Source organism: Tenrec ecaudatus, chromosome 8, assembly GCF_050624435.1.
Source record: "Tenrec ecaudatus isolate mTenEca1 chromosome 8, mTenEca1.hap1, whole genome shotgun sequence".
Lineage (NCBI taxonomy): Eukaryota > Metazoa > Chordata > Mammalia > Afrosoricida > Tenrecidae > Tenrec > Tenrec ecaudatus.
Genome location: NC_134537.1, coordinates 52,247,192 through 52,319,280, shown reverse-complemented (window position 1 = coordinate 52,319,280; position 72,089 = coordinate 52,247,192).

Below are 72,089 nucleotides of genomic sequence, written 5' to 3'. Positions count from 1 at the left end.
CATTAAAAAACATGAAATTAGATCTGATTAACAACCATGATATATATCACAGTTATAAGTAAGGAACTTAACATTGTAGAGAACTAGCCTTTCTCCCAGAAAATCTATTCTACTCAATAAAATTTACATGAAATTCCAGTGTAAATATTTTGAAACGTAAAGCATAAATTTTGGTGAAATATCTAAAATAACTAACAGAATATTTTAAAAGAAAAAAAGGGAAATTTAATCCTACCAAACAAAATCTAAAGAAATAAAAAAAACCCTGCCATCAAGTGGATTTGGACCCATTGTGACACTATATGTTATTTCTGAGGCTGTAAATGTTGACAGGAGCAGAGGTTTCATCTTTTGTGCAAAAAGCAAGCTGTTATTGAGTTAATTCTGATTTATAATGCCCTATAGGACAGAATAGATCCTTGGATTTCCAAGGCTGCAAATCTGTGTAAACACAGATACCTTCCTCTTGCTAGTAGATTTGAACTGTTGACTTGATTCAAACTACTGACCTTAAGGTGAGCTGCCCAATGTGTAACCCATTACACCACTGATGGTGCAAATGGGTAACAAATTGACTGCTAATCCTAAATGTGGAGGATCAGGTCCACAGGAAATGCCTTGGGGAAAGAAAAAAAAAGACGGTGATTATATCCAAGATTACTACTATAAAAAATCAAGAAAAGGTTTTCTTTTTTTTTTTTTACAATTTATTGGGGCTCATACAATTCTTTTCACAGTTCATACATATACATACATCAATTGTATAAAGCACATCTGTACAGTCTTTGCCCTAATCATTTTTTTCTCTTTTCTTCTTTTACATTTTATTAGGGACTCATACAACTCTTACCACAATCCATACATATACATACATCAATTGTATAAAGCACATCCATACATTCCCTGCCCCAATCATTCTCAAGGCATTTGCTCTCCACTTAAGCCCCTTGCATCAGGTCCTCTCCCCCCCCCCTCCCCATTCCCCCCTCCCTCATATGCCCTTGGTAATTTATACATCGTTATTTTGTCATATCTTGCCCTATCCGGAGTCTCCCTTCCCCCCTTCTCTGCTGTCCCTCTCCCAAGGAAGAGGTCACATGTGTATCCTTGTAATCAGTTCCCCCTTTCCAACCCACTCACCCTCCACTCTCCCAGCATCGTCCCTCATACCCTTGGTCCTGAAGGTATCATCCACCCTGGTTTCCCTGTACCTCCAACCTTCATATGCACCAGTGTACAGCCTCTGTCCTATCCAGCCCTGCAAGGTAGAATTCGGATCATGGTAGTTGGGGGGAGGAAGCATCCAGGATCTGGGGGAAAGCTGTGTTCTTCATCGATACTACCTCATACCCTAATTAACCCATCTCCTCTCCTAAACCGCTCTATGAGGGGATCTCCATTGGCCGACACTTGGGCCTTGGGTCTCCACTCTGCACTTCCCCCTTCATTTAATATGATATATATATATACATATATACACATACATATATACATATACACATATATACACATACATACACACACTTATATCTTTTTTTTTTTTTGCATGATGCCTTATACCTGGTCCCTTGGGCACCTCGTGATCACACTGGCCGGTGTGCTTCTTCCATGTGGGCTTATTTGCTTCTGAGCTAGATGGCCGCTTGTTCACCTTCAAGCCTTTAAGACCCCAGACGCTATCTCTTTTGATAGCCGGGCACCATCAGCTTTCTTCACCTCATTTACTTGTTCACCCACTTTGACTCCAGCCGTTGTGTCGGGAGAGTGAGCATCATAGAGTTCCAATTTAATAAAAGAAGGTATTCATGCATTGAGGGAGTGTTTGAGTAGAGGCGCAAGGTCCTTCCGCCACCTTAATACTTGACCTACAAATATAGACACATAGATCTATTTCCCCATCCTCCTATATTCATTTGCATGTACATGTCTTTGTCTAGACCTCCATGAATGCCCTTTGACTCCTAGCTCTTTCCTCCATCTCCCTTGACTTTCCTCCTGCCCTACTACCATGCTTCATCGCCACCTGGGCTAGAGTATACCTCTTCTCTAAGCACCCTTACCCTTGATCATTTCCCACCAGGCCAGCCACTCCCCCTTCTCTACCATTTGGGGTCCCATGTTTTTCCCTTGTCCCTGGGTTTGTTAACACCACTTCCTTACCCCCCCTACCCCCCCACCCCAAGTCCCCCCAGAACTGTCGGTCCCGTTGTTTTTCCTCCAGATAGTTCATCCAGCCTGTCCTATTCAGACAGACCTGTGGAGTCACTAACATGCACGAAAACTAGACAGAGGAACACAAAGCAACAGTATACAACCAGACAACAAAACAACAAAAACAAACCACTGACAAAGAACAGAACAAAACAGTTCACAAGAGAAAAGCTTGTAGTTAGTTCAGGGATCGTTTGCTGGCCCTTAGGAGCGTTTTCCAGTCCAGTCTGTTGGGGCACCACGCCCTGGCCCCAAAGTCCACTTTCAGCATTCCCTGGGGACCTTGCCACTCCATTCCCTTGCTGTTCCGCTGCACTCCCCCAGTGATTTGCCTCGTTGTGGTGGGATCAGGTCAGGTGCAGTTCCCACACTGTGTCTCCGTTGATGTCCCCTGTATCGCCCTTAGTCACTGAGGGGCATCATGTCTCATAGTGGGGCCAGCCATGTTGTTCTCTCTGTGGACTGGCTGCTCTACTCAGGAACATCATCCTCACGGCCTGGTGGGCCAGGCTGTGCTCCACTCTCTCCTCCTGCCCCTTCATCTGCTCTCGTGTGCTCTGATTAAATATGTCCATCTCCCAGAGCTGCAGAGTCAATGTCGTCCTTTGGAACAAATCAAGAAAAGGTTTTCACACTAAAACGAAACAAGACAAAAGCATTATTGGATGGCTTTTAAGAGTAAAGGGGAAGAAGTCACTGGGTATAGGGCAGACACCTGCTAACTTGGGTGATGGGGAAGGTGAGAGAAATACCAAGTAAAAATTATGGAGTTGGGGAAGCACTAGGACAGGTACAGGGACTAAAAACAACTAAGGTAAATACTACTGTGAACGCACATAACCCTGCGATAACGCTGATTTATAACGAGTAGATGCCTGGACAGATACACTGGCTGAATGGACATGGGAGGGACAGTGAAAGTATACTCAAAGATTGAATGTATGTATAGGTATAAATTAATAAATATAATATTTGACAGAATATTTATATGTACACATTTATTTACCTTTGGTGCACATGTATCCATGGGTGGGTTTCACATAAAGGGGACAAAGTCATGAAACCTTCTTTTATTAATTTTTTTAATTGAAAACTTCTTTTATATATAAACATCTTGAGGGAATGGTTTGCTAGATATGGGCATTCAGGATCAAAGCTCAGGGAGACATCCTTGCCAACTGGTATAACATATCCCATAAACATAATGTTGTATAGCCTCCTTTGGTGAATGGGGCCTTAAAAGCTCATGAGCAGCCATATAAGGTACACTTATTGGTCTCTTCCATCTGGGGGCAAAAAGAGTGAAGAAAATTAAAGACACAGTACACTGAACTACTGGGCCACATGACCATCATCTCCATGAATCTGAGACTAGAAGAGCTAATTGGTGCCTGAAGAGCACTGCTGACCTCTCTTGATGGGGTCACAATAGCAGATTCTCGTTTAGAGTGTCAAGAAAATGTGGAGTAAAGCTCAAAGTCATAAAAGACAATGGGCTTGCTGGATGGATAGCAATGGAGGGAAACCTAAAGGGAAGGCCTGTAGTCACCCTTGACATATGAACATGAGCTAGCCCCTACGGCTCAACTGTTAGTTAAGCAATAGGCAAGTTTATAAGGGAAACATTGGGAAATGTACACACCTTCAATAAAGCAACGATTTGAATCAAAAGGGCATCATTTACCCAAGAAAAAAGCTCTAAAGGATTAGGAAAGAAGAAAGGGCTGAAACAGGCTGAAAATGGAATAAATGATGTTACATTGAGAGGATTGCAATCGGTGAGATGAGACTGCTAAACTGATGATAAACTCTGTACACTTTTACCCAATGTGCAGTAGAAAGTTCAAAAGAAAGGTTCTGAACCACAGCTCAAGTCACGACTAACCATGAGTTAGAACTGTCTTGACAGCAACTGGTACTGGTACTGGCATTTTAGAGGACCCCTGGTGACATAGCGCTTATCGATTGGCTTGCTAACCACTAGGTCAACAGTTCAAATCCACCAGCCGCTCTGTGTATACTCCTATAAAGAGTTACAGTCTCAGAAACCCAGAGGGGCAGTTCTTCCCTGCCTTAAAGGGTTGCTAAGGTTAGGAACTGACTTGACAGCAGTGAGTTGAAAGAAGGCATAAACATGAGAAGGGTGTTCCATATTGAATGAACAACATTGGCGTGTGTGTGTAAAGAGATGGCGCATTTGGGAAACAGGCATTAAGTGCGGAATGCGATGTGGAGGGCAGCAAACCACTTAGGGAGAAGCATCTAGGAGGCCAAGCTAAGGATCCTAATTCCATCTAGCAAGCTATGAGTGTGAGGCTAGAACACAATGATGATTTTGCTCGTGAAATAGTCTTTCACTGCATTTTTATGAAAACTGCCTCAGCAGCAATGTAAGGATTAATTACTGAGGCAAGAGGGCAGTCTGAGGATCCATCAAAGGCACAGGGCACACTAGGGGATGGTGAATAACTCAAAGGGGATGTGAATAAATGTCTAAACAGGAGCAATGGTGGTGAGGATTAAAACCATTTGGTTATCGAAAGAAAAAAAGGTAAGGCTTAATTTTCTTTCTTTCCAATTAGTTTACATTATTTTCATAGCCAAACACTGCATATTGAGAGTTAGAATTTGTTCAAACTTACTTGAGAAAAATGTGATGTGTATAAATTATACCTTGTCAGTACTGAAAACCCAAATCCATTGCTATCAAGTTGATTTGGGCTAATTGCAACCTCATGTTTTACAGAGTAAGATTGCTCCATAAGGCACTGGGCTTTCTGACCTACACTCTCTGTAGAAGTAGACCACCAGGCCTTTCTTCCATGCCACCCCTGGATGGGGTTGAACTGTCAACCTTTCGGTTAGCATTCAGGAGCAAACAATTTTCACCACTGAAAAGGGCCCAAGCAATCAAAATGAAATCACCTCTTTATATTGGGAATGACCGTAGAATAAATGTACCCGGGACACACCAGGAACCACCAAAGTGGAGATCTGCTGCTGGCGCAGGGAGGACCCTGGAAGCCTGCAGACCTTGGGACAGGTTTGCGAGCCACGGACGAGGTCACTCTGAGTGGCTTCAATTGGACAGCAGTGAGTAGCAGTAGTAGATGAGGTCCCACTTGTGGGAAAGGGTCAAAAGAACATAGGGATCATTCATTACATGTTAGCCTGGAGCCAGGGAATTCTAATTCCTACCCTGTACTCTTCCCACCTTGCCAGAGAAACACTCCCATCAGAACGCATCTGCTTCACTAAGGGAACAGCACCTGCACTTAGCAAGAGCAATAAACAGCACATGTTTAGTGAAGACCTCATCAAGAGAATTTATTCAAGTGGAATCTCCACTCAGTTTATATGCAGGAAATAAACTTTCATCCCAATAGTAAAAATTAGTTATGTATCATTTTATTTGCAACCAGTGCTATTTCTTTGATACAATGCCTTGGTATCTGCCAGTCTTGCCGAATGTGCTGTCAATTCTATAATCCTCTAATGACTATGGAGCCATTAAAATGGGCAGAATAGTTACAGTTCCACATGGTAAATAAAACCACTTAATTACAGACAGAACCATGGGTTCGCTCTTGACAGGCCTGTGTTCTTGGATGAGGGCAGGGAGCAGAAGAAATAAAAGACCGCCAGCAGACTTGGGAAGTTGGGCACAGTCTGCAGCAGATCACTCACAAGTGCCCAGCCCGCTTCCTGTCAGAAATGAGCAGTAGCAAGTGGCATGAACTATGCATTTCTGGGTAAGTGACTGCATATAAAACTCAGGGGACAAAGTGATCCTGGCAGCCTCTGACCTCATCTCCCTCACACGCAGATCTTTTCTTGAAAAGGAGAATAAGTGACTTTAACCCCAAACAGTGTCATTTTGTGTTAGAAACGGTAGAATGCAATCACAGCTGACAGATAAGCCAAAATGAAAGGATCAATGTTGTTTCTTCTTTGAAACCAACCTTGCCTGAGTGATGTCACAGTGATGCGAAAACGTTGCCAAAGGAAATCTCACCTAGGCTTGGAGTTGCTAAAAAATGTCTGCGGCTCATCACAGTCGGCCTGGGAGAAATGACTCCAACCAGGACCTTCAAGCTTATAAATCCATAACCTTGAGCTCTTGTCACATGGCCCACATATGGCGCCTGTGTCTATCAGTGCCTGGCACATTGTAGTAGGCCATAAATCTTTGCTGAGTGAAATCAGAGCGAATGAGACTGGCAAGGGTCAGACCCAAACCAAGGCAGAAGCCTGGCAGGATACCTGGTCCCAAAACCAAGGGTTCTTTTATCAGATAAATAGGTTGATTAGGCATAATCAGGTCATGCACATGGTTCCAGAAAGGTAGAAAGCATTGACCCCAATTAGAGCAGCCAGTCCACTGATAGGACCACATGGCCAGCCCCACTCTGAGATATGACATCCCTCACTGACCCATGGCCCTGCAGGGGACAGCACCGGAGACACAGTGTGGGAATTGAGCCCGACCTGATCCTGCCACACAGAGGCAGCAAAGCACTGGGGGAGTACAGTGGAACAGCAAGGGAATGGAGCAGCAAGGTCCCCAGGGAATGCTGAAAGCGGACTTTGGGGCCAGGGCGTGGTGCCCCAACAGACTGGACTGGAAAACACTCGTAAAGGCCAACAAACAATCCTTGAACTAAAAAAGAAAGAAAGAAAGAAAGAAAGAAAGAAAGAAAGAAAGAAAGAAAGAAAGAAAGAAAGAAAGAAAGAAAGAAAGAAAGAAATGAACTGCCTCAGTTCTAAGCAGGTATCAGAGAGCTGCTCACTCAGAGTCCAGGGTGGAGGCATTCCTGGATTTGGGTGCAGGCAGTTCTGTAAAAGAATTCTAGTCCTGGGCAGTTGAAGGTTGTTTTCATATCCATTCTCCATTCTGGGGCACATGAGACCCAGAAGCCTCTGCGAACACAGTATCTAGAGGCAGCTGCCAAATGCAACCCAAGGTAGTTCAGTGGATTCCTGTTGATATCAACTCTATGGGACAGAGTAAAACTGCCCATTTGGGCTGCGGAGACTATAAATCTTTAAGAATAAAACAAGCCAGCACTTTTTTATTGTGAATTGGGTGAAGGTGTATAGACCAGATTATCAGGCTTTTCCTCTGTCGGCTCCCTATTTTCTCTCCTCCTCTCCATAACCGTCAATGTCTGCTTCTTTTGGTGTGAAAACCATTTCTCTTGATTATTTTCATTTATAATAGTGGTCTCATTCAGTATTTGTCTTACGTGATGGACTAACTTTGCTGAGCATAATGTCTTCCAAAAATTGTCCATGTTCTAAAGTGTCTGACAGTTGAGGCTGTAGGTCTTCATGGAGGCAGACCATCCATTCCTTTCTCCTGCTCAGTGGAGTCCCCACTGAGCTCTGCAGTTAAAGCTGCTCCAGAGTAAGGAGGCTGCAGAGATGTAGGAGGACTGATAGAATCTCTCTTCAGGGTCTGCTACCCAGTCATGGGTCAAGGGGAGAAAGAATTCTCCCTATAAAATCCGCAAAGCTCCCTGCTCTGGTCAAGATGGACATGTTAGGGACGGTCAGCAAAGAAATTACCCACTGAGCAGATGAAGGAACAGAGGCTTGGATGGGGGCCAGGGGTGTCCTAAAGGGCTGGTGCTTTCAGGGGAGAGGAGCAGTCTGAGATTCTGGTCAGAGAGTTAAATGGCGATATGTTTGTGTCGCCCCGTATTAGCTGAGCAAGTCACATAATGTCTTTACCTTGCTTATGTGATAATAGATGGTTTCCACTTGGTGGGGGTGTGGCTCGGGGGGTGTGTGGGGATGGGGTTATGTAACAGATCCATTTTTGTCAAATCTGAAGCAGTGAGGTGGGTTTTAGGACCCTTTACCCTGGGCTTTCCTGTCAAGACCCTTTGCCAGCCTGCCTCAGTCCTCACAGCACATTTTGAATCACATTAGCTCCGCGGGAGCCTTGGATGAGCCTGAGCTGCACGACCTTGAGAAGCCATCAGCCTCCAGGCAAGGCTGTACCTAAATCATTCCAGAGAGAAATTCTCTGTGCTTGGCTTTAAAGTCTTCATGCATAATGAGCCCAGCATCCCCTGCCAATCTAGCGGAAAGTGCCTTAACCCTTGCTGTAAAGAGTGCTCCCTCCCTCCCTCCTCCTCTTGGTTCAAGGCACTCCATCTCTTTCTTGGATGCTCCTCTATACCAAATTTCCAATAGCTTTGGACTTGGGCCCTCTTGGTTTTGCTTGTTTTAACTCAGACCTTCACAAAGGGACAGACAACACCCCTATCCCCACCATCCCACCCCACTATTCTGAAGGGTAATGAAACCAATTTGTTTTTGAAAGTTTCTGGGCGCATTCCCTGGCACCTGGGAATGCCCCAGTGTTATAGCTGGGTTAACACTGGGGCATCTTCTGGGCTGACTGCAATGCTAGATAACCTGGAAGAAGGCAGGCAAACTATGGGGCATGGCCCTTCCCCTTCCCACTCATTAAAGGCACCAAATTGTTTCATTAATTTCCACATCGTGGGTAAAGGCCATTTAACGTGCCACTAGTGAGAATATATTCAAATGATTTAACACTAAAAGGGTCCGACTTCCCAGAGTAAATTATGTTTTTAATGTGCCTGGCTGCGTGATTTCATTAGGTTGCAATGTTAAAGAGAAGTGTATACGGATGCATAACTTATACAAATGTATGCAAATGTTTTGCCTGCTGCTTGTCTGGAAAGGACCCAGTGGCATTCCTTGGCGATCCCCTCCCCTCTCCATGCCACTACTTGATGTGGCAAGGCCATTATTATGGCAAAGAGGAAGTGGAACAGAAGCAGGAGGGACGTGATTATTATGAAGGCTGAAAGGGGGAGTCCTAGGGGAATAGGGGAAGCATAACAAGAAAGCCCTGACAATTGGCGGCGGAGCAGGGGCTCAAGCCTGGGCTGGAGGAGCTGGAGGGCTTGTGCAGCACAGCTTCAATCGCCATCCCCTCCCCCCAGAGCGCTGCATGTGCAGCACCTATTCTGGTGCTCAGAATACAAATCAGCTTTCAACTTTTGAACCCCTTTTGGTAGGAAACACACACACACACACACACACCCCAATTCCATACACCAGTAGGTGGATTAATTAATTTGGGTGGCGGTGAACGAGAAAGGGCAATAAAATACACTTAGGCTTCTGACTAATCCAATCCTATGCAGTTTTGTCAGCTTGCAAGCATTGGCAGTGGGTGGGCCAGAACCTTTGAGCTTCTGGACTGGGCGGAGACTGAGATGTATCCATCATGTGTCCTCTCCCGGGGAACACTACATTTTTGTATTTCGTTTTAGCTCCTTAATAACCATTAAGTTCTTATAGTGAGATCAAGCTGGTGTATGTATCCAGGGCTCATTTGAGGGAGTGTAGGGGGAGGATTTTCTGTCTGTCACATTTTGACTGTTTCTTCACCTTAAAAGGGCCTCTTCCTGACCCTTCCAGTTCCAGAGACAGCGAGCGAAAGGGGACAGGGCAGATGGCATTTCAGAGTTGATGGAGCACTCCATGATAGCCCTTTCTCTACAGATGGGAGTCCCTAAGAATCCCTGTGAACCCACTTGCCAGCTATGTGGAAATCTGGGAATTGGACATTTAAGGTAGGATCTACCCTGATAAACCTTGGAAGAAAGACCTGGGGATTTCTTCCTTCCATAGCTCAGACACTGAATACTCTAGGAAGTGCAGTTCTGCTGGAATGTGCAGGAGCAACCCAGGAATCAACTCAGCAGTGGCTGGACTGGAGAGGATTCTATAGGTGAGAAAACAGCATTTAGAAAGGGGCGTCCTGTACTTTGAGGGCATAATTTGTTTCTTCCAGAGCACCAAAGACTATTAGGCCATCAGAACTCTCCACCTTGTTTCCAAGAGCCAGCACTTCTGTAAGAGTCATGAGCCCTCTAGTTCTTACCGGTTTCCATCTGTCCATCCAGTTAAGGACTCCTCCTGCTGCACAACAGGCTTCTTTGTTAGTGAATGGAGAAAGAATTAGTTGAATCCTCTCAGTTGGGTGCGGGTCTCTCTGCATTTTGGGTGCTCTTTGCTTTATTTCCCTTTTGACCCATTACTAATCCTGATGCAGGGCAGTCACCAGCTTTCCATGGGATCCAGACGCCTCTCCTGCCAGTATATCACTTTTAATGTGAAGCCTCTGGTCCTGCCATGTCCTATGGAGAGGACCTTTTGATGAGAGCACCCTCTTCCCTGCATTCCTTACCCTGGGACTCCCTTGATGATAGTGATCTGATCGTGTTTTATTCTTATTTCCATTTCAAATAACAACCTCTGTGGTGTGTGTGTGTGTGTGTACCTAATACCGATAACAATCAGCATGCATTTAATACCTACTACATGCTAGGAGCCCTGGTGCTGCAGGGAATTATGACTTTGGCTGTTAACCACAAGGTCAGTAGTTTGAAACCACCAGCCTCTCCAAGGGAGAATGATAAGCAGTTCTCATGCCATAGAGATTTACAGTAGAGACAGCTTTACTCTGTCCCATAGACCTTCCATGGGTCAGGCCTTCCGTGGTCATGAGTTTGGTTGTCTTTTTTTATATGCTCAATTGAGCAATGGATCAGTACTGGATTGCTAACTAGAAGGTCACTAGTCTGGAGCCAGCAGTCACTCAATGGGAGAACGCTGTGGGTCTATTCCTATAAAGATTTATCGCTTTGGAACCCTGTCGGACAGTTCTCCTCTGTCTTTCCGTGCCTCTTTGAGTCTAATTCAACTAAAAGCAATGGGTATATTTTGTTTTAATGTGCTCAATACTATACCATATACTGTATGTCATTTACACTTTTTACCTTAAATCCTACTCTGTGGATGCACTTTTACCATTTTGTAGCTAGTACTTTAGAATTCAAAGGGATTGTCTACACTCTCACACCTGATTAATGGCATACCTTGGATTTGCACTATGATTTCTCCTATTAAATACCTCCTACATACCGGGTACTGCTTAATATATAGTAATGGAAAATGGTTCTATTTGATTCTGAAATGCTAGATGGTCTACTTAGTAGGCACAGAAAAGTTAGTTGTTTTAAGGCACTTAGTAGAGGTTATAACTATACCTTCTGAACTTTAAACTTAAGGGAGTCACATGAATCATGTTGCCAAATGAGAGAAGGAACACGGCCTAGCTGTGAAGTGAGTTACCTCTTTTTCAGAATGCTGTGTGTGTTTGTGTGTGAAGAATTACAACCAAGGAAGTCTGAAATGTGTTTCCTCTCCCAAATTATAAATTCCCACTTCCTGCCTCCAGGCTCTGGAGACCCATGGACATCATCGCCATGAACCTTGTGACGCAGCCTAGGGATTGCCGACACCGGGCCGCAGCGCTCACTGCCTGACTTCAGGCTATGTCCAGGAGATGTGTTCTGGCAGTGGAGTGGGAGCATTAGTTTCTAGCCACCTCCACCTGTGTTAGAGACACTGTGATAATTTGTCATGCAGGAGGAAGACAGAAGCTCCAAAGGTGAGAGACATTGCCTCAGCGTTAGCACAGCTGCCTCTGAGAGGTGCCATGAGGACGCCAGTCTTGGAAATCGGAAGCCTTAAAGAGGAATTTATAATGAAAAATGACTCAGTTGGGGAATTACATCAAACAGATGATTCAGACAGAGACCATAAACTCTGATATTCCGGGAAGCTAGGCCCAGCAATTGCTGCAGCTAATGCACTCTGCGTTTGCCTTGGGTATGAGATAGCTAACAGGCCCCAAGGCATGCTGGGAGCCCTAATGGCTATTAGGGAAAATTACTCAGGGTGATCCAGGAAGTCTGAGGCCAGAGACACTGCAGAGGGGGACATGCATGTGGAAAGGCACCAGGGTCATGCTGTGCCGTACTTTGAGAGTTGTATTTTAGAGCATGTGTACAGGGAAGGCTTTGTGATCTGGCCTCAGAGGGTGGGTACTTTTTCAGCGGAATCAGGGAAATGTCACTGAGCATGTGTTATCAACTGTTAAAATGTTGTGGTGTAAATAAGTTCTGAAGATGAAAGCACAAGGCAGCTGGGAAGGGAAAGGGGTAGCAGGTCAGCCTGCTAAGAGGAAGGGAAGTGCCTGCTTCATAAATGCCACCGCTCTGAGGTGGGGTGCCATCAGTGCGGGATGCAGCCCACAGAGCCAAGCAGGGCCCACCCTGGAGACATAGAGCGGGGAAAGGGGCCATGGCTTTGTATCCTGTGGGGAGTTGGCCTGGCGGAGAAGAGATGGGTTATGCATGGGGCTTCCAAGAAAAGAAATCAGCTTTTGTTTTGTTTTAACAAATATATTTTCTTAAAGTTCAGGAGGCTAAAATATCAGCTCTGCAGTAAGATTGTCTCTTTCAGCCACCTCTGGTGGAAGGGGCTCTTCTGAGCTTTGCACGTGGACAATCATTAAGTGGCTTGGCATCTCTCATCCCTCATATCTTCAGAGCAGCATTGGTGAAGGCTCCGAAGTAGGTGAAAACTTGGCATGTTTGAGGATTAGGGGGCTGGGTTTTTCCTGTATTACAGGGGTGAGAAGAACACAGTCAGAGAAGGAAGGTGCCATTGGTGGGCTTAGGCTCAACTGAGATGACACTTGGGGTCAGCCAATAGGTTGCCCTTCAGGCAATAAGGAAGTACAGCCGTCAGTTAAATTGGGATGTGCATAAGATTCAAGGCTCTGAAAGGTCACACTGGCAGGGCTCTGAAAGGCAGGTTAAAGAGAGAGTGGCTTTGGGGGGATACTTGGTTCACAAAGTTATGTCGGCTCCATGATTTCATTCTTTTCCTCACAATAACCCTTTAAAATAGGCAGAAATGATCTGTTAACTGGACTATCAGAGGTGCTGGGGGCTTGGGAGAGGATGCTTCAATGTCCAGGCAGTGTCACACAATGGACACGACACAGCTAGCACTGTAGCCACACTCCTCTGACATTTAACCCTGTCTTCTTCTAGGAGACCCATTTAGTAAGCCTCCAAGTTAACCTAAAGCCATTTCCCATTGACTCACTCAGCATCATTTCCTAGAAATAGAGGGTTTCATTGGTGCGCACTGGCCGTCATTAATGAAAGGTCACTTTATTTGGGGGATGCTGGTGACATTTTAAAACTTCCTTTTGGAGTGTTTGGGTTGGTCAGACAAATGACTCAGTGAGGGCTGGTGGAAGAGATTCTATAAACCGGGTCAAGAGACACAACATGTCATTGTGAGACTGGCTCCACCATTTGCCTGGTATCTGGCTTTCTAAAGTCATGGCCTTATTTCATCTGGAATCTATTGCCCCAAATATCCAGATCCAAAGCCACTAGCAGTAGCTCAAGTCCTTCCTGTGGGCAGCAGTCTGGAGCCCATGAGGTTGACACAGCCAGGAACAGCAAGTTTGTAGACATGTGTGACAGGCTCAAAGATAACATCAGGTACTTGTGGTGTTACATAATCCGTTGTCAATTTGAGGCGTAAGTGTGAAGGGGTGGAGTTTAGCCTGTCAATAAGACTGCTGCTTGATGACCTTATTTGGAGGCACTAAGGAGATAAATAACTCATTTGGGGCGGGACACACACTCACTCCTTGTGAGACATTTCTGCGGAGAAAATACATGGAGCTAAGCTAGTACCCTAACCTGAAGGAGCTGCATGGAAAGCCCTGCCAGTGTTGAGATGCTTACAATGCCACTGGATCCATAAGATCCCCCCACACACACACCGCCCACTGGCTTGTGATCTTCCTGCATTCAGCGTCATTGCATGTGTTTCATGAATCTGAAGAAGACTTTATGATTGGTATTGGATATATGGGCTAACACAGGACTTATGGACTTGATCTGGACTGGGCTGGGATATTTTCTCAATATTCAATTGCTCTTGTATATGAAGCTCTTTCTTATACACATGAGTGTCTATGAGTTTGTTTCTCTGGTCTACCCAGGCTAACATAGTACTCGAAGTAAAACTTCTTAACCTTGGACTCCATCAGTGCTGAAGGTTTAGGCTGAACAAGTAAATATTGTGACCATTGCTATGGTCCTATCTGTCTTTTAAGACATCTTAGACGGCACAGCTGGTTAAGAACTCAGCTGTGAACCAAAAGCAGTGCTTCTCAACCTTCCTAATGCCTTGACCCTTGAATACAGTTCTCATGTTGTGATGACCCTCCCAACCATAAAATTATTTTTGTTGCTACTTCATCACTGTAATTTTGCTACTGTTATGAATCGGGTGATTGCTGCAAAAGGGTTGTTCAACCCCCTAAGAGGTTGCGACCCACAGTAAGAGAACTGCTGACTAAAAGGTGGATGGTCTGAAGTCGACCACAGATACCTCAGAAGAAAGATCTGGTGGCCTGCTTAGGAAAGGTCTCAGCCATGAACGTTCTGTGGAGCACAGTTCTGCTGTGAGACATCCTGTGATCACTGTGTCAGAGCAGGCTCAGTGGCAACCGAGACATATTATGTTTGCTTGTTTTTCAGTCTTTCCTCTTACAAGTGTTTGTGTCTGTAGAAGCCAGCAACTCTCATGCAAAGCTGGTTGAGTGCTTAACACGTAGTAGGTGCTCAAATAATGGTAACTTCTCCCTAGCTCTGCAGGCATTCTTTTTAGATATTACGTAAATTCAAAAGTCTACAATTTATTTTATTTAAAGAAAGATAGCTGGTATGCGTGGTGCTGTAAAATAAGTGGATTTCAAGGTGACATTCAGAAAGGCAGCATAGCGGTGTACCAAGGGAACACAGGTGAGGGGAACAATTTCACCCAAGCAAGATCTGACAATCACCGCAACTATAGACTGAACAATACCTTCCAGGATGCTAACCATGGGTGTGATGTGTGTTGCTGTCACCTAGTCAGTGCTTTGCCTGGTGAGCCTAATGAATACTAGGGACGTAGACATGGTTGAGATCACGTGAAAGTTACCAATTCTTAACTGTATAGTTTAATATTCCCAGTGATATCACCGGAGCTAGGGTATCTTGTTTGATGGAGTCCAAGTTGGCCTGCACTAAATTTCTGGGTACAAATCCTGTGATCAGATGGAAAAACTAAAGGATTTTTTGGTAATAAAATGGATTTCCTAATACATGGGGGAAACTACCTATTTAACTGATTTTAGAATTGGGAGATTTAGGATTTATTCAGGGGATGCTGGTGACATTTTAAATTTTCCTTTTGGATGTTTGGGTTGGTCAGACTAATGACTCAGGGAGGGCAGGTGGAAGAGCTTCTACAACAGGGGTCAAGGAAACAACATGTCATTGTGAGACTGATTCACTCCAAGCCGTGTCCTTCTCTCCCTGCACTGTCTCATCTTCTGGGTCTATGGGATTGGTGAAAGTCTACCCTGGCCATGTGGAGTGTTACTACAATTCCATTTATTCTAGAATCAACATCATATTGGGCTTCCTGGGTGCAGCCAATCACTGCTGGGGGAGGAGAAGTAAAAGAAATATGATTCTTCCTTTTAGGAAATGAATAGTCTGATCCTACAATGGTGAGTGTCAACTCCCCCTCTCTAGTTGTCTGGGTTTGGCAGTAGAGAGCTGGAGAAGCTTACAATTCTTGGAAGCAGGGTTTCAGGGTGGAGTGGGCACGGGCTTTGACAAGGGGTTGATGTAGGTGTAAATCTAAGGGAGCCCTATACTAGTGTGCGGCCTTTTCAAAGTTTCTTAACCTATTTGGGCCTCAGTTTTGTCACGTGTCAAAGAGGAACAATAACACCGAATTCATTAGACAAAATTACCTTCCATAAAAAATTCCCAGGTACTGTAATTTTATTTCTAGTTCACAGAGGTTGTACTCCAAGCGATCCTTATCAGGGAATGGTCTTCTTCTATTTAGTTAGTAACTTAGGGACAATGACTTCTATCTAATGTCTCTACCACCCCCTCTAACTTTAGAGCTGTCTGCTTATACAGAGAGGAAAGAAAAAAGGAAGGAATGGACACATCTCACCCACTTCTTAAAACTCCCATCTAGAATTTACACATATTGTCTCTGTTCATGTTCCACGATGAAGAATTATTCATATAGGCAAACTTGGAATAAGGGGAACAGGGAAATGTATTCCTGGAAGGGGGAAATCTTCCAGTATCAACTCTATCTAAATAAAAGAGAGGATACATCCTCTCTCTTTGAGTTGAGACACTATAGTTATTCTAAGCGTTATCAATAACTTGTGTCATCAATTAACCCAGGATAAATGGTAATTGTTATTATTATTATTTTTAATTATAATTATATCTTCATCAGTTGCCAAATATTTAATTCAATTGTGTAGAATAATCCCTCTGGACCTAGTTTTCCCTGTGTATAAAAATGAAGAGAATAGTGTCTATTATAGAGGACTATTTAAAGATTCAATGGTATAATATTTAGAAATTACCTACCATAAAGGGAAAAAAAGAGAACAGAAACCATAAAACAAATTTGCTGTCACCAAGTTAATTGTGACTCAACTCTATATGGGGTTTCCACGACTTTAAGTCTTTATACGTGCAAATTGTCATCTTTCTTGCAGGCAGCGGCTGCTGAGTTTGAACCAACCTCGTAGTGAGCAGCCCAAGGCCTAGCCCAATGCATCATTAATAAAACACTCAAGAAAGCCTCCTTTTCTTATGGATAAAGTTACAGTGATGGAAAATCAGAAATGTCTGCATTTTTATTTCTGTCTTCTCTATTTGTCTCAAAGCAGAGAATACCAGAAAGAGGTTTACTTGTGTTTTATTGACTATGTCAAGGTATTTAATGATGCAGCCCATAACAAATGATGAATAACCTTACAAAGAATTCAATTTCCACAACACTTTATTGCACTTAGTGGAACTTAGACATGGATCAAGAGGCAGTTGTGGGAACAGAACAAGGGATTACTGCATAATTTAAAATCAGGAAAGGTGTGTATCAGAGTTGTATCTTCTCACAATACATATTCTTTTAAAAAAATCATTTTATTAGGGGCTCATACAACTCTTATCACAATCCATACCTAAATCAATTGTGTAAAGCACATCTGTACATTCATTGCCTTCATCATTTTCTAAATATTTGCTTTCCCATTAAGGCCCTGGTATCAGGTCCTCATTTTCCCCCTCCCTCCCCTCCCCCCTCCCTCATGAACCCTTGATAATTTTAAAATTAGTATTTTGTCATATCTTGCCCTGTCCGATGTCCCTCTTAACCCACTTTTCTGTTGTCCATCCCCCAGGGTGGAGGTCACATGTAGATCCTTGTAATAGGTTCCCCATTTCCAAGCCACCCTCCGTCTACCCTCCCAGTATCGCCACTCACACCACTGGTCCTGAAGGGATCATCTGTCCTGGATTCCCTGTGTTTCCAGTTCCTATCTGTACCAGTATACATCCTCTGGTCTAGCCAAACATGCAAGGTAGAATTGGGATCATGATAGGGGTGGGGGGTGGGGAAAAGGGGGAAGAAAGCATTTAGGAACTAGAGGAGAGTTGTAATTTTCATCGTTGCTATATCACACACACCCTGCCTAGCTCGTCTCCTCCCTGAGACCCTACTGTAAAGGACTATCCAGTAGCCTACAAATGGGTTTTGGGTCTCCCCTCCACACTTCCGCCCTCATTTGCTATGGTAAGATTTTTTTTGTTCTGATGATGCCTGATACCTGATCCCTTCGACACCTTGTGATCACACAGGCTGGTGTGCTTCTGCCATGTGGGCTTTATTGCTTCTGAGCTAGATGGCCGCTTGTTTACCTTCAAGCCTTTAAGACCCCAGGTGCTATATCATTTGATAGCCGGGCACCATCAGCTTTCTTCACCACATTTGCTTATTCACCTGCTTTGTCTTCAGTGGTTGTTTTGGGAAGGTGAGCATCATAGAATGCCAATTTAATAGAAGAAAGTATTCTTGCATTGAGGGAGTACTTGAGTGGAGGCCCAATGTCCTTCTGCTACCTTAATACTAAACCTATAAATATAGGCACAAAGATCTATTTCCTCATCCTCATATATAAATATATTTGCATATGTAAATGTCTTTATCTAGACCTCTATAAATGCCCTTTGCCTCCCAGCTCTTTCCTCATTTACCTTGACTTTCCTCCTGTCCCACTATCATGCTCAGTGCCCACCAGGGTTTCAGCAATTCCTCTTGGTTACATTACCCTTGATCATGCGCTACCAGGCCTCCCACACACACCTCACCACCGATTTGGATCACTTTTTGGTCCCTTTTCCCTGGGTTTGTTAACACCACTTCCTTTCCCCCCACCTCCACCTCTCCCATGTCCCCCCAGAACTGTCAGTATTGTTGTTTTCTCCTCCAGATTGTTCATCCAGCCTATCTTATTTAGACAGACATATGGAGATAATGACATGCACACAAATAAGACTGAGCAAAACCAAGCAACAATATACAACAAACCAATGACAACAAAACAAAACACAACAAGAAAGAAAAGCTTCTAGTTAGTTCAAGGATTATTTTTTGGCCTTTAGTTGTGTTTTCCAGTCCAGTCTATTGGGACATCATGCCCTGACCCCAAAGTCCACCTTCAGCATTCCTGGGGACCTTGCCACTCCATTCCCTTGCTGTTCTGTTGCACTCTCTTAGTGTTTTGCCTTGGTATGGTGGGATCAGATCAGGTGCAATTCCCACACTGTGTCTCCGGTGTTGTCTCCTATAGGGTTATGGGTCAGTGAGGGGCATCATGTCTCATAGTGGGGCAGGCCATGTGGTCCTTTCTGTGGACTGGCTGTCTAATTGGGAACATCATCCTCAAAGCCTAGTGGGCCAGGATGTGCTCCACTCTTTCCTCCTCTCCCTTCATCTGCTCCCTTGCATATTCAATCTGTATGGCGAGCAGAAAAATCAGAGAAACTGGATTATATGAAGCAGAATATGGCTTCAGAATTGAAGGAAGACTTATTAACTACTGGAAATATGCAACCTTGCTTGTTGAAAGTGAGGAGGACCACTTGATGATGAAGATCAAAGATTGAAGCCTTCAGTATGGATTACAACTCAATATCAAGAAGACTCAAACCCTCACAATGGAGGCAACAAGTAATGCAATGACTAATGGAAAAAAGATTGAAGCTGCCAAGGATTTTGTCTTATTTGGGTATACAATCAATGCTCATGGAAGCAGCCGTCAGGAGAGCAAAGGATGTCTTGCGTTAGGTGCATCTGCCACACAAGAACTGTTTAAAATATTGAAAAGAAAGTATGTTACTTTAGCGTAAAGTGTGCCTGACACAAACCCGATGCATGTGGAAGTTGGGCATTGACTAAGGAAGCCGAAAGAAGAATGGATGCCTTTGAAGAATGTGGAAGGTGCTATCGACTACCAGATAGACAAGCAAATCCATCTTTGAAGAAGTACCTGTTGTTGCTTAGAGGGAAGGATGACAAGACTTCATCTTACATACTTTGGATGCGTCAGAAGAGACCAGTCCCTGGAGAAGGACATTGTGTTTGGAAAGGGCGGGGGGGGGGGGGGTAGGCGAAAGAGGAAAGCCCTCAAGGAGATGGGCTGTCATAGTGGCGGAAACAAGGGGTTCAAGCAAAGGAACAATTGTGAGAATGGGCAGATAAGCGTACTATCCCTATGGGTGAGAACAGACTTGGTGGCACCTAACAACAACAACAATTTGTTTTCTAAATTAAGAACATAAATGTTAACTGTCATCAAGTCAATTTCAGCTCCTGGCAACCATATAGGACAGAGTAGAACTGCCCCTGTGGGTTTTTATTATTTACAAACTACCTATCATAAAGCAAAACTAGAAAACCTAACTCATCACCATCAAGCTAATTCTAACTCAACCCCACAGAGGGTTTCCAAGACTGTCTCTCCCCCGCCCCCAACATGTTTTAAATGAACTTTCTTTTGTCACCGAAGACTCTAAATCTACTTCAGTTTTACCTTTGCTCCCTTTTTAATCACTCGGACCAATTTTTATTTATTTCCTGTTACCCTGCCACCCCACCCCCCAACCCCTCCCCTCTCCTTCTTCTCACTCCAATTGCTGGCCTCCCTGCAGTCCCCAAGGTCCCTTCTATTGTGTACAAACACATTTCTTCGCTTTTATTTTTATTCAAATAAGGATGATATTAAATATCTATATTTGTAAGACTGATTGAATTTGCCAAGTGTATTATTATCTAGTTTTGACCATGTCTTACAGTGTTCGAAAGAGTTGTCATTGTTTTTTATTAATGGATACAATTCCATAGTATGAGGGCCCCAGAGTATGTTTATCCATTCTTCTATCGGGGTTTTTGGGTGCTTCTATGTTTTTGCTGTTGTGAAAATTGCTGCAATAAGCATAGGTGTGTATATGCCTGTGTTATATTGTTAATTTCTTTAGGACATAAGCTCTGCACATTGTTATGATAGTAGAGTGCCTCCTCTTTCTCCTGTGAAGCAGCTGATGGTTTTGAACCACCTACCTACAGTTAGCAGCCCAATGTGCAACACAACACACTACAAGGGATCCTTAAAATAAATTCAGAACCCAAATTCACCGCAATCAAGTTGATGCTGACTCACAGTGACCCTATAGGACAGTGTAGACATTGCCCCTGTGAGTCTGAGACTGTAACTGTTTGGGAGTGGAAAGCCCATCTTTCTGCCAGGGTGCAGCTATTGATTGCAAACTGTAGACTGTGTGGGTCAAGGAGTAATAAGTAACCAGTCCACTGCCAGCACCCCCTTAAATAAAGGATACTTGGTCTGAAATCTTATCTTCATCTCCTCTGTTACCTAGGTGGTCTACCTAGTTTACTTGTCTTTGCCTCAGTTTTTAAATCTCAATGTGGCCAAGTGACTATAAAACCTGCATTAGGAAGCAATATTTGTCTTTCTGTTAGCATGGCAGAGAATATAGAATAATAATACTTTAATCATTTGAGTCTGTTGGCATTCAGGTTCTAGCTAGAATCTCTGTGTTAAAAAATAGGATATAAATGGCTGATGTTATTGAAACATACAATTTGTAGATGCAGTTAATTTTGAATGCACCGAGCTGAACACAACTGAGAGGAGAGACAGGCTTTGCCTCTTTAAATATGAGCTCGTCCCTAATGGGGATGCGTTTCTTCTTCCCCCATTTTCTCATGCCACTGAATCCTTAATAATCTATATGGAGGAGTTGATGAGAATGCTAATAAGGGATAATGTGGAAAATATGCACACCGCATCAATCTTTGTCCTCTCCTGAAAGGCCAGCCTGATGTGCATACGTAGCGGGTATTGACTAAATATACGTGCTCTTGCTCCATTGCAGCATTCGACTTTGTAAGTCAAGCTGGAAACGTTCTTATCATTTTCAGCTTAGCTAAATAGGACTCTTCAAAGTATATTAACAGGAAATGATTGGACAAAGGCAAAAATACTGGAAGGCATCATGGTGAGGGTGAGAATGCTGAAATCGGAATCAAGGTACCCATGTTCAGGGGCAGCTCTACCCCTCACTGCTATGTGACGGTGCACACAAGCACCTGTAGATTTGTAGAATCTCAGGTCTAGATGGTATCATTTAAGATTCAAGCCTCTTGAGGTATAATTTACACATAGCAAAATTCACCCTTTTAAACATACAGTTCTATGGGTTTTGATAAATGTGTATAGTTATGCAATTGCCACCACAATCAAGATATAGAACTTGTCCACCAACATCTCCCCTGATCCCCTGAATAGTCAACTCCTCTCTCTTTCTCGAGAGCAGGAAGTGATCTCTTTTCTGTCCCCAGGTTTCCCTTTTCCAGAATGTTATACAGCACAACATGCTAAAACCTGTGTTTGCAGCCTGTGTTCAGAGAAGGAAAACCTGTCAGAGAAGGAAAAGTCAAGTATTTTCCTCTAGAAGGAAATAGAAAATTGATAAATGATAAGACTGGACCTTATCCAAGTTAGAAAATATTCATACCTGGAAAAATAAGACAGTCCTATCCAGTTTCAACTCTTACAGTCATCACTGTATAAATGGGAGCACATGATATGACAGAGTCTCACCAAGTTTGTGTGTGGAAGCATTTTGCATATGTTCTCTATGTTTGGCTTATTTCACTTTGTGTTCTTCTATTTTTGTGGTGTGTATGAACACTATGTTTTGTTTTTAATTGTTGAGTAGGATTCTCTTATATGAATGTATCACAGTGTTTTTTGTTTTCTTTTTTCCATTCTTGACTTTATGTACACTTGAGTTGTTTTCAGATTTTCTTTGGACAGGGCTTAAAGTCATCCAATTCATATGCTACTTGGTTATTGAATTCATTCTATAATATCCAGATAAAATGATGGTATTACCCACTTCTGGGGATTGATGTACTTGTACTATGGGTCAATATACATAAGGACATGGAATTGTACCCCACACAGAGTAGGTACATAGTATATATGTTAACTACTACAGTATAGGATATTGATGAAAGACACAAACCATACCATCAGTCTTATATGCACTTACCTCTTACTGGTTATAAGGCTTTGGGAGGCATCCTAATGAGCTTAAACAATGTACTCAACCACTCCGTGCTTTAGCTTATTTGTTTACAAAATGAAGAAAATGATAGCGCCTACCTGAGTTAGTTAGTTTATTGTTCCAACCTGGCTGATAAACACATGTGGGGATAATTGAAGAGTAGAGGGATTAATGGCTCGGTGAACCTCGCCTTTCTACTTCTCGATCTCTTGCTTTCTGATGGTCGGACCAGGGTGCAGCTGCCTTAGCCAATTCCCTGCTTCAGCTTCCAAGGCTCACTTCCTGCAAGACATCCCTGAGGAGAGGCCACATGGACCTACCCCGATGCATCCCTGGGTGCTGGAGCACCTGTGTGGAGACCCCTGCCAGCGCTGAGATGCTTACACATTCAATGACTTGGCTTTCTTCCTGCAGTCAGCATAATTGTGTCTGTTATGTGGAGATGGAGGAGGACTTTGCGGATTGGTGTTGGACATTTGGTTAAATGTTGGACTTGTGGGCTTGGGCAGCACTGGGTTGGGATGTTTTCTTGATGTGCACTTAACCTTTATATAAAACTCTCTCTTATACATGAGTTTCTGTGGATTTTTTTTCTCTAAAGTACCCAGACTAACACAGTATCATACCTTGGGAGTGGGGTACTGGAGAAACAAATCATAAGATGCAAAGTGGATGTTTGTTTGTCCTCTACCTCATGGTAGTATTTCTTTATGTAGCCTGAGGTCAGATAAAGCCACGCTATTTACTTGGTTGTTTTCTGGGGGAAATATGACAAGTACGAAAATAGAAAGTTTGTAAGCCCACTTGCTTTCAGCCACTAAAAGTTGATCTTTAGATGGGTTTAGGACATACCTGAAAAGAAAGATATGCCCCACCAAGTGCTTTGGAGTACTCAGGAGCCAGTAGCCTTTGTCAAAAGCTGGGGGAAAAATCTGGAACCATGAAGAAAACTCCTCTCTGGGACTGAATGTTAAAGGGAGCCAGTGAGCAGGCTGAAATGCTTGCTAGGTGACCAGCTGGACCTACTTGTTGAGTGGAAGTGGGAGAAATGCTGCAATAACGAGATGAGTTGAGTTTGGCCACTGACACCTGTGGGCTTGGTTTACAGAAAAGGATAAGCGCGGCTTGACTTGTCTAAAGTTCAGGACCCAGCACGAGGGGGCTAGGCTGTTGAGTGTTGGTGAGAGACCATGGTATGAAGGCAAAGAGACCAATGGGCACCCTGTAGAGGCTGAGTGAGACAACCTACATTGAGTTGACCAGAACCTGACCAGATGGAGGTTTTGAGCCTGTGAACTGGTGCATACTGTTGCTGACTTTATGGATGGCCTGTCCAGATTTGATTTTGCTTATGGATGCGGACTTCACAAGGTTCCAACTGGAATGAAGATTCTTCATGTCGAAAAATATGATTGCCTTCTCAGAGAACTGGGTTGATGTAAGTGGAAATTATATAAATTGGATACTCAAAATTGGGGGATAAAGGCATGAACCAGTTGGCTTACAGACTTTTATAGGTTGGGGAAAAATTCACAGGATTATAGGGTTAAGAAGTAGGTGCTACTTGCAATTTTGAGGCTAAAGAATGATGTACAGGTGCCAAGTTGGCAACGGGTGGATTGAGTTAGTTCATTTTGCCAACCTGTCCCATGTGGGGTTAATTGAAGGGAAGAGGGATAAATGGCTCAGTAAGCCTCGGCTTCCTAGTTCTCAGGTCGCTTGCTTTCTGATGGTCGGTACAGGGTGCAGCTGCCTTAGCCAGTTCCCTGCTTCAGCTGCCAAGGCTCACTTCCTGCAAGACATTCCTGAGCAGAAGCCACATGACCTACCCCAATGTAGTCCTGGGTGCTGCAGCACTTGTGTGGAGAACCTTGCCAGCGCTGAGATGCTTATACATCCACTGACTTAGCTTTTCTCCTGAAGTCAGTATCATTGCGTCTCTTTTGTGGAGATGGAGGAGGACTTTGCGGATTGGTGTTGGACATATGGGTTAATTGGTAAATGTTGGCCTTGGGCAGCACTGGATTGGGATGTTTTCTTGATGCGCACTTAACCTTTATATAAAACTCTCTTATACGTGAGTTTCTGTGGATTTGTTTCTCTGAAATACCCAGACTAATTCACTACCCTAGATTTAGTTAGAAAGAGAATTGATGCATTTGAATTAACGTGCTGGTGAAGAATATTCAAAGCACCATTAACTGTCAAAAGAACAAACAAATCTGTCTTGGAATCAATAAAGCAGAACGTTCCTGAGCAGCAAGGATGATGAGACTTTGTATCTGTACTTCGGCCATGTTTCCAAGAGAGAAAAGTCCCTGTAGAGGACATTATGCTTGGTAAAATAGAGGCAGTGAAAAAAGGAATATCTTAGACAGAATGGATTAATTTAGTGCTACAACAATGGCCTGAAACATATGAACAGTTATGCGGATGGTGGCGGAACAGGCAATGTTTCACTGTCTTGTACACAGGGTTGCTATACGTTAAATCAACTCTACAACACCGAGCAATAATCCAAACAACACCTGAGAAGGTTAATATAAGACTAATTGGACTTTTACATTAACACATTTAGAACAATATCTATACATTTATTTAGATGTTATCATCACTTTAATTTTCCCAGCCTTATTTTAAGGATCCACACCGGAGCTGTGGACTAAAGATTTGAGCTGCTATCAGATTGGTTTGGGTCAAAACCCACCAGCCAGTCCTCAGAAGCAAGATGAGGCTGGCTACTCCAGTAAAGACTTACTGTCTCAGGAACCCTAAGGATAGTTGCTGCTAGTGAGAATAGACTTGATGGAAAATAATATTTTCAAGTCGTATTTTGCTCTAATAAAAAATAGGATTATCATCGAGGGTTCATATGGGTAAGGGTAATGGGGAAGGAGGGAAAAAAATGAGGAGCTGATACCAAGGGCTCAAGTAGAAAGCAAATGTTTTGAGAATGACGAGGGCAAAAATAATGTACAAATGTGCCTGACAAAAGGGATGTATATATGGATTGTGATAAGCGTTGTACAAGCCCCCAATAAAATAATTTTTAAAAACATGTAATTATCAGTAAATATTTTAAAGGGAAATTTTGGCATAATGCTTGCTAATGTACCTTGGACATAATAAAAACCTGTCAAAATTTAACTCTTCTTACTATTATTTTCCTTAAGGAAAACATGTGGGATCTCCCTGGTCAGTGCTGGAGTACTGGATGCAAATATTGAGAGTAATTTATGATGACTGTGATTTAATACTAGTCTCTGGATGAGAGGCTGAAGTTGGCTTAGTCGGGAATGGTGGACAGGATACTGGAAGACAGTTTTGTGGGTTTGCTTTGAAAGACATAGAGAAGGCAGAGGCTTGATAAATGACTACTGCTAGCTAGTGACTGTTGATGGCAGAAATGCCTGGTGAAGCTGGCAATAGAAACACCATATGATCCAGAAATAAGAGACTGATCGCACGCATATGTATGCCCTCACATGTTCATTGCAGCACAGTTCACAATCGCAAGAAATTAGAAACACCCCAAATCCCCATCAGTAGAAGAATGGATAAGAACAACTTTGATATACACACACTATGCATCCCTACAAGACATTGGAGAAACCAGGAAGCGCGTCATGACATGGAGGGAGCCGGAAACCATTATGCAGAGTGGATCAAGTCAAGCACAGTCGGACAAATACTGCATGAGTCCACTTCCTTAGGAATAAGCGCAAAGATGATAGCAAGTGCAGGTTTTCAGGCCATCCAGTCTATTGACCAGGGCTGCAGGCAGCTCAGAAGAGAGCCTGACTGGGGCCCATGAACCAGGTAACTTTGGCAGAAGGATCCTCACTTCAGCTGGGATCAGATTATCCAGAGAAGGGGAGGGAGGGATCAGCACTTAGTGGCTGCCATGCACAGGTATGATGAGGTCCCTCTGGGCTGGCAGACATTACTATCAGAGGGATGGGGGATACTGACAGTTAAGTCTGGAGAGGGGGAAAGGGTGTAGACATATCTGGGAGAAGAAACATGCATGGATGTTGGTAGAAAAAGAGGGAAGACCAACTTTTTAGTGGGGAAAAATGACTAACCATATCTTTGAGGAACCCAAAACACAAGTATTATACACCTAATAAGCCACATTGGTCTGTATACTCCCTGGAGACCCAGGGAAGGTGCCACAGAATACTGGGACATTGCATCTTGGATTTCCAAGGTGTACAGCATTCTCTAAGGTCACACCTGATGGAAACACCCCCTAGGTGAACTAGACTCTAGCTCAAACACACCTGTAACCTGAGGACTTAGGACTGAAACTACATGTGAAGAAAGTAAAAGACAGCTATACTAAGAATATTGAAGTGTTGGCAGGCGGACTAACATTTACTTACTACTTCAATTCCCTACTTGCTATATTAAGATATGTATTATTCTGGAAGACGTGTATCTGACATCATCAGTGTGTGTTATTGTAAGTTTTATTTTGTTAGCATTGTACGTTTTGCCTAAACACCAACTTTGCATTTTTGTGCAAATAAAGTTCATTCTGTACAAGTGAATAACCCAGGTATTGTGATGTGTAGTTAGCCTACAGTTGTTCAAACTCCCTCTCTCAATACTGTTTTAAAATTAGTACTGCAGAATAATTAATGACACTATAAACAGAAAATCCTTATGCTCCAGGGAGATGATTGATAAGATCCACTACCATAAATTAGCAAATATGTCTCTAAGGTGAGCCAGAGGCAGATAAAACATAGGTTCAGGAATGAATTTGGGGCTCACATGTAATCCTAGCTCCAATCTAAGAACAATTAGTTCTTTTGTTTTTAAATCATTTTATTAGAGGCTCATACAACTCATCACAATCCATACATACATCAATTATGTAAAGCACATTTGTACATTCAATGCCCTCATCATTCTCAAAACATTTGCACTCCACCTAAGCCCCTGGTGTCAGCTCCTCATTTTTCCCCTACTTCCCCGCTCCCCACTCCATCATGAACCCTTGATAATTCATAAATTATTATTTTGTCACATCTTTTCCTGTTCGACATCTCCCTTCACCCACTTTTCTGTTGTCCATCCCCCAGGGAGGAGGTAACATGTAGATATTTGCAATCAGTTCCCCCTTTCCAACCCACCCTTCCTTTATCCTCCCAGTATCTATGACATGGCTTTGCTTAATATTTACACTCATGAAGGAAACACAGAATTTATGAGTGCTATAGCAAAGTGTAGTGTAACAATTAGATGGTGCCCAGCTATCGAACTAATGTTTGAGGTCTTAAAGGCTTACTTCCAAATAAGCAGTCCTCTAAGCAAGACGTCAATTAAGCCCACGTGGAAGAAAAACATAAGCTTCCGTGAGCCAAAGATTGTATATTATATAATCCAAATCCAAAGGAGAGAATAGTATCAAAACTTAAATTGTGAGATTCTGCTGTGCAGAAGGCTATGAATGGTAGTGGACACCCCCAAAACTGTTGCAGAACCTACACAGGAAATAACCCTTTGGTGATGTGCCTATAACCACAATGAAGGGAGAGGAATAACCCAGTTGTCAGACAGAGGATTGGAGAGATGACTATAGTAGATTAAAATGTAAAATCTAACATGACTGGCTAGAATCTAGGCACTTGATCTCCCTTCTGATATACTTTAGGCTTGATTCGGTTTTTAATATTTTCTGTGGGTTTTTTTTCATATTGGGGTTTTTCTATCTTGTATTTTGTCACTGTTGGTAGTCTTGACTCTTTGTTTTGTGTTTTTCTATGTTTTTTGGTATATGGAACCCAGGATAAGGGAATCTATAGAGACAACAGCTAGAATAGCGGTCTCTGGGGGTACAGCATGGGAGGTAGGGGGTAAGGAGGAGCCTGATACAAAAGAGTTCAAGAAGGAAGAACATGTTTTGATACTGATTTGGTAGCAGTTGTGCAACACTGCTTGATATGATTCAACTATGGGATGGTATGATGTCTGGCTTAGCTCCTAATAAAACGGTTTGGAAATAAAAGCAATAAATTACAGTTGAAGCTGTCAAATCTGCTTCAACTCATGTACAATAAAATCAATTTATTATAGGTCCCATGCCATCTTCAATGTTATTGGTACATTTGAGCTCATTGTTGATGTCATTGTATATTTTATTTTTTTTTAAATAACTTTTATTGGGGGCTCATACAATTCTTATCACAATCCACACATCCATTGTGTCAGCACATTTGCACATCTGCTGCTATCATCATTCTCAAAACATGTTATTTCTACTTGAGCCTTGGTATCAGCTCCTTGAATTTTCCCCTTCCCCTCACTCCTTCATAAACCTTTGATAATTTATAAATTATTATTTTGTCATGTCTTACACTGTATGATGTCTCCCTTCACCCACTTTTCTGCTGTTCATCTCCAGGGAGGAGGTTATATTGTGATTCTTGTGATCAGTTCCCTCTTTCTACCCTACCTATCTCCACCCTCCCAGTATCTCCCAGTGTTGCCACACTCACCACTGGTCCTGAGGAGGTTAATCTGTCCTGGATTCCCTGTGTTTCCAGTTCCTATCTGTACCAGTGTACATCCTCTGGTCTAGCCAGATTTGTAAGGTAGAATTGGGAGAACCGGGGGACAGAGTGGGGGGGGGGAGAAACATTTAAGAACTAGAGGAAAGTTGTCTGTTTCATTGTTGCTACACTGCACTCTGATAGGCTCATCTCTTCCCTGAAACCCTTCTGTAAGGGGATTTCCAGTTGCCTCCTGATGGGCTTTGGGTCTCCACTCAGCATTCCCACTCATTCACAAACATGATTTTTTGTTCTTTGATGCCTGATACCTGATCTCTTCAACACCTTGTGATCACACAGACTGGCGTGCTTCTTCCATGTGGATTTTGTTGCTTCTCAGCTAGATGGCCACTTGTTTACCTTCAAGCCTTTAAGACGCCAGATGCTATGTCTTTTGATAGCTGGGCACCATCAGCTTTCTTCACCACATTTGCTAATGCACCCACTTTGTCTTTAGCAATCATGTCAGGAAGGTGAGCATAATGGAATGTCAGTTTAATAGAACAAAGTGTTCTTGCATTGAGTGAGTACTTTAGTGGAGGCCCAATGTCCATCTGCTATTTTAATACTAAACCTATAAATATATGCACTAGATCTATTTCCTCATCATATATAAATATATTTACATATATATATATACCTATATTTAGACCTCTATAAATGGGCTTTTTCTCCTAGTTCTTTCCTCTATTTCCTTTTACTTTCCTCTTGTCCCACTATCATGCTCAGCCTTCATTTGGGTTTCAGTAATTCTTGGTTACATTGCCCTTGATCAAGCCCTTACACCCTCCTTGCCACTGATTTTGGATCACTTGTTGTTTCCTTATCCCTGGGTTTGTTAACACCATATACTTTCCCCCCACCTCCCCTTCTCCCATGTCCCCCTGGATGTTTTCTCCTCAAGATTATTTATCCAGCCTATCTTATCTATATAGATCTGCAGAGACAATAATATGCACAAAAACAAGACAGAGCAAAACAAAGAAACAAAAGGAAACAAACAAAACAACAAAAAAAAATGACAAAAACAAAAGAAAAGCCTGTAAATAGTTCAAGGTCTGTTTGTTGACCTTTTAAGAGTGTTTTCCGGTCTGATGGGGTGCTATGCCCTGGACCCAAAGTCTGTTTTTGATACTCCATCGGGACTTCCTTGCTCTACTCCCTTTGTTGTTCTGTTGCACACCCTTAGTGTTTTGCCTCAGTGTGGTGGGGCCAGATTGGGCACAATTCCCACACTGTCTCTAGTGTTGTTCCCTGTAGGGCTATGGGTCAATGAGGGATGTTGTGTCTCATAGTGGAGCTGGCCATATGGTCCTCTGTGTATTGGCTGCTCTGAGCGGAGTGGGTAGCCGCCCCTCCCCACCCAGAGGAATTTTACTTCTGAGGACAGCACTGTAGCTACAGTTCAGTGAGAGCAACATGTCTGATCAGAGGGCATAGGAGAAACTGAAGGGGGAGGAAGAGAGAGTGGAGCACATCCTGGCCCACCAAACCTTAAGGTCATTTTATATTTTCAGTGTCTTCAATTTACATGGCTCATCTTCCAGTTCCATACAAGATAATATTCAATTTTGATCCATAGGCTTTTCATTGGCTACTTCTTGGAAAAATATCATCAGAACTCCCTTTCTGGTCTCTCTTAGTTGGAAAGCTCCACTGCAGTCTGTCCAACATGTATAATTCTGCTGGTATTTGAGACACCACTGGTACCTTCTAGTATCATATTAACTAACACACTAGCTACCACAGTATAATAAATTGACAGATAGGTGGTGGTGGGAAATGACTAAGTGCTGATCATTGTTCTCCCTCCCATGGTTTTTCATGACTTATCCACACTCCTTCACATGTGGAACTGGAAAATTTATGAGCAGTGCATATGGATCTGAGCAGCTTGTCTGAAAACAGCTGACTGAGATGCCTGTACTACAGGTGCTAACAAATGCCCCATCTTGATCAGCAAGACACATATGGGCGATTCTGTTCTACCAGGCATGTGAGTGAAGCGTAGCATGATAAAGGAAACACATGAGGTAAGGGGGAGCCTTGAATGGTGTATTATTTCAGGCTCAAAATTTGTTCATTCTCATTAGCAAAGAATTTTTATTCAAAATAATAGCGTACTTTTACCCCCCAAAGGATACTATTTTCTTCCCAAACCAGCCAATACAAAAAGCTGTATACTCCTATATGGTAAACATTGGGCAAACCCAGGACCCTTACAATTCTTGTTGTCATTATCATGCGTCGCTTTTTGTTTGTTTGTCTTACTTATGTCCTAGCATGAACTTCCATTCTCTTACTCTTTATTCTGCTATATTGGAACCATGTAAGGTTTCTTACAGTCTTTTCTGTAAATTTATGACAACTAATGTCCATTTAGCCGGGCAATTATAAAATAAAAAGAGCCCTGGTTGCTAGTGGTTGCATATGGGGTTGCACACTTCAAGACCAGCAGTTCCGAATGATGAGAAACTCCCTGGAGGAAAAGGAGGCTTTCTATTCTTATATAGAACGACAGTCCCATAATCCACCAGAGGACTTTTAGCCTGGTCTATAGGTTGCTATGAGTCAGCGTTGACTTGAAGGCAGTGAGTTTGTTGAGTTTTAGAAAGCAATTAACAATGATCAGATTACATAAATACCATTGGGCAAGCATTTTATCTGTTGTTGTTTTTAAGTGTCATTTAGTCAGTTCTGACTCTTAGTGACACGATGTGCTGCAAAATGAAATCCTGCCCAATCCTGCGCCATCTCCCAATTGTTCTTCTACTTGAGCCAACTGTTGCAGCTGCTGTGTCAATCCATCTCCTAGTGGGCCTTCCTCTCCTTTACTTACCAAACAGGATATCCTTCCCCAGGGATTGGTCTCTTCTGAAAATACGTTCAAAATATGTAAGACAAAGTCTGGCCATCCTTGCCTCTAAGGAGCACTCTGGCTGTTTTCTTCTTCCAAGACAGATTTGTTTGACCTTTTATCAGTTCATGGTATTTTTAATATTTTTCTCCAGAGCCACAATTTAAATGCATAAATTCTTCTCCAATCTCCTTTACTTAATGTCAAACTTTCACACGCATAAGAGGTCAATGAAAATATCATAGCTTGGGTGAGGCACATTTAGTCTTTGAAATAACATCCTTACTTTTCTTTTTTCTTTTAGTAAATCATTTTATTTGAGGCTCATACAACTCTTATCACAATCCACACATACACCCATTGTGTCAAGCACTCCTGTACATTTGTTTCCCTCATCATTCTCAAAACATTTGCTTTCTACTCTAAAGAGGTTTTATGCAACAGATTGACCTAATGCAACATATCTTTTCATCTCTTGCCTGCTGCTTCCATAAGTATTGATTGCCAATCCATGCAAGACAAAATCCTTGATAATGTTAATCTTTTCTCTCTTTGTCATGATATTCCCTATTAGTCCAGGTCTGAGGATTTGATTCTTCTTTACATTAAGTTGCTTAATCAGAGTGAAGAGAATTTGAAGAACTCACTGATGAAGATCAAGGTTGGTAGCCTTCAGCGTGGGTTAAATCCAATGTAAGGAAGAACAAAATCCTCACAACTGGACCAATAGACAACATCATGATAAATGGAGAAAAGTTGAGGTTGTCAAGGATCTTGTCTTACATGGATCCAAAAACCAATGCTCATGGAAGCAGCAGTCAAGAGAGCAAGAGATGTGTTGCATTGGGTTAATCTGTTGCACCAGATTTCTTTAGAGTTTTAAAGAGGAAGGATGTTACTTTTAGGATAAAGTGTGCCGGACCCAAACCATAGTATTTTCCATTGCATCATATGCATGTGAAAGTTGGACATTGAAGAAAGAAGATCGTGGAAGAATCGATGCATTTGAATGGCAGTGCTGGAGAAGAATATTGAAAATACCGTGGACATCTAAAAGAACAACCCAACCTCTGTTAAAGAAATAAGTCCAGAACGCTCTTGAGAGGGCAGGATGACAAGCCTTCATCTCACTTACTTTGGATAAATTGTCAGGAGAGATAAGTTTTGGAGAAGGACATCATGTTTGGTCCAATGGAAGGGCAGAGGAAAAGAGAAAGGCGTTCAAGGAAATGAATTGACACAGTGGCTGCATTAGTGGGTTCAGGCATATGAAAAATTGTGGGGATGCTCTAAGATCATGCAGAGTTTTATTCGGTCATGTGTAGTGTTGCTACAAGTCAGAACCAACTCAATGGCACCGAACAGGAACAACACCTATCTTTGTTAGTAAGCAGCGCTGGTAGTGGAGTAAGCTATGCACTGGACTGTTAACCAGAAGGTCAGCAATTTGAACCTTTAAAACTCAACCCAAAGTCATTGCCATAGAGTTGTTTCTGACTCGCAGTAGCCCCATAGGACAGGATAGATCTGCTCCTGTGGATTTCTGAGACTATAACTCTTTACCAGAGTAGAAAGCCCTATTTTTCTACCATGGAGTTGCTGGTGCTTTTGAACTGCAGATCTTGTGATTAACTCCACCAGGGCTCCTAATTCAAATCTATACCCCCAGAAATCCACAAGGACAATTTTACTGCATATAATAGGGTTGCTATGAGTCAGAAACATGGCTCTATATCCGTGAGTTTGGACTTGTTAGGAAGTGTCCTGGGGTCACTGTGGTTAAATTATCAGCTGTTAACCAAAATGTCAGCCATTTTTCACGTGCCAGCCACTTTGCAAGAGAAAGATGTGGAAGTCTATTTCATTAAAGATGGCAGCCAGGAAACCCCACTGAGTCCTTCTACTCTGTACTTTATGGTTGCTACGATTTGAAATCACTCAGCAGGCAATGGGTTTTTATAAGTGTTAGGCATTTTTCTAGATACCGGACGTGCAAAAGTGAATGCAGTCGTGCCTCTTTCCAGGAGATTGCAAATCCAAGCAGAATGACACTGACATCTCCCTGTCAGCACTTTTTCCTCAGAGAGAAACCTGGAAAAGCTGTTGACACTTCTCTGGGCAGTTCTAATGGTATGAGTACCTTGGTGATGCAAACTGCTTCCTTCCCAAGAGGCTCCAGGGACTGTGCTGTGTGAAGTATTCGTCATTCTGCACATTCACATCCAAGCTTCCAGGAAATGCAATAGTTCTGAATGCAATTTATCAGCCTGTATGGCATCCTTTTGCAAAGACTCCATAAAATATATATTGCATAAGATCAGATTACGTATGGAGGGTAGTTCATAGGTTGCTTCTACAGTACCTTTTCCTCCCCAACGTTGCCCCAGTTTTGTTCTCTATCAACCACCCAAACCAGGGAGTGAGCCACGGTGTCATCTCTTTCTCCATGTTGCTTCTCCTTTCTTCATCCTTTTAGCACTAAAAATAGACAGCTAGAGGGGGGTGAATCAGCTATCTTGCAACTCTGAGGTGATCCAGAAGAGTGAAACTACATGACCGCGATTCATGACAAGAACAGAAAGACAGAGAGAGCTTGGAACACTAAAGAGATCAGAGGACACTGAATGTGACCTGGTGGATGATCTTTGATGTGGCCAATACAGCCTTAGTCATGCTGCTCTCATGTTTCCTTTACCCAAACCAAACCCTCTGCTGTCAAGTTGATCCAGAGTAGCATCTACTCTATTAGACAGAGTGCAACTATCTCCTAGGATTTCTGAAATTGTAAGTCTGTATGAAAGCAGATGACTTCATCTTTCTTCCTCTAAGTTTCCGGTGGGCTTGAACCAGTGACCTTTTAGTTAGGATCCCAACACCTAACCAGCAGGACTCCTGACAGCATCATATTGTTGCTGTTAGATGTGATTGAATAGGTTCTGACTCATGGTGAGTCTATGTATAACATAACGAAACACTGCCTAGTCTTCCACCATCCTCAGAATTGTCACATTTGAATCCATCATTGCAGCCACTGTGTTCATTTATTTTGTTGACTCTCTTCCTTTTGTTATCCCATCACTTGGCCGAGCACAATGCCCTTCTTCAGCGACTGGACCTGATAACATTGTTAAAATACTTGAGACAAAATCTCACCATCCTTGCTTTTAAGGAACTTTCTGGCTGTATTTCTTCTAAAAGATCTTTGTGGGTTTCATTTTCAAAACCAGGTAATACAGATATATCGTTCCACAGTTCGATCACATCAAGCAGCATTGTACAATTGCTACTACAATCAGTTTAAAAATATTCTCGTTGACTCCTTTCACAGTCCATGGTACTTCCGCTGGAAAAAAAATGGGTGCATAAGCAGATGTGGTGAAGAAAGCTGATGGTTGCCAGCTATAAAAAGTTAAAGCGTCTGGGGTCTTAAAGGCTTGAAGATAAACAAGTGGTCATCTAGTTTGGAGGCAACAAAGCCCACATGGAAGAAGCACACCAGCCTGTGTGATCACAAGGTGTCGAAGGGATCAGGTATCAGACATCATCAGAACAAAAAATCATATCATTGTGAATAAGGGGGGAGTGCAGGGTGGAGACCCAAAGCCCATTTGTAGGCCACTGGAGATCCCCTTACAGAGGGTCACGGGTGGGAGATGGGCAATTCAGCATGGAGTGTAGCAACGATGAAACATACAACTTTCTCTAGTTCCTAAATGCTTCTTTTCCCACCTACTATCATGATCCCAATTCTACTTTACACATCGAGCCTTCCTTTTTAAAACTTTACAGAGGCCATTTACAGCAGACTTACCCAACACAATGCTTCTTTTGATCTCTTGACAGCTGCTTCCATGAGCATGATTGTGGATCCAAGCAAGGTAAACTCCTTGACAACTATTATCTTTTCTCTGTTTGTCATGATGTTACCTATTGAACCACCAATCATGAGGATTTGGGTTTTCTTTACAGTACATTGTTATCCATACTGAAGGCTGCAATCTTTGTTCTTCACCAGCAAGATCTTCACATCGTTCTTTCGGCAAACAGCATGTCACTTGCATATCAAAAATTATTCATCATCCTTATTCCAATCGTGACGTTGCGTAGTCCAGCTTCTCTTCCTCATAGCTGGTTAGGATTCACAGAGTGGTATGCCTTTGCATCATCCATAAAACACAAGAACACTTTCTGGTAGTCTCTGCTTTGAGCCAAGAGCCATCTGACATCACCAATTATGTACTTTGTTCCACATTTTCTTCTGAATCCAGCCTGACCCTCTAGCAGCTCCCTGTCAATGGACTGCTACAACCATTGTTTCATGATCTTTGGCAAAAATTTATTTACATGTTATGTCAATGCTCTTGGTTTATACTTTTCACACTGTTAGGTCACCTTCCTCTGGAATGGTTATAAAATAGCGCTCTCTTGCAGTCAATTGGACAGATAGCTGTATTCTTGTTTTTGCATAGACAATGAAGATGTGTTCTCTGTGTTTCATCAGCTTTGTGAAACATTTCAGTTGGTATTGTCAGTTTCTGCAGTCTTAACTTTCCCTAATGCCTTTAGTGTAGCTTGGATTTCTTCCATCAGCACCATTGCATCTTGGTCATATTCTACCTCTTGAAATGGTTGAATTACAACTAGGTCTTTTTGGTCCAGTGACTGTATATTCTTTGCATCCTCTTTAGATGTTTCCTACATCATTCAATATTTTCCCATAAAACCTTTCAATGTTGTTGTTTAACGCTTGAATTTTGATTTGGTATTTTCAGTTTAAGATATGTTGAATGTCTTCCTCACATTTCATTACAATGTTATGTCTTCTCTAGGTGTCCTTTGAAATTTTCTGTTCAGCTCTTTGACATCTTCATTTCTTCCATTTGCCTTAGCTACTCCAGGGTAAACGAAAGTTTCAGGGTTTCTCATGATTATCACTTTTTAAAAAAATTTCCTGTCTTTTTAGTGATCTTTTTATTTTTTCTTGTATAATGTTCTTGATGTAAACCAGCAGTTCATGGGGCCTTCTGTCATTAGTATTCAATCATTTAAATTTGTCTTATAGTGTTCTTGAAATTCAGGTGTGCTATACTCAAGGTAATATTTTGGCTCTCTTGGACTTGTTTTAATTTTCTTCAGCTTCAACATGAACTTATGTGAGCAATTTATTTTCCATGCCACAATTGCCCCTGACCTAGTTTTGACTGCTGAGGTTGAGCTCCTCCGTTATCTCTTCCCAAAGATGTAGTCAATAAGCTTTCTGAGTATTCTATCTGGAAAAGTCCACATGTATGATCACCTTTTGTGTTGTTTGCCACGAATAAACCTATGGTCTCACAACATTTCATCACGCACTCTCCAACTGCATCCCTATCACCGAGTCCATATTATCCAATTTCCGTTTCTTCTTTGTTTCCAACTTTTGCATTCAAATCTCCAGTATCTACTAATGCATCTTGATTACATGCTTAATACATTTCAAACTGAATACATTGGAAAAATTTCTCGATTTCTTCTCCACGAGCTTTAGTGTTTGGTGCGTACATTTGAACAATCATTGTATTGGCTGGATTTTCTCATATGTGGATAAATAGTATGCTATCACAGATAGCATTATACTTCAAGATACCTGAAATATCCTTTTTGACAATAACGCAATGCCACTCATGTTGAACTTGTCATTCCTGGCACACCATATGATTGTCTGACTCAAACTGACCAACATTTGTCCATTTCAATCCACTCTTGCCTAGGATATTGATCTTTACATGATCCATTCCAATTTTTCTAGATTCATATTGTATGTATTCCAAGTTCCAAATATTAATTGATGTTTGCAGCTGTTTCTTCTCATTTACAGTCATTGCCACCAGTACAAGAGGGACCCAAAGGCTTGACTCCTGAAGTCTTTTCTCCATCTATATCCTTATGGTTGATTCTATTTTGAGAAAGCAGCTCTTCCTCAAACATAATTTTAGTGTCCCCCACCTGATGGGGCCCACCATCTGGTACATATTTTATAATGTTCTGCTGCTGTTCATGAGTTTCAAAATATCTAACAATGTTTCACTGCTTTTCACAAGCTTTTCAGTGGCTACTACCTCAGACGTGGCTGCCTATTCTTTCTTTGTAGTCTTTTATTGGTATGGAAATTCTGTGGAGACCTAGTCACGTAGGATGAGGTGAGTCTGCTGGTATTTGAAATAGCAGTACCAAAGCTTCAACGCCGCAGGAACATGCAAGTCAGTATACAACGAACTGACCAACACATGGTGGGACAGTACCATAATATCTAATAAATTATAGCAAATCATTTGTTTGTTTTAAAGAATTTGACTATTTAAGAAATAAAATTGCCTACCTATTCTTTCCTGGCCACTTCTAACACAAACCTCCAACAAAAATAAGTCCATTCTGTTGCAATTTTTCTCGATTGCTTAGTTGATACAAAGATTATTGGGTTATGCCCTGATCATTTATGTGACTTTGGGCAAATCAGAGTCTCCCTGGACTTCAATGTCCTTATCCATAAAAGGAGAGTTTTGTAGCACATTGATTTCCACATCCCTTTCAGCAAAAAAGATCCTGTGATTTTTACCATTCATTGTACATATATTGACGATGAAAAACAGTTGGTTGCAAGGAAGAAATATTCCCTAGCTACATAAATATAAGTCACTGGCACAAACTTTTTTTCTTTGATTAGCATACTTTCCCTTACATTTCCATTGGGTTAGGGAATGTAAACTAAATTTTCATTGATTTTTGTCTAGAAAAATATATCAGCTGGCCCAGTTTCAAGATATTTTCACCAAGATCAGGATTCTGAGGCTTCATTTTCCCCTTTGGCCTCTCAGGACGCTGTCATGTTTCATGATGTGACTCTAATCAGGTGGTAATAGCTTTACCCAGCTTGGAAGGATGGTGGCCATCCTTCACAGCCCCCTGGGTTGTTGACGTGTTGATTTTATTTTGCTCTCTGACTTTCTGAATTGCAGGAAGATTTTTCAACAGTCTGGATCGAACTACTTGCCTGTGGGCTTTAGAACCAGAGGATTTTCCAAGAAGTACAATATTTGCTAGAACTTACTCTTTCCTTTTCTGAATAGCAACTCTCTCCGCTTGTAGCACTGTCAAGTGTGACTTCTCTTTTGGCTGAATTAATGGCAGGAAAAGCACAAACAGCCTTACTTTTCCCAAAAACGGTAGCATGTCTAAGCTGTTTCGCTTTGAATGTTCTTGTTCTATTTTACATTTAAATTCTTCCTCTTAGAAAGACAATATAGTTAGTGTTGAGGGAAACACAAGCATCAGATGTATTGTGATCTAGTCTTCCCTTCTGGCTGGTTTGAATACTCCTAACAGAATATATGCTTGGTAAAGGAGGCTTGCTTGGAGGGGCAGTGAAAAGGGAGAATGTTCCTGACAAATGGATTGGCAGAGTGGCTGCTACCACGGGCTCAAACATAAGAACAACTGTGAGGTTGGTGCAGGACTGGTGGCGCTTCGTTTTATTGTCTACAAGGTCATCATCAGTTGGAACTGACTCGACAACAGCGCCTGTCAATAACAACACTGCGTGAGCATGCACAGGACCTTCTTGAGCTTCATTGCAGTCTTTCTGTCAAGAGCATGGAATCTATTACTGCCACGTGAGTCCATTGGTGAGTTCTGTGTGACCACTTCTCCTTCAATATTTTTGGAAAAGTTTGCACGTGAAACATGTAATTTAAGAAGTTATTATCTTGTTGTTAGTTACCATTCAATTGGCAGTTAACTCAAGGAATCCCTTCATGTTGACACCATGTATTATAAAGTAGAACTACATTTGTATATAATTATCTTGGCTGTAACTTATGAAAACACTTAGGCATATCTATCTTCTGCAGAGCTACTGAGTGGATGCAAACTACCAACTTTAAGTTAGCAGTCAAACATCCCAGACCGTACAACTAATTTGAGAGGATGGAGGGGCCATGATTTTAATCAGATTATGTAAATTGTTTTTGACTCTTTTTCCCATAAAGAAGAACTATTTTAATACATTTATTATATTGCGTCATTAAAAATTGTGCTCCATACTACACAGTCTTCACCCCACAAATGTTTGTATACAGTAGCTTTTTCTCCTATGCCACTTTTGCTTTTTAAAAAAAAAAATTTAATTCTATGGCAGAGACCAGATCAAAACCAGGGATGCACATGGTAGACAATGGTGGAGGGAGGGGGGGCAGGAAAACAAAAGGATGAATCTAACGAAGAAAAGGGGAGTGGGGGCATGGGACACTAATCCAACCTAGGGGAGGGTAGTGTTTATATTTCCACAGGGAAAGTGGGACCAGACTTCAACCCAGTGCTGCAAGGTGTGAATGCAATATCCCAGCATGGAGCAGGGAACCAGTGGAGAGGTCTGGGAGGCTGGCCCCAGCACCATAAATTAAGTGGATTCCTGCCCCTCCTCTGAAAAGAATTTGTTCCAAAGGATGACATTGACTCTACAGCTCCGGGAGATGGACATATCTGATCAGAGGACACAGGAACAGATGAAGGGGCAGGAGGAGAGAGTGGAACACAGCCTGGCCCACCAGGCCGTGAGGAGGATGTTCCTGAGTAGAGCAGCCAGTCCACAGAGAGAGCAACATGGCTGGCCCCACTATGAGAAATGATGCCACTCAGTGACTAAGGGCGATACAGGGGACAGCACCGGAGACACAGTGTGGGAATTGCACCTGACCTGATCCCACCACACCAAGGCAAAGCACTGGGGGAGTGCAGCAGAACAGCAAGGGAATGGAGTGGCAAGGTCCCCAGGGAATGCTGAAAGTGGACTTTGAGACCAGGGTGTGGTGCCCCAACAGATTGGACTGGAAAATGCTCCTAAGGGCCAACAAACAATCCCTGAATGAACTACAAGCTTTTCTTTGGTGAGGTGTTTTGTTCTGTTCTTTGTCAGTGGTTTGTTTTTGTTGTTTTGTTGTCTGGTTGTATACTGTTGCTTTGTTTTCCTCTTTCTTGTTTTCGTGCATGTTAGTGTCTCCACAGGTCTGTCTGAATAGGACAGGCTGGATGAACTACCTGGAGGAAAAACAACGGGACCGACAGTTCCGGGGGGACTTGGGGTGGGGGGGGAGAGGGGGGGTAAGGAAGTGATGTTAATAAACACAGGGACAAGGGAACAACATGGAACCCAAAATAGTAGTGAGGGGGGAGTGGCAAGCCTGGTGGGGAATGATCAAGCGTAAGGTTGCGTAGAGAAGAGGTATGGCTGTAGCCCAAGTGGTGACGGAGCATGATAGTGGGGCAGGAGGAACGTCAAGGGAGATGGAGGAAAGAGCTAGGAGTCAAAGGGCATTTTTGGAGGTCTAGACAAAGACATGTACATGAAAATATATAGAGGAGGATGGGGAAATAGATCTATGTGTCTATATTTATAGGTTAAATATTGAGGGGGCGGAAGGACCTTGGGCCTCTACTCAAACACTCCCTCAATGCATGAATACTTCCTCTTATTAAATTGGAACTCTTTGATGCTCACTCTCCCGACACAACTGCTGAAGCCAAAGTGGGTGAACAAGTAAATGTGGTGAAGAAAGGTGATGGTGCTCGGCTATCAAAAGAGATAGTGTCTGGGGTCTTAAAGGCTTGACGATAAACAAGCGGCCATCTAGCTCAGAAGCAACAAAGTCCACATGGAAGAACACACCAGCCTTTGTGATTGAGTGGTCCCGAAGGGATCAGTTATCAGGCATCAAAGCACAAAAAATTATATCATTGGCAGCACACCTCCATGATAGGATCGCTGAAGACAAATGGGTGCATAAGCAAATGTGGTGAAGAAAGCTGATGGTGCCTGGCTATCAAAAGAGATAGTGACTGGGGTCTTAAAGGCTTGAAGGTGAACAAGCAGCCATCTAGCTCAGAAGCAAAAGAGCCCACATGGAAGAAGCACACCAGCCAGTGCGATCACGAGGTGCCAAAGGGACCAGGTATAAGGCATCATGCAAAAAAAAAAAAAAGATTACATATATATATATATATATCATATTGAATGAAGGGGGAAGTGCAGAGTGGTGGAGACACAAGGCCCAAGTGTCGGCCACTGAAGATCCCCTCATAGAGGGGTTTAGGAGAGGAGATGGGTCAGTCAGGGTGCGAGGTAGTACCGATGAAGAACACAGTTTTCCCTCAGATCCTGGATGCTTCCTCCCCCCAACTACCATAATCTGAATTCTACCTTGCAGGGCTGGATAGGGCAGAGGTTGTACACTGGTAGATATTAGGGCTGGAGGCACAGGGAATCCAGGGTGGATGATACCTTCAGGACCAAGGGTGTGAGGGGCGATGCTGGGAGAGTGGAGGGTGAGTGGGTTGGAAAGGGGGAACTGATTATAAGGATCCATATGTGACATCCTCCCTGGGACATGGACAGCAGAGAAGGGGGGGGGGAGGGAGACTCCGGATAGGGCAAGATATGACAAAATAACAATGTATAAATTACCAAGGGCACATGAGGGAGGGGGGAATGGGGAGAGAGGGGGAAAAAAGAGGACCTGATGCAAAGGGCTTATGTGGGGAGCAAATGCTTTGAGAATGATTGGGGCATGGAATGTATGGATGTGCTTTATACAATTGATGTATGTATATGTATGGATTGTGATAAGTGTTGTATGAGTCCCTAATAAAATGTAAAAAAAGAAGAGAGGAGAAAAAAAAGAAAATGATTAGGGCAAGGAATGTACAGATGTGCTTTATACAATTGATGTATGTATATGTATGGATTGTGATAAGGATTGTATGAGCCCCTAATAAAATGTTTTCAAAAAATTGTGCTCCATGTACATGGGTACAGATAAGAGCTGGAAACACAGAGGGGAGCAGAGAGGGTGGGGGAAAATGAGGAGCTGATGCCAGGGGCTTACATGGAGAGTAAATGTTTTGTGAACGATGAGGGTAATGAATGTTCAAATGTGCTTTATACAATTGATATATGTATGGATTGTGATAAGAGTTGTATGAGCCCCCAATAAAATATTTTTTTAAAAAAAGAGCTGGAAACACAGGGAATCCAGGACCCCCCACCCTCCAGACCAATATGAGAATAGCCATAACAGGATGGTAAAGGGAAGGTAGGGCATAAAAGGGAACAAATCACTATGACCTACACATAACCCCCTCCCACGGGGAAAGACAACAGAAAAGTGGGTGAAGGGAGACATCAGTCACTGTAAGACATGAAAAAAGTACAATAATTTATAAATTACTAGGGATTCATGAGGGAGAGAGGGTGGGGGAGTGGGGAAATGAGCTGATACCAAGGGCTCAAGTAGAATGCAAATGTTTTGAAAATGATGATGGCAACAAATGTGCAAATGTGCTTGACACAGTGGATGTATGTATGGATTGTGATAAGAGCTGTATGAGCCTTCAATAAATGATTTTTTAAAAGTGTGCACCACTGTAATATGTGTCTGCAGTGACGTTCTCATCAGTCCCTTGGCTATTACATGGACTCTAGAGGTCAGTACTTAGAGCAAGGAATTAGTTGATATTTTTCTGGGGGTGTTAAATGGGAGGGATAGTGGTAAGAGTCAACAACATGACTTTGTCATAGCTAGTATGCATATTTCTTTTTGTTTCCGCCCTGTTTTAGAAATTATAAAGCAGCCTGAAGCTATTTACATTGCTTCTACAATTTTTCTTTTTAACTGAAGTAGTTCTTATAAGATGGTTTCATTTGGTTGAATGTGACAAAAAGCTTAGTGTTTAACAGAGAATATATGCATGTGTTTGAGTGGGGGATGGGAGCTTTGTTTTTGTCTCCTATTACTGTCCAGAGGTAAATTGGTTGAAAAGATCATCTCTTTTGGGATCAGTCTTCTTCCATATTATTGTTCTGTTGTCTTTTTAGTGATTATTGTGTGACCATTGAGTTGATTATGACTCAAAGCAATGCAATATGACTGAATAGAACTTCCTGAGAAGGTCTCATGTGCTTAAATCTTGACCAGAGCAGATCAACAAGGTTTTTCTCCATTGAAGCAGCACTTAGATTGAGCCCCTGACTTCTCTGTTAATAGCTGTGGTAGTTACATAATCTCCTGTCAATATGCGAAGGGGTAGAGTCTAGCCCGTCAATCAGGTCCTAGACAATGAGGCCTCTTTGTGGGCATGGACTTCTCCTAAGGATTCTGGAAACTCCTATCTTCCTCCCGGGAGATGGGGAAACACACTCTCTACTTGATATTCCTGTTGACAAGCCACATAGAGAGAGGCTAGTGGAGCCAGAGCCCTGGAGCTGAAGGAGCCACATGGAGGCCCATGCCAGAGCTTAAATGCTTCCATCACCATTGGACCCACAGACTTTCCACTCACTGGCCTGTGATCTTCCTGCATTCAGCATCATTGCAAGTGTTGTGTAAGTCTGAAGAGGAATTTATAGACTGGCAATGGACATATGGGTTAATATCAGACTTCTGGACTTGAACTGGACTGGGATGGTTTCTCAATATGCAAATACTTATATTTGCATATTGTTCTCTATTACACACATAAAATTCTCTATAAGTGTCTCCGGATTTGTTTCTCTAGTAAGCCCAGAGTAAAATAGTAGCTAAGTGAGATCTTTATCCTTCTTTCTTTTTTTAACAGTTTCATAGGCAATTCATCAATATATCATACAAGTCAGTAGTTCCATTACAACAAGAAGAGTTATGCAATCATTACCACAATCAGTTTTAGAACGATTTCTTCTTCTTTGTACTCCTTGTATCCTTTCTCATATCGCCTCTCATTCTGATAAGATATGTGGGCCCCTTGGTTATGGCTCAATTAGTGCTCTCTATTTTACTTCTATGGGTTCTAAGATCCATTGAATTGATACACAGAACTCACAGGCAAAATTCATGAATAAAGGGTTTATTAAAGAAGTTATAATGCTAGTGAGAAATGCTCAGGGTTCAGTTGTTTATCAGGACATGTTACAAAGTCCTTTCTGGTCTGCTAATAAATGCCCCAAGGAGCATACCACTCTGCTGTAACCTTAATCTGAAGGCATTCAACTAAAGCTCCATTGATCAGCAGACCTCACTTCCTAAATTAACTGCCCAGAGGCACACAACTGCAGTCGACCTCAGCTTGAAGGCACTTGGTTCCACTTCCATGGGTCATCACGCCCAACACCCCGATTAACTGCCCAGAGGCACCTCACTTCACAAGCCAGCTTCTTGCACAAAAGCACTCGGCTTCACTTGCTCCATGGGCTGGGAAGTTTATCATTGTGTCCCATGTTCTGGTCCTGCTCCTCTAATGTTCTAGCTGCCATCTGGATCCAGGAAGTTCATTGCACAAGAATCTCGGGTCTGGAGGATGTACTCTACTCTTGGCTTTTGCTGGTAATCCCTCCTCCTACTTCTTAGGGGCTCCTTTATGCACAGCAGCATGGCACTCCAGAGAAACCTTTTTGTAATTACTCACAGGCGAATCATATCAGTATCTTTCCCCACCCTCTTATCAGTCCCATGCAAGGAAAGGTTGTTTGGTGGGAGTTAGAGGGTTTGCCTATAAGAGCCATGTTAAATTATTCACTGCCCCTGCAGCCTCAGTAACCAGACATCTAGTTTGGCACTCTTTGTAGTCATACGCATCCCTGTACTGTGTCTGGTTAACGACTCCTTGTCTTCTCTTGACAAGACCTCCTTTGGAGCCTGGATCATGGGATTGGCTCATTCTCTTCCTCTCCCATATATGGAATCCTCGATTTAGGATGACAGTGTGTGCTCGCCAATTCCTTCTTTTTCACTTCTGCTGGGTGATGTCCACCGGTGTGTGATAATTCTTTTAACCTCCAGGTTTCACAAATCTTTCTTTTATATATTATTGGCAGTGGATTTTTTTTTCTTTTGCAATTTAATCACTCAAGCCTGTTCTTGGAATTTGTTATCACCCTGAATGCCCTCAGCTTCAAAGACTATATGTCAAAATTGACCATAGCACAATAATTTTTACAATCTGATCTTCTCACATATTTTCCTTTCGATTCACTCAGCCCATCCTATTCATGTCTGTAAAGATCCCACCAGTCTGTACTAAGTCCATTTTGACTCGTGGTGGTTCCGTGTGTTTGAGTGGAACTGCCCTGCATAGGGTTTTCAATGGTGGGGATCCTTAGAAGTCCACCACTAGGCCTTCCTTTCTTCTTCTAAAGCTTTCAGGTTCATGGCCCAGGGACACATCTCTTTATCCTTCCTTACACCTGTTTACCGTCTTCCTTCTCCTTTTCCTTTCTGAAGCTTGTTTACGCTTTTCACTGTTACCAGTTTTCTCCCATAGAAAATCCAGCTCCAGACATAGACCAGTACAAAGCCATGCTTATTCTAAAATGCTGCTCACCAAATTTTGTTATCCTTCCCTTGGTAATTTCCATTCTAATTTCCCACAGTGGCTGGTTGGAATCTCTCCAAATCTTCTTTAAAATATTAATATTCCAGATGCCTTACCTCTCAAGCAATGACCTTGCCTTCTACTTCACTGAACAATTACAGTCTCATCATCAACTCCCCGTATTAAAGAAGCCAAACATGACCTACTCTGCCCACCTCCTCTCTGCCCTAAGAGCCCTAGGGCCTTCCCACCTGTAACTAGAAGTGAATGCAGTTTGGCCAGCTTCATGATCGATGCAGTGGAGATGAGTAAACCATAAACATGTGTTAAAACCCAAAGAGAGGAATGAATATAGTAATTTGATGATTCAAAATATAAGGCATAGAAATGACCAATTTTCTGTGAAGAACTGAATTAAAGAGTCTAAAAACTCAGGGACTGAGAAAAGTTAATGACTTGAGAAACGTGGGTGTGGGACACATGAGGAAAAAAAAGAGCAGACTGGCAGTGTGGCAAAGACACCCCCCGCCCCCCTTCCACCACCACCAAACGAGCTGGCTGGTGGCTTCATGGACTGTGCCAATCTGTTTGAAGGGGCAGAAATCTTTTACATGTAGTCTGTGTCCACGTTCTGTGCTCAAACATGGTGATTTCTTCTTAGCTGGTCCAAAGGGCTAAGTGGCTCTGTCTGCATAATGGTTCGATTTGTTTCTAGTGTCTTTGCTTGGGGATAGTTACAATGCACTCGAGGGAAGGTTTAGATGAGGAAAGAAAAAAATATTAACTTCTGCTCAGAATTCGGATCTCTTGATATTTGTTGTTAGGTCAGTTCAAACTCATAGCAACCCTCTACACAACAGAACCAAACACTGCCCAGTGGTGCATCATCCGGAATGTGTCCCGAGAGGATCCTACATGACCGACAAGTAAAGAGTTGAGAGGTAGAAAGAAATCACGGGGAGACTCATAACGCACCTCCTAGAGAAAACAAGTCTGACTAAGGGGGAAAGATCAAGAATATAAAGATGTAGGAAAGGCTTTTACTCCCTCCTTTCCTTTCTTTTATCTCTAAGACTTAGTCAGAAAATCCATTTGGAGGAAGATGAAAGTCTTACCCTAGACTAGTGCAGACCATAATAAGCTGCCCTGAGATTCTGCAGCCAGGTTGGTCTCTTTTTATTCCTTTTCCTTCAATTTCCCCCAGAATGAAAAAGATCCATTTTGAGGGAAAAGAGAAACCTTCCATTCATCCAAAGGTGAGATGCACCCGGGAGCCACTCCACCCCTGCCCTGCCTAAGACTTCTTTGTTCAGCTTTCCTAGCTCCGCTTCAAAACAATTTCACAAATTCTCCTATCTTTGAGGCCGCCATGAGTCCTATTTTTGTGTAAGTAAAGGGCCCTGATGACAATATTTTTCAGTTTTGCTCTAAATTTTACTAACATCTAGCTCTCTTCCCCTTTAAGGCAGGACTTGCAGCGATAATCTTCTGCAGTATTAGGCACAGAAAAAATAAGATTGGTGAAAGCTGAGAGAATACAGCCTCCAGTGAAATCCCGCCACAATTAATTCACTCCACAGGCACTTACTGAGCCCTTGCATTTCTTGGGAGCTATTGTTGTAAAGGTTGAGGCTATGGAGGTAAACAGAAAATATAGGGTTCCTTTCTCTGTGATCTTGTATCCTAAAGGGGTCTCAGACAATAAAATAAAGAACTCTGCAAAAAAAATATTAAAAGACATTATAGAGCAGACAGTGACCAGTTCTTGATAAGAGAAGATTTTTGTATTAGGCAGTATAAGCACTGATTAGAAAATAGCCTCTGCAAGGAACTGAAGGCGGCAAAAACAATGTAGGTAGAAGGAGCAGTGGGGTGAAGATCGGGGCCCAAATGGGAGAGGGAAGAAGACAATGACTGACGGCCAGAGAAGCAAGCAGAGACCAGGGTATGTTGGGCATTTGAAGGACTTTATATTCCAATTTAAACCTGATGTTTAAAAAGATCTTTCATAGACTTAAGCAGGGGAAGTGATATTATCTGATTTATGATTTGAAATTATGCATACGTTCAGTGGAGACTAGATTGAGAGGGGGACAGAGGAATCAGCGAAAATGAGAGATGTAGGAAGCAACTGCAGGAGGCCAGAAAGAGAGAGAGGTTTCAAAAACTCTTAGCCATAGAGACGATTCCAACTAACCATAGCCCTACAGGACAGCACTGAGCTGCCAGATTAAGTTTTCAAAGCTGTAAATCGTTACAGAAGCATGTGACATCTTTCTCCCATAGAACAGATGGTGGCTTTGAACCATAGATTTTGCAGCTAGGAGCTGAACACATAATAACTGTTCCATGAGAGGAGAGAGAGAGAGAGGGAGAGGGAGAGGGAGAGAGAGAGAGAGAGAGAGAGAGAGAGAGAGAGAGAGAGAGAACAAAAGCATGTGCTAGAGTCACATTTCTTGGCTTATTCCTCAGCTCTGTCACCTCCCAGCTGTGTTATTTGGGACGCAGCTATTTAACTACTTTCTGCCCCAGAATCATGATTTGCAAATATGGAGATAAAATTTGTTTACAGGAAATACTCAGGTAAAATAAAGATGAGGGATTATTGTTATAAGCGGAGCTAGAAACTTTTGGAGGATGAGTCTACAGGATTTCATGATGGAGTAGTTATAGGATATGAGAGGCAGGGAAGTCAAGAATGAGCTTTAATTACTTTCCTGAATGACGTGGTGAATACTATCTATTAGTGGGGTAAATACTATCCCTTACCAGTGGGTGGGGGTGACAATGGGAAATGTTCTGAGCTGGGAGAAGGTAAAGTGAAATGTAGTTCGAGGAAAATCAGGATATCTTTATTATTCATTTATTTTAAATTTGAGAAATCTATGGTATATCCAGTAAGTATAGATATTGGGAAGGCACTGGATATAAATCTATAATCTGTAGTATTACAATTAGTGTGCAATTATCTTTATGAAAGGAGTGATGATTGAAGATACAAATTTGGGATTTATGGGCAATAAATATTATTTGTGATGGCAGGACTGAGTGACATCACTAAGGAAGAAAGGGGATGAGATGGAGTTTTGTGACCCTGAAGTGCAGTGATAGATCGATGTTTTAGCTCTATGAAGTCTATCAAAAGATTTAAGTTCATGAAGACAGAAACCCACATTAATTAGGGCTGCATAGAGCAGGTTTTCATAGTCAGTTGCTGTATTTGCTGCCAATATATTGTACACCTGCAGAAAGAGGAACTGTCGGTTGTCGTGTGATAGATATGTTTATGACCCTGCCCAGAGAAAAGTAGCTGCTGAGGCTGCTAGTGTGCAACCAAACATCTCATAGGATTTGGTCCTTAGATTTGGAGATTTCGGGCCATGATTTCATGAGACAGTAAAGTTAATTTGCCTGATAACCTGCTTCTTTCTATTTCCTAGTTCACTGTGTAGTTCCCAGGGCCTTAAAAGCATATAAACAGTCAAGCAAGGCACCTTAATTGCTCCTTCTTTGACTGGAGCAGCAGAAGAAGACTCAGGAATAGGAGGAGGAAATGAACTGTGAGGCTTTGGATAGTGGCCTCCATGAACAACTGCCCCAGTTTCCATGTGGCAACAGGGTGTCTGGCTACCATTAGTAAGTTGTTGTTTTTATAAAAATATTAGAATTTGAAAAGGAGTATCAGCCCAATCAAATAGCAGAACATGCAGACCATAACTTCAATGTCTCACACACTCCAGTCCTTTGGAGTTACATATAGAGCCTGGATGAACCCCTAAAACTATTGTCCTTAAACCAAAAATATTCCCTGTAGCCTTGTTAAAACCAAACAACAGTTTAACTTTACTAGTCCAGAGTTTCTACCTAGAGAATGGGGCTTTTTAAAGATCTATATAGATGGGATCAAAATGACAGCAGCAAAATAAAAGACCAAAAAGGAAACTGCGTGTGTATTGAGTTAAGGAAAGAGGAACAACTCAGAGAAAGGGGGAAAGAATGGTTACATACTCAAAGAATGTAATCAGTGTTGCTGAATTATACACGAAGATACTGTTAGATTGTTGTATGTTCTGGTATATAATTCTCAACAGCAAAAGCAACAAAACCATAAATTATATCAAATAATATTTATAACATGGACAGGACAACTAGTGACATTGGAGAAAAATAGCCTCTCCCTTAAGACACTGGCTAGGATTCATTTGTTAAACTAGGAACCTGAACCCTATTATCAGGAATGTACAGGGATCACTAGTCATCAGGGAAATGCAAGTCAAAAGAACCAGGAGGTACCATCTAACACCCATAAATGTAACCCAGTTTTAAAAAGAAACAAACTGAGAACAACAAATGCTGGAGAGGGTGTGGTGAGATTGGAACACTTATCCACTCACCGCTGGTTGGCTTGTAAATACATGCAGCTACTGTGGAAGGTGATATGGTGATACCTAAAACATATGAAAATTAAAACACTATATATCACTTGGCATATATTGAAGAGAAATAAGAAACAGATAATGAATAGATGTTTGTTCCCCCGTGTTCACTGAAGCACAGTTCACATAGCAAGAGGCTGGAAACAACCTAATATCCCATCGATAGAAGATTAGATTAAAAAAAAAACACAACTCTGGTAGATACGCACAATAGAATACTATGCGGGAACTTCCGGGAAGATGTGATGGGGTCACCAGAGGGACTCTGCAGAATCCAGCAAAGGAGACTTGCTTGGAGGAAACTTTAACACAGCTGGAACTCAGGAGGAGCATTATAAAAATAAGTAAGCACAGACTCAAAAGATTTTGAGGGCTTGGGGGCTTTTGGCTTACCTCAGTGGAAGCTGGCTGGGACTTGATCTTGGCCCTGCCACTGTCTCTACTGGAGCAGGGACAATTTGGAGCCTATAGGGGGACTTGGTCTCAAAACATCTACATTTTGCCCCCGCATGCCTCAGGGCAGGGACAGGACCCTTGCAGTACCATGGGCAAGGACCCGGGGTTCAGTTACATTGTTGCTTCTGTTTACATCTCTGCTCTCTATTTCCCCCACAGTCCTGTAGGTCTGCGCAGGGGCTTTTTTTCGGCACAGCAGCAGCTTGCCACCACCGCCTTAGGGTGGGGACTAAACCCTCACAGCTCCACAGGCAGGGTTCAGGGTTCCACTACACTGTTACTTTTGTTTACATCTCTGCTCTCTGTCCTCCTATGATCTTTGAGGGCTGTGCAGAGGCTTTTTCTTGGCTCAGTTGCAGCTTGCCACTGCCTTGGGGTAGGGACAAAACCCTTGCAGCTCCACAGGTGGGGAGTGGGACTCAGCTACATAGCTACTTTTGTTTCCCTCTCTTCCCTATATTACCCCACAGTCTAAAGGGTCTTACTTTTTAATGTTTTCTGCTCTTTGTCTCTTTCCTGTTCTCTCACACTCCACTGCTGACCTCCGGACCAGTCCCCTTGGCCTAGGGCATTTACGCCTGCACCACACCCAGTTAGGTGAGCCCCAACCTGTGTAGCTACCCTAGGCTGGGGAAAGCCCTGCTTTTCCTTCAGGAGATACTCTGCTCAAATTCTCAGCAGAGAATTCCTGCCTGTGTACCTGGTGGCATAAGGCAGCTTGGCCAACACTCATCAACATTCCAAGCTGTTGCAGGAACCTCTGACCAACCTCCGCAACACCAAAGCAAGCAACCCACCAGCCTTCTGGGGCACTCCCCTGATAGAGAAGCCACAGGAGGATAAAGTGGTGGGTTAATCCCATAGTAAAATTAGCTGTAGGCAGTTCAAAGAAGCATTCCTACAAGTCTCCAAGAGATAGCCAGTGCTCTTCAACTCCCTGGAAAATGGCACCTGGCTCCTCTAAAACAACACAATGCAAACAGCCATCAGCCACAATGACCTCAATGGAAAAAAAGAGCAGGAGAAACAAAAGGCAATGGCAGAAGATATACCGAACATAACACACATAGGAGAAGCAGACATTGAGCTGCTACAGAAAGAAATTTTCAGAATGTTGTTTGGAGTCATACAGAATATGAGGGAAAAAATACAGAATAAGAATGAAATGATAGACAAGATAAGGACCCTGAGAATTCACTGGAGGAATCAGAGAGAACCACATCAATAACTTGGAGGACAGCCCAGCAGACTTTAACAAACCTGAACAAAAATCTAATAAAATCATCATAGAAGCTGAAGAAAACCTAAGAGCTATGTCTGATGCTATGAAGTGGAACAACATTAAAATTATTGGCCTACCAGAGGAAGACACAACAAAGAAGTCATCAGCAATAATAGTGAAAGAATCCTTGGAGGAAAACTTCCCCAGCTTAATGAATGAAAACCAGCCAGCCATTCAGGAGGCTGAAAGAACACCAACTAGACTAAAACCCAAGAAGAAGTCACCAAGGCACATAATAGTTAAACTATCCAAATTTGAGGAAGAAGAGAATATCATGAGAGCAGCTAGGGAAAAACAAGCAATCACATATAAAGGTTCCCAAATAAGAATATGTTCACACCTATCAGCAGAAACTATGAAGAGGAGGGAGTGGAGGAACATATTCCAAAATTTGAAGGAAAATAATGCAAACCCAAGAATACTCTACCCAGCCAAATTATCGTTCAAGATAGATGGAGAAGTAAGAGTCTTCTAAGACAAGGAAAAACTCAAAGAATACATTAGAAGAAACCCAGCCCTACAAAAGATCCTTGCTGACCCTGTATGGGCAGAAGAACACTCTCACCAAGCATAAATAAGAGACCACCACATAGAACAACCTCACCCAGAGGGCAACAAAGAGAAAACAGACCCCCAAGATAGCATTGGATCAAGGGTGGAAAGAAGTCAAGAATGATACACACACACATGCACAACACACTAATGAGAAAGGAAAGTAGGAAACCTCCTAACACAAAAGGTATAAGATGACATCACGGAGTCCCCAGATGGAGATAATAACCCTGAATATCAATTCCATGAACTCAGGCATTAAAAGACTGAGACTAGCAGACTAGCTTAGAAAACACAACCCATCAATCTGCTGCCCACAGGAGACACATCTCAAGGGTACAGGCAAAAATTGGCTGAGCATCAAAGACTGAAGAAAGTCATACCAAGAAAACAGCAATTCAAAAAAAAAGCAGGTTTTGCAATCCTTATCTCAGATAACATGGGCCTCACATTGCTAACCAGATAAGGAGATAAGGAGGGACAATATATAATGATCAAGGGAATGGTAGACAAAGAACCACTAAGCATTGTAAACATATACTCCCTGAATGAGAGACCCGCTGAATAAGTAAACCAAACACTCCAAAAGATTAAAAATGGAATCACAGCCTTAACGATTATAGTGGATGACTTCAACACACCACTCTCTGAGAAAGATAGGTCACAGGGAAAGAAACTCAACAAGGAGGCTAGAGATCTAAATACCACAATGAGACAATTTGACCTGATAGATATTTATAGAGCTTTTCATTCAAATACAAATAAATTCACATTCTTTTCAAGCTCACGTGGCACATATTAGAAATTTCTAGAAACCAACGAGAATGAGCTCACAACGTACCAAAACTTATGGTACACAGCAAAGGCATTCATCAGAGGAAGTTTCATAGCAATATATGCACACCTGAGAACGGAAGAGACACTCATGTTTGCTATCCTGGCACAAAATTTATAGCCACTAGAGCAGAGTCAGCAGAACAATCCTACTAATAGCAAAATAAAAGTAATATAAAAATCATGGCTGAGATTCAGGAGAGGGAAAAAAAAACTATGGAAAAAAAACTAATACTGCTAAAAGGTGGTTCTTTGAAAGGATAAACAAAATTGATAGACCAATGGCAAACATAACCAAAGAAAGGAGGGAACAAATTTCAATAGGAATAAGGGATGAAAGAGGGGAGATTTCAACAGACCCTAATGAAATCAAAAGGATAGTTACACAGTACTATGAAGAATTGTACTCCAATGAATTCAACAATTTGGAAGACATGGACAAATTCTTGGAAAAACAATCCCTCTTTAGATTATCCTCAGTGGATGTCAAAAATCTCAACAGACCCATAGCATTAGAAGAAATAGTCAAGGTTACCAAGGGATTATCAACAACAACAAATTCCCTGGACCAGATGGCTTCACTGGAGAATTCTACCATGCATTTAGGGAAGAACTAACACCAATCTAACAAACTCTTACAGAACATTGAAAAAGATGGCAAACTCCGGGACTCCTTCTATGAAGCTAGTATAACTCTGATACCAAAACTGGGCAAGGATTCCACAAGAATTGAGAACTATAGACCAATATCTCTAATGAACATTGATGCAAAAATATTTAACAAAATACTAGCCAACAGAATACAAAAGTATATAAAACAAATAATTCACCCTGACCAAGTGGGATTCATACCAGGGATGTAGGAATGGCTCAACATATGAAAGACCATTAGAATTATTTGTCACATTGACATGAAAAAATATAAGAACCACATGATAATATCTAGAGATGTAGCAAAAGCATTTGACAACATCCAACACCAATTCCTATTTAAGACACTTGAGAAGATAGGAATGGAAGGAAAGTTCCTCAAGACAATACAAGATATATATGAAAAACCAACAGCCAATGTGGTAGTCATTGAAGAAAACACTAACACAATCCCACTAAAAAAGGGGACAAGGATGCCCCTTGAACCCACTCATATTTAATATTTAGCTAACAGCGTAAGGCAAAGGAGAGACATCTAAGTCTGGATGGAAGAGGTGAAATTATCGTTATTTGCAGATGAGATGCTTTTATATATGGAAATCACAAAAGTTCCGAAAGGCAAATACTGGAAGCAATAGAGGAGATTGGCAGAGTGGGAGGATACAAAATCAACAAACAGAAGTCCATTGGACTGTTATACACATCGGATAAGACCACAGATGAGGAGATCAAAAAGGTGGTAATATCTAGGGTTAAACCTGACTAAAAGAACTAAAGATCTACACGGGGAAAACTGCAGAACACTATTACAAGAAACCAAGGGTGACCTCAACAAATGGAAGAATACCCAGGCTTGTGGATAGGAAGACTCAATATAGTCAAGATGTCAGTTCTGCCAAAGGCACTATATAAGTTTAATGCAATCCCAATACAATTACTCTCATCTTTCTTCAAAAAAATGGAAAAACTGATTACCAATATAGAGAGGGAAGAAGCCCAGAATTAGCAGAATACTCCTCAATAAGAAGGACACTGTGAGAGGACTTGCTTTACCTGACTTTAGCCACAGTTGTCAAAACCACATGGTATTGGTACAATGACAGATATTCAGACCAATGGAAAAGAACTGAAAAACCAGAAATAAAATCATCAGCATACAGACAACTGATCTTTGATAAGGGCCCAAAAATATCAGATGGGAAGCAGATGCCCTCTTTAACAACTGGTGCTGGAAAAAAATGGATATTTACCTGCAGAAAAATGAAGCAGAACCCTTATCTCACTCCGTGCACAAGAATAAACTCAAGGTGGATCACAGACCTTGAAGTTAAACCCCAAACTATTAGGGCCATCAATGAGGGAATTGGGACCAACTCGAGAACTTTGGCACAGGCTATACATAGGCTATCACAAATAGGAAAGGCCACAAACACAGAGGAGGCACAAATTGACAAATGGGATATACTGAAGACAAAACACCTGTGTGCATTGGAAGAATTCAACAAGAGAGTAATAAGAGAGTCCACGAACTGGGAAAACATCGTTAGCAATGACACATCAGACAAAAGCCCTGATACTAAAATCTACAATACTCTGCTAGCTTTCAAAAAGATAAAAACTAATTGCCCACTTGAGAGGTGGGCAAAGGACTTGAAGATAGAAATCTGAATGGCCAACAAACATATGAGAAAATGTTCCCAATCTTTAGCCATAGAGAAATGTAAATTAAAACAACAATGAGGTACCACCTAACACCCTCAACGGTAGCCCAATTCAAATGATCAGAAAGCAAGAAGTGTTGGAGACGTTGTGGGGAGACAGGAACTCTCATTCACTGTTGGTGGACTTGTAATTATGTATGACCACTATGGAAATCTATCTGGCAATATCTGAAACAGATGGAAATCAAGTTACCATACAGCCTAGCAATCCCCCCACTGGGCATATACCCAGAAGAGGAAAGAAACAAACCAAGGCCAGACATCTGTGCTCCAATGTTCATTGTGGCACTGTTCACAATCGCAAGGAGTTGGGAGCAACCCAAATTTCCATCAACTGATGATTGGATTAAAAACTGTGGTATATACATACAATGGAGTACTACACATCGTTAAAAAGTAGTGATGAATGTATGTAGCACATCGCTGCATGGGAAGACCTGGAGGAAATCATGCTAAGCAAAGTAAGTCAGGAACAAAAGGACAAGTACAACATGAGTCCACTGAGATAAGGGTTAAAAAAAGGCAAAGGGGGCATATGGAAAAAGCTACTATATACAAACATTCTTGGGTTGAGGACCGGGTAGTATGGCAGGGACCAGATCAAAATCAGGGATGCACATGGCAGACAACTGGGGAGGAGGTGCGGAAAGGAAAACAAATGATGAAAATAAGGAAGAAATGGGTAGCTGGGGAATGGGGTGCTAACCCACCCATGTGGAGGGTATTGTCTATATCTCTACAGGGACAGAGGGACCAGACTTCAAACCAGTGAACCAAGGTGTTAATGCAACATTCTGGCATGGAGAAGGAAACCAGTGGAGAGATATGGGAGGCTGGCCCCAGTCCCAAATACTAAGTGGATTACTGCCCCTCCCCACAGAAGAATTTATTTCAAAGGACGGCATTGAATCTGCAGCTCCGGGAGGGGGACATATCTGAACAGAGCACACAGAAGCAGATGCAGGGGGAGGAGGAAAGAGTGGAGCACATCCTGGCCCAAGAGGCCTGAGGACGATGATCCCAATTAGAGTAGCTAGTCCACAGAGAGGACACATGGCCGGCCCCACTATGAGACATGGCACCCCTCACTAACCCATGGCCCTGTGGAAGACAGCACCGGAGACACAGTGTGGGAATTGCACCTTGTGTGATCCCGTCACACCGAGGCAAAGCACTGGGGGGTGGGGGGGGGTGCAGCAGAACAGCAAGGGAATGGAGTGGCAAGGTCCCCAGGGAATGCTGAAAGTGAACTTTGGGGCCAGGGCATGGTGCCCCAACAGACTGGACTGGAAAACACTCCTAAAGGCCAACAAATGATCCTTGAACTACAAGCGTTTCTTTCTTGTTTTGTTTCTGTTCTTTGTCTGTGGTTTGTATTTGTTGTTTTATTGTATATTGTTGCTTGGTGTGCTCTGTCTTGTTTTTATACATGTTATCTCCACAGGTCTGTCTCAATAAGATAGGCCGGATGAACAATCTGGAGGAGAAAACAATGTGACTGACAGTTCCGGGGGGACATGGGAGAGTTGGAGGTGGGAGGAAAGGAAGTGGTGTTAACACACCAAGGGACAGGGAACAACAAGTGATCCAAATTGGTGGTGAGGTGGGTGTGGGAAGCCTGGTAGGGCAAGATCAAGGGAAATGTAACCAAGAGGAATTGCTGAAACCCAGGTGGGGGCTGAGCATGATAATGGGACAGGAGGAAAGTCAAGGGAAATAAAGGAAGGAGCTGGGAGGAAAATGGCATCTATAGAGGTCTAGATTAAGACATGTACATATGCATATATATTTATATATGAGGATGGGGAAATAGATCTATGTGCCTACATTTATAGGTTTAGTATTAAGATATCAGAAAGACATTGGGCCTCCACTCAAGTACTCCCTCAGTGCAAGAATACTTTCTTCTATTAAATTGTCATTCTATGATACTCACCTTCCCGACACAGACGCTGAAAACAAAGCAGGTCAATAAGCAAATGTGGTGAAGAAATCTGATGGTGGCCGGCTATCAAAAGATATAACATCTGGGGTCTTAAAAGCTTGAGGGTAAACAAGTGGCCATCTAGCTCAGAAGCAACAAATTTCACATGGAAGAACACACCAGTCTGCGTGATCACGAGGTGTGGAAGGGATCAGTTATCAGGCATCAAAGAACAAAAAATCATATCATTGAGTGCACACCTCCATGATATGATCACTGAAGACAAATGCGTGCATAAGCAAATGTGGTGAAGAAAGCTGATGGTGCCCGGCTATCAAAAGTTATAGTGCCTGGGGTCTTAAAGGCTCGAAGGTAAACAAGCAGCCTTCTAGCTCAGAAGCAACAAAGCCCACATGGAAGAAGCACACCAGCCTGTGCGATCACGAAGTGTCCGTGGGATTATGTATAAGGCATCATCAGAACAAAAAAATCTTACCATAGTGAATGAGGGCGGAAGTGCAGAGTGGAGACCCAAAGCCTATTTGTTGGCCAATAGAGGTCCCCTTGCAGAGGAGTCTGAGGGAGGAGATGAGTCAGTCACATTGCGGTGTAGCAATGATGAAAATTACTTTTTTCTAGTTCTTAAATTCTTACCCCCCCCCCCACTATCATGATCTGAATTCTACCTTGCAAGTGTGGCTAGACCACAGGATGTACACTGGTACAGACAGGAACTGGAAACACAGAGAATCCAGCATGGATTATCCCTTCAGGACCAGTGGTATGAGTGTCGATACTTGGAGGGTAGAGTGATAGTTGGTTGGAAGGAGAGAACCGATTACAAGGATCTTCATGCGACCTCCTCCCTGGGGGATGGACAACAGAAAAGTGGGTGAAGGGAAACGTTGGACAGGGCAAGATATGACAAAATAATAATTTAAAAATTATCAAGGGTTCATGAGGGAGGGGGGAGGGGGAGATAGGGGAAAAAATGAGGACCTAATATCATGGGATTAAGTGGAGAGCAAATGTTTTGAGAATGATGAGGACAATGAATGTACAGATGTTCTTTGCACAATTGATGTATGTATGGAGGAATACTATGCATCGCCCAAAAGCAGAGATGTAACCCCTCAGGACGTAGAGATCTGGAAAACATCATGCTGCATGAAGTTAGTTAAGCACAAAAGGACAAACCTTTTGTGTGAGTCCACTGCTGTAGGAACAAGCAGTAAAATGGGCACAAGCTCTGGTGTTTACGGCATCCAGTCTCCTGGTTGCAGCGCCAGATAGCTGGAGAGAGAGCCTGACTGATGCCAATGAAACACACACCATCGGCTCTAGGAAAGTATTTTGAAGGTCACTTGGCCAGAGGAAATGTGTTTAACATAGTGAATTGTACGCTATGTGAAATATATGTCAATAAAACCATTAAAATTGTTTTCGCATTATTTTAAAAGAATGAACAGGGAAATATCAACACAGGGAAATAGGAGCCCCATCTTCTGTGATTGGAGTCAGCACAAGAAGATGGTACTATTTTCCTCCTGACTGGCACACACCCAGCCTTGAACAAGATATTCAGATACAACTTACCCTGTAGATTTGGAATTAGACCTGAGAGATCTTCGTGCCTCTTGAGAGGGGGCTATAGATACCAGATATATGATCCTATAATTATCTTCAAATAGGACAGAGAACTTATAAGAGTATGCTTTGATCATATTTAATAACTTTAAATTGGATATGATTAGTGTCTGGGCAATGATAAACTTTGTGATGGAGCGTCAGATGGCAAAAATCTTTCACATTTTCAGTTTGTTTACCATTCTATGCATTCTAGTTGTCTGGTGACATCAGGCAACTCTGTGCCTAAACCTCTATTAGTTTAGATTATTATGACTAATTGAACAATATAAATGTTAAAATTCCCTTGATAAGTAAGACGTAGATATACATTTTAAAACCATTGTACACAAATATAGATCTACCAGGAGATGATATGTCTTTTAAGACTCCAGGCACTTCACAGTGAAATAGGAGGACAAACAGAAACACTGACATTATTATATACTGCAAATCTTATTAATAGTAGCAGACCATTGTAAGAGGTAGTGCCAGAAGATGAGCCCTTCAGGTTGGAAAGCACTCAAAATATGACTAAGGAGGAGCTGTCTTCTCAGAGGAGAGCCCACCATAATGATTGTGTAGTCCTCTGTAGAGAAATTCAGGCTATCCGGGCACAAGCAGCAAACAGCAAGGCAGATCACTCACAGTCAGTCAGATGACAGGGTCTGACATTCCCCAGCTCAAGAGATATAATTCCAATGGTGTGGAGAAGCAGGTCTTGGAAGAACCTCAAATTACAGCGACACAGTCCACAGGTTAGATGTAAATTGAGGCACAGAACAAGCAAGGCAGCCGCACACTGGTCTCATGATCAAAGAGCAAGAGACTCGAAAGGTGAGGCCCACCGAGCCATTTATCTCTCTGCCCTTCAATTAATCCCACATGTGTTCATCGTCCAGGCTGGCACAATCAACTAACGACCTCAGTGAGGTAGTTGGAGTAAAGTCTTCGGGACCTTGATTTGCTGATAGGCCATGATTCAAATTGAGAAGGAACAGCTGAAAACATTTATGAATAATTGAAACATAGACTGTAAGAAATGTGGATTTAGGAAAATTAAAAGCCATTACAAATGAAGTAGACTGCATAAAGATTGATGTCCTCGGTGTTAGTGAGCTGTAGTGGACTGGTATTCCCGTTTTCAATCAGAAAACGATGCACTTTACTATGCTAAGAATGATACATTCAAGAGGAAAGGGTACTTTGGATTTTCTAACTCCATATCTTTGGACATTTCCTTGTAATACTTAATCTCTTTGAACCTCCCTTTAAAATCCGCTGTTCTACTCTTTTGGAGTATTTCACTATTTCTTCCATTTAGTACCTTAGTTATTCTGCATTCAAGAGCAAATTTAAAATCTTTTCTCATATCCACTTACAGTTTTCATTTCTTGTATGTCTTTGAAATAACTGTTGGCTTTCTTTATGTATGATTTCCTTGGTGTCATCCTGTAAATCATCTGGTCTTTTGGTCACTAGTGTTCAATATGTCAAATATCTTATTGAGATGATCTCTAAATTCAGGTGGGATTTAGTCATAGTAATATTCCAACTCTCATGAACTTGTTTTCATTTTCTTCAAATTTAATTTGAATTTGTAGGAGAGCAATTGACGGTCTGTTCCAGAGCTGCTCTTTGATTTTGTTCTGACTGATGATACCAAACTTCTCCAACATCTCTTTCCCCAGATATTGTCATTTTTATTGCTCTGTATTCCATCCATGGAGGTGAACATATACAATCACCATTTATGTTACTGGAAAAGCGTATTCACCATGAAAAAGTCATTGTTCTTACAAAAGTATATCATAGGATCTCCTGTGTTATATCTCTAACTGATAGAAGCGTAGTATCTATTGTGGGGATTAGGCAATTTATCAATGACTAAAATAGTTTTTCCTTCAATAGTGATGATGGTTTAAGTATTAATGATGACCCTATTTGATCTTGAACATGTTTTTTCACTATTTTCTATTCCATTTCATAATTATGCCTAAAATGATAAAAACAAACAGAGGATTAGAGGCATTGATTGTCTTTTTTTCTTTCTGGGAAAATCTGAGGAGGTCAATATGTTACCTTTGATCAAGCAATATGAAGGTTTTTAGATCTCTTGATAAATGCAACTGCATTGCTTTCCAAAAAATTGTAAGAAACATAAATCCACCCGAGTATTTGGTAAAATTTATCTTATACCTACTTGCCAAAACTGACAATAATCTTTTAAAATACAATTTGTTTTAGTAATATTTATTTACTATTAAGAATGGACTGATTTATATGTTTATTGAGTATTTGTATTTCTCCTTTTATAAAGGACAGCTTTTTACAGTTTGCAGCAGGAGAATACATATTTTTGGTACTTTAAGGTTACTGGGGCAGGTTATAGGTGGGTGATAACAGTAATGATAGATAATGCTGTTGAGTTCTTACTGTGTCCTAGGCACTATGATGAGTTTCTGGAGATCAGAAAGTTTCAGGAGACCTGAAAGCTATAGGAATTACAGGGAGGTCACCAGCACTATCTAGTGTATAGGGAACTCTGAGCAAATGTATTCTTGGGAGGTGTCTGGATTCCTCTAGAAAAGTTCTCCATACATGTTTGGCCAAAATTGCTACTAAATGAAATAATTTCTGCCCCACTGCCACCTTTTCTTCTACATTTTTTGTTTAGGAAATATAGGTGGGTGTGGCGATCTGACTATCAACTGACAATGTCCAGCACCATTCCCTGATTGGGAGATATTCAGTGGAGAGACAGATAGTAATTTCAGTTAAAACATAATGTGCTAGTTGAGAAGTATGCACAGAAGGGAGATTACACAGAGGCACTTAGTTGAACATAGGGCTTTCTTGGAAATGGTGAAGTTTGATCTGATATTTCGAGGATGAATAAGGGTTTGTTTGTTTTTGTTTTTTTTGTCAGAAAATCAGAAATAAGGGTTTTATATGGGTCAAGACTTTTAGGCAGAGAGTAGAATGAGGTGATCAAAAGTGTTAAAGAAGATTCACATCTTCCAAAGGTCCTCTAAGTAGGACAAGAGTGGAGTCATGGAAACCCAAGGAGTCTTGGTGGCATATTGGTTATACATTGGGCGGCTCACTACAGTTCAAAACCACCAGTCAATTAATGGGAGAAATACAGGACTTCCTATTCTCATAAAGAGTTACAATCTCAGAAACTCAATGTAGGAGCACTATGAGTTGGCATCAACTTGATGGCAGTGAGTTTGGTTTATTTTTTTCTGGGAACTCAAAGCTATACAAAAAAACCATAAAAAATGAAGACCTGCCCTTTGACAGAATGGAGAAAGGGAGATAAAATTGATGAATATTTTTGGTAGAATTACCAGAACTTAATGTTAAATTGATTGGATTGGTAGAGAGGGTATGAGAAAGCAAGACGTTTAGAGAGAATCCCTTTGTCTTTGACATGGATGGTTGAGTTAAAAGTGGTAGTGATACCATTTATCATAGAACAGGAACACAAGAGAAAAAAAGAAGCAGATTTTGTGGAAAAAATAATTTTAAGTTGAGACATGCTGAGTGTGAGGTGTATGTAGAATATCTAAGTGACGTATCAAATAAGTCTTGCAAGAAATATGAAGTTCAGAGGTGAGAGATTCTATGTACACATCTAGGTGTTCTATAGGTACATCGAGATACAAACCATGCAAACAAAAATGAGACCTGTCAGGCAGAGCACATAGAAAGATCAATCTATAATAGAACCTGTGGTTTTAGATGCAAATGAGTTTTCTCCATCAGCTGATTTATCAGTCAGTTACCTTTTGCATTCCCATAATTTCCATCTCTGGGGTTGGAAACCAAAGGGATGAACATAAGGGGTACTTCAGTAAATTCCATGGAGCAAACAATGTCACTGCCATTGTCAGATGGGTCTTGGTTGAAAGCAGAGAACATCAGAAAGATGTTTACTTATGTTTTATTGACTATGCAAAGGTGTCCAATTACGTGGATCATAACAAACTATGGATAGTCTTGAGAGGACTGGGAATTCCAAACACTCTATTGTGCTTGAATGGAACCTATGCATGGATCAAGAGGCAGTTGTGTAAACAGAACAAAGGAATACTGCATGGTTTAAAATCAGGACAGGTGTGTACTATGGTCGAATCCTTTCATCATACTCATTCAATTAGTATGCTAAGCAAATAATCAGAGAAGCTGGATTATATAAAGAATAATGTTGCATCCCTATTGGAGGAAGGCTTATAAACAGCCAGCTATATGTAGATGATGTAACCTTGCTTGCTGAAAGTGAAGAGGATGTGAAGCACTTGATGATGAAGATCCAGGGTGGTAACCTTCAGTATGGATTACAACTCAATGGAAACAAAACCCGCATCTTCACAACTGGACCAATAGGTAACATCATGATAAATAGAGGAAAGATTGCATTGTCAAGGAGTTTGTCTTGCTTGGATGTACAATCAATGCTCATGGAAGCAGTAGTCAAGAGCTCTCACAGCACATTGCATTTCATAACTCTACTGCATAAAACCTGTTTAAAGTGCCTAAAAGCAAGGACATTACTGTGACAATTACGTGTGCCTGACCCAAGCCATGGTATTTCCCATCGCCTCACATGCCTGCTAAAGTTGGACATTGAATAAGGAAAGCCAAAAGAGAATGAATGAATTTGAATTATGTTGCTGCCAAAGAATCCTGAAAGTATTATGGACTGCCTAAAGAACAAATAAATCTGTCTCAGAAGAAATACAGCCAGAATGCTCTTTAGAAGGAAGGATAACAAGACTTCATCTCATGTCCCTTGGCTACAATGGCAAGAGATCCATGTGGTGTGGAGGACATTGGTAAAATGGAGGGTAGTGGACAAGAGGAAGGCCCTCAATGACATGAACTGACACAGTGCCTACAGCAGTGGACTAAAAATTAAGAACAATTGTGAGTATGGCACAGGACTTGGCAGTGTTTCATTCTGTTTTACCTTGGGTCACTGTGTTGGAGCTGACCCAAATGCACCTGACAACAATAAAATATAGGCTGTGAATCTAAATCAACTTGATGACAACTTGTTTGCTTTTTGTTTTGTTTTAATTTTTTGCTTATTTTTTATAAGTACTAAGAATTAAAAGAAGAAGAAGAAACATAGGCCAGGGTCTTTGGAGTCACTTTATATGTGGGAAGAGCCATATTTACAGAGAGAATTAAAATATAACATGACAAGTGGCACAATGAAATTTATTAGGTTCCAGTGGTGAGAGGAATGGATTCTTCTAGGACTTACGGTGAAGCATCAAAGTTGGAGGATGGTCAAAATTTTGGGAACAAAACTTCTAAGTAGAATTGAAAAGATGAGAATATAATCACTGGGCCTAGTCTGAAAATTCGTGATAATTATGGAGTTTGTGTGTGTGCCTGTAAAAATGTGGCTGAAACAGACCTTCTATTGTTGAGGAAAACAATGAGCCAAGAAGAGACATCCAAAATGAGATTGATTAAATGATGAGTTTTCTAGTGGTGTAGTGGTTCTGAGTTGAGCTGTGATCTTCTATCTGAGTTGGCAGTTTGAAACCACCAGTATCTACATGGGAGAAAGACTGGGCTTTCTACTCTATAAACAGTTACAGTCTTGGAAACCCACAGCAGATTTCTGTGAATCAGTATTGACTTGATGGCATTGAGTTTGGTGTGATTGGGTTCGAATTCTTTACCCCTTCTTGCATCTACACTTATGGCTTGCAATCTACACTCTCCATTCATCATGGGAAAGTTAATTTATGTCCAAGTCTTGTGATCAATGCTGGAAGTTACAGATTTCTTATGCCAGGCCTCAATCTTAGCACCATTCCTGCATAACTTCTTGCTTTCTTAAGTTTATTTTATTGTCATGAGTAGAACGGGCCTTGACTCAAGGATGATAATATATCCATTGAATATATTTGCCAAGATGATCCATAAATTAATCACTTAAAGCAGTTTTTCAACAAGCCCAGCTAAACTACAGCACGAGCAGCAACAAATGCTCTTTTAAATATCCAGTAAGAGAGTGATTGATTAGGCAGCATTGTTATGACCATAGATGATGGATACTCATGTTTTCTTGGTGCAAGAGGAATAACACTCAGATAAATATTATCATCTTTTCTAGTCAAACTTCAAAAAAATTCTCCAATGAGTTAATCTTGTTGTCTCTGTCTTTACATTATCCTCATGCTCCATGTGCCCCTGATCTCCCAACCATTTTCTCTTCCTTGCTAAAACGCTAGTAGATGTTCCAGTCTGCAGTAATTGTCACTAACCAGTACTGTCGGTTCATATACTCCCACCAAATACTTGACTCTGTAATACTTTGGATGAATTTTCTAATGGTTTCATTGTTCTTATGTTATCAATTGATGGCAAGAGCATTACCTTTGGTAGCTTCCATGAGCACATACTGTGCACTAGAGAGAGACTGACAGACAGAAATGTGACTTTAAAAGAGCAAAGCATTAACCATAATTCTGGGAAGTTTTGCTTGAACCCCGGCTTTGCTGATTTGCTGATTTTAGGACCTAAGATGAATTTTCACCCCATGCAAGACCCTTATTTTTCTCTGATCCAATGTCATAGCCATAGTGACTATGTTACCATAAAGATTAAATGTGATACCGACATAATAGGATTGTGAACATGTTCTAGCAAGGCGAGTAAACCATGCTGCCTTCCAGGTTCTTGTCGCCTGACCTGCTCTATTACCTGCCCCCGACCCTTCAGGGCTCACGCCCTTTGCCTTCCACTCTTGTCTCAAACTATTTTTTCTGCTTTCCTTCAAATCATTACAGCTGCTTTTCATACCTCCAATTCTGTCTTTGATTTCACTACCAACTTCCTATTCAGTCTTCGGGAAGCGCCTTGTCTTTGAGGAGAACCTGACATGGAATTTCCTTTGCAAGTCTGGAAAATGACGAGTATCTGCTTAGGACACAGGTAGGTGATAGTGAGAAAGGGAAGTGGGGAAGGGATAGGAATCCAGGCTACAAAATCTAGGAAAGAATCTATTTTGAAAAGCCTTGTACGTTAGACTGAGAAGACAGCTTTTCTATGTTCTGCCACTAATGGAGACCTCTTTAAAGGATTAAAGTACATGAATGATATTATCAGATAGGTATTTTTAAGTAATTTTATGTGTAGTTTTTAAGTCAATAAAAGATGAAATCAATCAGTTAGAAGGTGTTACTATTTATTTGAAACATCGATTCTCAAGGAACATGATTCTGCTATTGTTTTTCGTTATCTTCTTCTCAAGCTCCTGTATTTTCCTTTGGTATATGTCTTTTATCTCCTCTATCATTTCATCCTTTGAGTATCTCAAAAGTTAGAGATTTAACATCGGGGTCCAGTCATAGGTAGATTAGAGGCCTAAGAATAAATTTTTTGGACTTGTTTCATACAGGTAATCCCTTGCACACATCCTGATTCCTGCTTGCATTTATTAAAGTCTCAAATGAGAAAAACCTTATTACAAAGTGAGCCTTCCATACAGACTACCTTCACACTCTGGTGGAAGGAGACCTGTCTGTACAGTGTGAGGGAGCTTTCCTCCTCCCAAACCTCCTTTACAGGAGGTAATGCTTGTGCTTTTGCCCTTGAGGCTGTGAGGGTCTTCACACAGATAAAGCTTATTACTAGTAAAGGCTTAGCTCTTTAAAATGCAGCTCCCCCTGCAGGCATCGTACAGTAGCCATTGACAGTCATTTAGGTGGCCATATGACAGGAGCCTCTAAGAGCAGGCTTGGGGTAGGGGAGAGAAGAGAGGCCTGAATATCCCTAAAATCATATTACACTGGCTTTATAATTAATTGTGTTCTGCACAAAAGAAAGTTGTCTATGTGCATGCAGGTAAGCCTATCTATCTATCTATCTATCTATCTATCTATCTATCTATCTATCCTAGGGTTCCAGTGCATACATGCATGGTTTTATTCTAAACTAAACATGTTTGGCTTGCAATAGTAATAAATAAATAAAGCCAATTAGTGGATGTGTTCAGACAAGGTCGTCTAGTAATACACTCATCTTGTTCTTATTAGGTTGCCATCAAAACAGTGGTTTCTGAGAGGACCTACTGTGTCGATGAACTTTTTGGCAGAGGAGTTGCCTTAGACAGTTATACAGGAAAGTGACAATGGTGAGAAAAGGGCCAGGGGAGTTGGGCTGAGAAATGTGTCGTCATCAAGATAATGCATTTGCTCATTGCAAGCATAGCAAGGGCTGCCCAGAGAGTTTCATTGGGAATCTTGCTTACTCACTGAACCCTACAGCCCTGCTCTTGGTTTTTGAAACTTCTTTTTATTGCTCTAAATGCATAAAACAAAAACAAGAAAACCTTTGAGAATGAACTCAACCTGAGTCTCTTAGGTTTTCCCAAATTGCCATTTTGATGTTGTGTAAAACAAAGGACAAGAATGCTTCCAGGAAAGGTTAAACCAAAAATCCACACGGAATACCATTGAGTCGATTCAGACTCAGGGACTCCATAAGAAAGGGGAGAACTTCGGAGACTAATTTTCTTGTTTCTCCCGAGACTAATTCTTAAAAGAAGTAGAAAGCCTTGCTTTTCTCTCACAGAGCAAATGATGGTTTTGAACTGCCAACCTGGTGGTGAGCAGCACAGTGTGCAGCCATTATACCAGTAGCACTCTTTCAGGGAAGGGTTGCAGATGGAAACCCTGGCTTTAGTGAGGCTTAGACCAAGATAGAGGATGTGTCAAGAAACATATCCTAGATAGAAGATATATATAGAATATTTTTTGTTTTATAAAGGTTTTTTACTATTTGTTGAAATACTTTCTGACTTACTCTTATATTACTAATATTTATTCTTGGTACAACGACTAGTACTATTTTTAAACAAGTCTTAGTACACACCTGACAGCTACTAGGCACTGATACGCATTAGGGAAACAGAATACAGTGAAAAAGGGAGAGGAAGCGGGTGGGTCTGACAGGTAAGCCATGCTATTTTCATGTGGACGATGGTAAAACACAGGTATCTACAGACTGCTATGAGGTCACATTCTGGAGGGTGGAATCCAGAGAAGGAGACAATGTCTTTTGTTTCTAAGTGAATAGAATAAACTAGAAAAGGGGGAGCAGTTGTCAAGCACAAGAAACAGTCTCAGAAGTGTCCAGAGACATGAAACCTCATAATCTCTTGAGGGCAATGTGGCTACCGATGGCAGGAGCTCAAGTTGCATAGCTTTGACAAGTGATGGCTTGACAGCTGGGCAGGGAGGGGTCTTTATGGTCCTTGGGAGATAGGCCTGGGCACTTGAACAGAGTAATTTTAGGCCTCCCCAGACATCCCTGCAGCGTTTGCTAGAGAACGATTCTAAAGCCTTCTTTCCAGTGACTGGAATCATGAAAGATATCTAGGTGTTTCCTGGTCTTCAGACGCTCCTGTCAGAGCATATTCTGAAAAAGCGTTCACAGAGTGGTAGCAGCGGCACTTGCGGAAGTCCGTCTCTCAGAAGGATGACGAAGGCTGCTGGTTGGGAGGGCTCCGGGAGATGAACGCCACTGGGGACATCTGAAGTGTTCCAAGAACAGGCAGCATGTGCTGGGGAGTTGTTAGATCAGGAGTCAGGAAGCCAGATGCTGCTCCCAGGCTACGCCTCAAGGTGCTTTGTGACCTTGGGCAAGTCACAACGCTTCTCTGGACACTCGTCTCCTCTCTGGTGGCGCGTCCTTCCACTGGACCTCTCAAAGCAGTCCCAGTTGTACCTGCGTGTGGAAGGCTGGACGCATAACAGCAAAGGAGATTGATAATTAGAATGAGAAGCTGGTCAACAATCTCCTTCAGTCCTTTCTAGTGATGCAAACACTTCATCGTCCTTTCATGGAAAATGAGGTTTTTAAAAAAATCGACTCAGACATTTTATGAGAGGAAAAATTATGAACAATTGTGTAAATAATTCTTGATGTGGGAAACACACCATCTGCCCTCAGGAGGCTCAACGAGGACTAGAGAAAGATGTGTGAGCAGTTACACGAACACACAGGGAAATAGCAGGTTAAGGTACAGAGGTTCTAACTTCCTCTACTAGGATCACAGGCCGATCCCTGAGGAACTTGGAACAGTGGGCCTAACTTAAGACTTTCCCAGGCAGTCAGGGCCATGGGACCCTTCACACATATGCCTGCGCATGCCCCTGGTAGCCCCCAAGCAGCCCGAGGCACTCTCTCATCTTTGAACACAATGCAAGTGGCGCTCTGAGTTAGACCTTGGGCTTTGAAAGGCAAAGCCAATGGTTCAACAGCTGTAGGTTGGGTTTTGGTCACTGAAGAATTTTGCTGGCCAGGAATTTGTGAATACGCTAGTAGGGGAAGAATTATTACAGGCAAACGGTACAGCACATGAAGTGCATGACTAGCAATTAATTAGTTGGCACCCTGGTGGCACTGTGGCTAAAGCACTCAGCTGGTGAGCAAAAGGACCATCTACACAGAGCAGCTGCTCATCGGAGAAGGACGTAGCACTCGGCTTCTGTGATGGTTTACTGCCTTGGAAACACTTGTTGGGCAGTTTTCCTCTGTCCAAATGAAGGCAATGGATTTTTAGAAATAAATTATGAAATCCACTCAGCACAGTTTGATTGCCACTCTGTGCTTGGTATCAAACTGATGAAACACATACAACCTCTGTATTTGGACTTGATGATGTTCAAAGGATAGAGTGTGTGTCAGGATGCTCGGAGGTCAGATGGGACATGTGCAGACATACATGCAGAATGCCAGCTGGCCCCAATTGCCTGGGACAGCCCTGAATTCAGTCTGTTGTTCCAGAACAGATATTAATAGCAGTCTGATCTTCTGTTCACTTCCGAAAGTGTTCCAGTCTGGGGCATTAATTCTATGCTTCATGTATGTAAGGCACACATGCAACAAAAGGTACATGAGACATTCAGCCTGAAAGCAAGAAGGAGCCACAGAAGATGTAAGCAGGGATAGAGGAAAATCATAAATAAAAACAGTTAAGTGAGTTTGAGGAAGATCTTTGTAGTAGGGGTGATAGGAGATGACTTTGAGTGAAATCAGAGGCGCATACGGGAATTCTTTGGGGTCTCACAGCAACGCCAAAGGCAGAGGAGGAAGTTCACAGGGTGCAAGAGCTCGTTGCTGTGAAGCATCACCAGGCCTTGGTGATCACTAACCACAGAGGTGAGGAGGGACGCAGGTTTCTAAGTCCAGCGCTAAGTGTCTGCGTGGACCAGGGCGCCCACGCCCGACAGCAGGTCTGCTATAGTCAGGGCACATGCTGTGGCAGGTGCCGGCCACGTTGTTAAGAAACTGCAATGGCACAGAGTGGACAACTTCATGAATAGTCCTCCCCCCCCCCATTTCTTCTCAGCCTGTCTACACTATGTGTTCTTTGGCAGACAGAATTGGAGAGAAGGAAACAGGTGAGTCCCTCGACCTTGACCCTGTCCAGGTGATTTCACCTTCCAGATTTTGTAGCCAGCCTTTATTTGCTCCTCCGAGACTTCTCTGGCCAGACGCAGCCGGCCTCTAAGCACCCCTCTGGCACCCTCCTGGATTGAGCCCAGGTCGGCTCCAGCTCCCAGGCTGCTGTTTTCCCTCCACAGCCTTGGGTCACTTTACCAGGCTGGCTGCTTCTCCTGGCCAGGCACCCTCCACCCAATCCCAACTCTCCTGTCCTGCTATCCTGGCTCCCAGGCCCTGCCTCCAGCCGGCCCAGCACTCCAGCTGTCAGTCAGAGCAGCACCTGGGTAGCTGGCATTGACCTGGACCAGCTTTTGTCTCAGCGAGCTGATCCTTTTATCTGTCTTCCTTCTTTTTGTACCTCCTGTGGGTTTCCTGCCAGCTCCGAGCTCCAGGACCACGCAGAGAAGGAGGGAGATACAATATGCAGATGTTGGCAGGCAGGGTGGTTGTGGATGCAACACATGGATTTCAGGGTTGTTTACTGTTTCAAAGAGTAAAGCAAGGACGATGGAGCACCCTATCCAGTGTCCTATAATCAACTGTGGCTGTGGGTATTTGCACAAGGGTAAGTGTATATGTGATGTGGTGATGGTGTGTGTGTATGTGAGTGTGTATTGTATGATGTACAAATGTTAGCTTAAGTGGATATGTAGAGTGTGGCACACAGATGGTGTG